This window comes from Numenius arquata, chromosome 10 (genome assembly GCF_964106895.1).
Source record: "Numenius arquata chromosome 10, bNumArq3.hap1.1, whole genome shotgun sequence".
Lineage (NCBI taxonomy): Eukaryota > Metazoa > Chordata > Aves > Charadriiformes > Scolopacidae > Numenius > Numenius arquata.
Window position 1 is genome coordinate 48746300 of NC_133585.1, and position 72089 is coordinate 48818388.

Consider the following 72089-nt stretch of genomic DNA (forward strand, 5'->3'; position numbering starts at 1 on the left):
GGTAGAACCGAATTAAAGAAAGTTTAAGTTAGTTAACACGGTTAGTTAGGCAGCACGGTGAAGTCAGTTACCACAGCCTTATTGTGTACGCTGTTCTGAGCAGTAAATACTGTACTGTGTTAAACTTCCACAAGTTAAGGCTTTGGGATTTTTAATAAATCTTGTAATTGTCTAACTTAAGGGTAGAGTTGGGCGTTGCGGGACTTCTTGGGTGGATAGAGTTGTGTTGGAAAGGGATGCAGGAAGCTACTTGAGGACAAAACTTGATCTTTGCCATTTGATTTGAGCTTTTCCCATTTAACCCTTTCAAAAGCAGTAATTCTTGGAGCCACCTTCACTAAAACAGGCTTTGAAAACCCATATTGAATCTCTGCTTTTGTAAATGCCTTGTTTTGGTCAGACACTTGTAGAGATCAAATTTATATGTAGTAATGAGCTACAAAGAAGGCTTGTATATCAACGGTAAGGGAATACCTTAACATAAATGTATGTTGTATATATTTATGTTAAGGTGTATATATAATTATATAATAATTATATGTATTTTTTTATAATAATATATATATATTTCTATATAACATATAAATACCTTAACTGTGTTCTTTAGTCTTTGGAAACAGAATAAATTAATCTGAATAACCTTGGCAACCAGCAGACTTAAAAACGAGTCCTTGCCTGAATTCACTCACAGTGACTCTGGTGGACCTGCAAGGTTTCATTAGCTTCTTTCCAGCATGTTTTATATTAAAAGACCACTAAATTTTATTTTAAGACTTAACGTGATTTGGTTTGCTGGCTCCAGGTGCTTTACTGGCAAGTTAATAAATATAAAGAAAGTTGAATGCTTATTTTACCTTTTCTTCTCCTCGCCCCACTCTCTGGCAGCGTTTCTGGCCTCTGATTTTGGGGTTTGCGGCATCGAGTGAGCTGGTCAGCAGTGACAAAATGCTTATCTTTGTGGCAAAGGCTGCCTCCTTGTCGTTGCTGGGTTTTAATTGTTACTAGTTTGTGTCATCAGACATCTCTCGTGCTGTGTAAACTGGTGCCCTGGCTTGCCCGTCTCCAAAGAATGTGGTTCCCCACCTTCCTGCTGATTTTACAAAGAGCTTTCTTCCCCTTTTTTATTCCCCCTTTTTTTTTTTGTCTTTTTCTTTCCTTTTAATTACATCCTTCCATCCGAGTTGTGCCCTCCAACTTCTTATTTCTCAGCTTTTCAGAGCCCGTTACCAGTTTTACCACCTTTGTCTCTGTCTTGCACAGAGCTACCAATAAAAGCAGTGAGTGAATACCTTTTCCTTTCTGGACTTTAGATGGTGATCTTCTGTAGAGAAAACCAGCTGTCCTTTAGGTGCACGTTTGCATCCTAAAGAACAGCCTGAACCCAGGGATGCTGAAATTACACCACAAAAATCTATAATGCTCTTATAATCCTTTTTTTCCAGCAGTTCAGTTCCGTTCCTGTGTGTCCTATTTCAAATTATGGTGGGCTCGTGCCAAATTTGCAAGGATTTGCAGCAGAGGGGAGAGATCCCCATAATGGTATGAGAAATTAATGTAGTTCATAGTGTGGTTTTCTCAGTCTTTTTGCTTCTCATTCCCTAAAAAAAATAATACAGGGGTGTAACGCGCTCCCATATAATTAACTCAACTGACAGGAGCTTGAGTTTTCCTGGTTGTCAGTTGTAGATTCCTCCAGAGCTTAAACTACTGGATCCGAGTAGGGAAGATAAAATCCCTTGATCTCAGTGACAAAGTGACTCTTGAGTTAACGAAGAATTGTATTACAAAAATGGGGAAAGCAAAGCCGTGTTTCATTCACGGGGGTGAAATAACGTGACGCTCAATGTCTGCAGCGTTTATTTGAGGGTGTTTCCCGGGGGGCTGGTCGCGCCACACGTACATCCATTACAATGAAAACAGAAGTAGCGAACGCAGAATTCCAAGGACTGAGAGACACATCGCAGCGGGCGGCTAAGTAAAGGCTTACTATAAAAGGTTAATATGTTAATGTTTTCATTGTAAAGCTAATTACAAAGAGTTGCACAAGCGATGTGAAGACGGCGCTTTGAATTTTGCATACATTGCGGTGCCGCGTTTGTTTCTAGACACGTCTAATAGGACACGAGCCCGTCGTACGCAATTCTACACTTTAAAGCTGTGCGATAGTATTGCCCATTTTCAAACTCATTTTTAAGCAGAATACTTGTGTGTGGTTTGTTTTCGTTGCTGACTTCGCAGCCTGTTTCTTTAGTTCGAGAAAACCCATTCAAAATGTCCTTTAACACCATAAATTTCACCGGCTGTGTTCAAAATATGAAACATTTTTAAAAGTGCAATTAAAATCAGGGCTTTCATTTATTAAAAATTCATAAAGATTAAAAAGCAGAAGGCTAGATTCTCAACAGAGTATAAATTATAGCTGTATTTATTTCAATTAAGCTGCAGTGATTTATCAAATTGAGGATCTGGCCTTTCCACTATAGCATCGAGATAAACCTTGCTGTTAGGAATTGAATTATTTGTTCAAAGACAGCGGCTCCTTTAAGAGGATATTAATAACACTGAAGTTTACCCGCTCATTTTTGATACCGTAAGTTCGTAGGACAGAATGAAAAGCCATTCCATAAAAGCAGACTGAACAATAAAATCTAAAGCTTCTAAATTGAGGTATATTATTTCTATAATTTGATTCTGCCTGTAAGTCTGTATTTGAAGGAGCGGTATGAAACGCAACCAAAGGAAACTTAACGTTGCTGCCCCTTTGCTTTCCTGGAGCTCGGGACCACCTCCTCTCCAAACAGGTAAGAGCAGCCCTATCAATCATATATTTAACTGCCTGCTCTTAATTAAAAACAAACAAACAAAAAAAAAACAAGAAACAAACAAACAAAAAAACCTTGGAAGAATTACACCCTGATACGGAAGCCTTTTTAGCGAGTTTCAAAACATCCCAATTTTTAAATATTTTTCAGTGGTTTCCTTCCATGCCTGGGATTATGAAAGGTATTGCTCCTACTCTTAAATATTGCTCCTACTCTTAAAAACTATCAAAATTCTTAAACTCAACAAGATTAAACTTTCTCTAGAGGTGAATCAGTCTTTTTCTTAAATGAGCGTTGCCGTGCTCTCTTCAAGTTGGCAAATGCTAAAAAGGAAATTTTGTGTGAGGATAAAAAAAAACCAGCCCTTGGTTGTGGTTGGTTTATTTTCAACAATAAAATTTGGAAGAAATGTGCTTTATAACAGCTCATTTATGGGCATAACCTTTCTTTAATTCTGAATTTTGGAGCAACGCTTTCATAAGGGATTTGTTACAAGTGATTTTGGATTCCTGATTCTCCCTACTCCCGATGTGCCTCACTCCCAGGCAGATAAAACATCTTCAAATAGGAATCAAAATCGGCTGGGGAATTTGGGGCTTAATTACCTTTAAAATTGTATGTTTATCTCTTACGTGGGTGGTTTGGGACAAGGGTAAGATATAAACAAACTTGAGAACGAAACGTAAAGAGGGCAGAGGATAGGGCCTGGTGTGCGTTTCAGGGTAAGGGGCTGCCGCCCCACGCGGGCCGTGGCAGGGCGGTTGCGTTCCTGGAAGGTTTGCCCACAGAAACGGCCGCACTCCCGGCGCTGGGTGGGAGTCGGACACAGAGGGGCTGCCCTCGCCTGCAGCGGGTGTCCCTTAGCCCTCACTAAAGGGTATTTTTTGCAGGATCAAAGCTTCCTTCGTCCCCCCCAAGCAAGCGTGTCCCGTTGTTAGTTTTAATTTGCCCTAAAGGATTCTAGTAGGAGAAGACGCCAGATATTGGCATTCAAAATTTAACATCTCCCGTGGAGAAAAAAAATATAACAAAAAAAAAGAAAAAATGAAGAATACACACAATCTGTCTGAAGGCAAAAGAGCTCTACAAAAATAAGCTTTGCCTGCTTCACCGGTAAGGCCAACGCCAATGAATCTTCACCCTCGTCCCGTGGTGTAAGAGAGTACTTTGGAATTTCACGTCTTTGGAGAAAAACTATTACATTGTACAATAAATAATTATGGAAATGTACAAAGTAAGGAATAATTATGTACAGCATCGATAAAGTCAAAACAAATACCACGTTGGCTTAACTAAATAGAACAGCAGATAATTACCTTTCGTTAGCATTATGCCTTAAAACTACTAATGGCTTGTTCTGCTTCCATCCCTACTGACACAATTGCACAGTTCCCTTTCTTTGGATTATTTCTCTAGGCCACAGACCACTCCCATTCTCCATCCCATGGAAGGATGTCATTCCAGACCATGAGAGACTCAACTTCGTCCAGATCCTTGCTGTCGGGGAGGTGTTTCAGACGGCTAGAAATACGGCCTCGTCGGAATCCTTGCCGCTGTCCTCACTGGGCAAGCAGCCGCCTCCGCTTGGGGACCTGCAGCTCAAGTCCTCCACCCCAGACTCCTGGTCGCTGGTAGCCGAGAGGTCAGGATCGGAGCTTTTCAGGTTGTCCTGCGTCAAAATGAGGGCTGAGTCTTCTTCGTCCCCTTGCGAAGGGCTCCGGGATGGGAATGATTTCAGGTCGTTGCTGTACTCCTGGGGAGTGTTAGCTAAGATGTTGTCGGAAGTAGAAAGCCCAAACTGTTTGCTTTGGTCTTGTTGCTTACTCTTGACTTCATAATCATTTAGCTGTGATTTCTGAAGATTTGCCAGTCTCTGAAATAAAGGAAACGGTATATATTACACGCACACATTTAGGGTCCAGTAATTCTCTTATGTGTCTTTGCCTTCAAAAAAAAAATCGTAGAATGATAGAATGGTTTGGGTTGGGAGGGACCTTACAGATCATCCAGTTCCAACCCCCCTGCCATGGGCAGGGACACCTCCCACCAGACCAGGTTGCTCAAAGCCCCGTCCAGCCTGGCCTTGAACACCTCCAGGGATGGGGCAGCCACAGCTTCTCTGGGCAACCTGGGCCAGTGTCTCACCACCCTCACAGTCAAGAATTTCTTCCTAATACCTAATTTAGATTTCTCTTCTTTCAGTTTGAAGCCGTTACCCCTTGTCCTATCACTACATTCCCTTGTAAAAAGTCCCCCTCCAGCTTTCCCCTAGGCCCCCTTCAGTAATAAATAATAAAGAAAGGAATTTAAGTTCAGAGCCCAACCCAACTACCTAAACCCTTCTTCTAAACCCACCTTCTAAAACTGCCGATTTGCATTGATGGAGCATGAGACGTGCGCAAATTTATCACAAACCAGTGCTGAATTACAGTGTCCCTCTGAGTTACAGTTCCTTCAGAGGTACAGGAAGATAGGAAATTTCTTTCAGGAGTAGTACTTGTGCACCAGCACAGGTGGAATTTTATCCCTAAAGAAAAAAAGTCCACTGTTGTGTCTTAAATGCACAACATTCGTTGTAATTTACATGAGAAGATGATGGTTGAACATCCTTATGCTGGAGAAGGATGTAGCCCGTGGGGGACTGGGCAGCGTATGGAGCTGGGTTTCATTTACCATCGGTTAAGTCTGGGGCATCAAGATCAAGTGCTTATTACCTCTCTTAAGACCTCCAGCTCCTCTTCCAGCTGCTGAGTTTCTTCCTTCACTGCCATCAGATAATCAGTAACCGACTGTCGAGGGTGCAGCCCCTTTTCAAAGCGGTTGTACATTCCACTCCAGAACCTGGAATTGACAGGATGGTCAGCAATTTTCCCTTTTGGCAAGGTGGCCTCAGAAGACTTAAATACACACTTTTTTAAAATATTTTTTTTCAGACACATGTTGTCCTAAGTGATCCATCCATGGATTATTCATCTTTAGAGTGCATACACGTAAGTTCATTGAATAGTTGGTAAAATTTATGGTTCATTTGCAGTGGCTCTGTCCTGAAGATGCAACTCTGTGGCCATGGACAGCTTGGACCAATTCTGATACACAATAGAGAGGAAGGTGAAGGCACCTTTGCTTTGGCTCATGTGGCTGAGGGTGGGTCACTGACCACAAACTTCTGCTGTATTATTTTCTTGTTCTACATTATGGGCTTTAGAGCAATGGTACGTATAAAAGAGCCGCGGTTAAAGACAGTTTTTTCATAATCCTAGTTCTCAACCATTGTTTACCTTCCCATGAAGTCAACTCTGACATTCCATGGGCTTGGTTTTGGCTGGGGCTAGGGTGGGGGTGAGGTGCAGCGAGTTAACAGCATTTTTTTTCCCTTGTAAAGGAGAGTTAAAAATCAGGAGTAAAACAGTATGGCATCCTGTTCTCTTAAAATCTCAACCGGCATTTTAAACTGGTCTATGGAAATTGCATGAAGCGTATATGTTGGCAAGTTCTCTTCCCGTTCTATGGAACGGGTGGTGAGACACTGGCCCAGGTTGCCCAGAGAAGTTGTGGCTGCCCCATCCCTGGAGGTGTTCAAGGCCAGGCTGGATGGGGCTTTGAGCAACCTGCTCTAGTGGGAGGTGTCTCTGCCCATGGCAGGGGGGTTGGAACTGGATGATCTTTTAAGTTCCCTTCCAACTCTAACCTTTCTATGAGTTATTTGACAAACCTTTAGTTAAACAGCTGAGTTGATTGTTCATTTTCAGGAGGAAAGAACTCAAACTCTATATCCATAGCTTACTCTGTCACTCCTCCTGTCTTCTGCCGTCCTGGCCACAGGTGGCCGCAGCCAGACTCTTGAGTCTGGAACCAGTTAACTACTTCACCAGACAGGTTAATTAACTGGGAGACCTGCCCTCAGCTGGCAGGTATTTCTGGAGCCTGTGCGTGCTCCATGGTGGTTTATTATTCCTGCCCCAGCAGGGTACTATTTAAGTCACATTCCCCCTTAAGTTTATCATCTGATAGCTCATGCTTGGAAATCTTTACACATCCAAGTAATTCCATTAAAATCGACAGGATTACTCATTCCGTGGAGGATCCACAGTATCAGTACTTCTTTTATAAATCCCATTATCCGAAAAAATAAAATTAACAACTATTTTTAAATTGTTTTAAAGTGGATGTGACCTGGAATAGTAGACGTGAAAGAATTCAATTTCTGTCATTTAGGATATTTATTGACTTTTTAACAGGTTTTTTTTCCTTGCAACTGGAAAAAAAAGTGATCAGTTTTACTTAAATCACAGTTTTCATTAATTTCTATTCAAGTTCTCCTTAAGCTTCTTCTTAAGCTATTCTTCTCCTTAAGCTATTAATGGCACAATTAATTGCTGAAGTCAGAGTGTCGATAGTGATATTTTTTAAATTATGAGGTTTTGTTACGTTTTGAAAAAAACTTAAATATCAAGTAAAACTTACAGTGTCTACTTCGAGGTATAACAAGAACATGGGGAAAGTCTGCTTTTATGTTTTACTAAACACTTGCTTTAGCAATGAAACCATAGGATTTCTTGAAATGTCCCTTTTTATTTTTGACACCAGTTGATCCAAGTAAATATCACAAAATCTTGGAGTGGAAGAAGTTGAAGCAACTTTAGATTTAGAAACCATGGATGAGAACAGAACTGAAGGAGACTTTTCCCAGTGGAAGAAGCGAGTAACCATGAAATTAGGACACCCGACTATCAATATAGCTTTAATCTTAAGCTCCTTTTCAGACTAATACTCCGTTGTGGAATGGTGCAGAGGTGTTGGCTGACTGTGAGCACGCAGGGAATGAACACGTGGCCTCTGAGACTGAATTTTCTCTCTATAAGAGAGTACTCATATACTTGAACACAAGGGCACACTCTTCTCCACTCACACACCCTACAGTTCTCAGGGGCAAGTGATACTACCTACTTGTACAAGAAGTTGCATGGAGCCATCTGTGGGCGCAGGGTCCCCTGGGTCTGGCCGTGGCCTGGTCTGTACAAAGGATTCAGGTAATCGGCACGATTCTTCCACAAGTGAGCCCACAATGAATATGTTCGTTCTTTGATTCTGAAAAAAAAATACAAAATAAAAACCATATTAAAGTCTCTACTACAATTCAGCTATAGCTGAAGCTTAGGTGTGACATTCTAGTGCTCTGTACTACTCATTTACAATCAGCTTTATATTTCCTTGGCAGAATTAGACGTAAGTTATAAATACAGAAAAACAGAAACCCATAGTCCTTCGGTCACTAAAGGCAAAATCCAATCCATTTCCCATAAAGGCAGAGCAGCTGGAGAGAGAAGGCGCAGAGGCAGGTTCCTTTGCGACATGGAGAGGATCGCTCCCATACAAGCAGCTCTCAGATCGATCTCTGCACATCTAAGGGCTCCCCACGTTTAAAAGCACTCCTGCACCACTGAGCCGCAGTTTCTCATGCAGTTAGGTCTCGGGATATGATAACCTGTGAAGATTTTGGTTTTAAACAGTCTGTGGCGCTGAGGCTGCTCCACATTTGAGCGGTGAAAGGGACCAAAAGGCAGGAGGAGGCAGTAACTCCCACCTTCCTCTCACTGCTGCATGAGAAAGGCAATCGGTGTCATGACGATCATGATGATGCCAGGGCCCCAGAAAGCAGACACCAACACCAGCGCTGCCAGGAACGATGATTTTGTCTCTGGTGGATTAATTCCTGATTGCTCTGGGGCCGGGCAGCAGAAGGATAGTTTGCTGACTCAGGCCCAGGGAGGGCTACCAGACGAAAAAGCTGTTCATGAGAAAGTAGCCAAGAAAATGGGAGCAAACTCTGCTGACATGAGATCCAAAGACAGGCTGAAACACAGAAGAGCGGTGACTCTTCAGTGGAGAATTTAACTAAAGTCAATATCATCTTGTATTAGAGCCTTGCACGTTGTTGCTGCTGCGGCAGAGGAAAGGCCGTGTGGCTGAAGGGCTAATGCTCGTCTGCTTCCCCTAATCCCTGTCACACCCGGGATTACCCTCCTGGCAGAGCCACAGCGCAGAGGATCAACTTTTTTTTTTGGTATTAATCTGTGCTGCCAGACGAGGAGAGCCAAGAAGTCTGCGCTGCAGCCCGCGCCTTAGGAAAGCACACACGCATAGACAGGCAAACGTCTGACTCCCCAATCCACCATCCACAGCCCCGCCCCCCATCCCGACACTGGGGTGTGGTTCCCTGTTACATATAGAAATACCCTCCTGAAGAAACGCCTTCCGTACTTCAGCTCTCGTCTCTCCTTCTGGCTGTTACACAGGAAATTCCCAAACTGGCAGGAGTAGATGTGATGCTGTATGTGGATGAGGAACCGCTCATTGAATTCGAAGGCACAAGGAAACTGCTCCATCAATTGCCAAACACACTCGATGAACTGGTCAATAACAGGGGATATCTCCTTTGGGTCTCCATCTAAATTGCCGTACCTGAAACAAGACAAGATACATTCAATTATATCCTCAAATCCTCTCGGAAAACTTAATTAACACTAATGAAAACAAACGCCTCACTTTATGCATGCAAGTTACATCATAGGCATTCATTTCTAAAATCTCAACTACTAGTTTATTTTTTTACTTACAAAAATGAGGCAAGATTCACGGAGCAGAATGAAGGCAGGATTTATCAAATACAAATGAAAAAAACCAGCTTTTATGGGTGTCTCGTTGCCTTACAGCTACCAACAGCTGGCTGCTGCAGAGCCACGTTTTAACACTATTATTATAAAGTTATATCCCAATAACACAAGTCGTCATAAGAATGACCGCAATGACCTGACGACAGGAACTTATCTTAGACAGTCGCTTAATGGCAGACCATTCCCAAAACCAGACAACTGAGCAGGAGAGGAAAAAAATAACCTTGGCAGAAAACAATTTAAAGCGGCCCTCTCTTGGTGAAATTTTTTAGAAAGTGGGAAATGTAACTGTCAAGTGAACGTCAAATTTTCTGTCTATAAAAGCATCTCTTGGAACCACTTGCAATGAAGAAAAGGAGCCTGAAAATCTAAACCACATAGAAGTAAAAAAATATAAGTCTACATAATAGGAAGAAACATTTTCAATTAGTTATTCTGCGTGTCTATATATGTGCATATATATACAGAATGGAATTCCATAAACATCTAAAATTGAAACTTCTAATTCTACTATTATTATGCATCAAAGAAAATATAGCAGCATTGTAGTGCAGAACAAAGCTACCAGTGGCGATTACATTTCGTAATATCTTTCACCACTGATGATAACAAACATCTGAGAGTATCCCGTTAAATGTAGTAGTTCCTACTGGAATTTCACAGGTGGTGTGGAGCTGCACAGATTCCGTGAAAGTTTTGTTGTATTTTTTGAAATTAGGACACATTTATATTCAAATCAAGCGCTATAATGTAATTAAACCCCGATATAAAAATTGCATTTGTTATTTTTGCAGAAACTAAAGGGAAATACTAGAAAGAAAGAAAATGCAGGTATTTATCCATGCTTAAATATATAAAGTATTCAAGTATTTTTGTTACATAATGGATGTACAAAATAACTTGCCCCGATATAGGACACTCCACTTCACTTTACCTGACGTTTCTGAACAAATCCTACTGTTTTCATTAGAACAGAGTGTAAAAGGAAGAGCGTATTTTACATAATATACTCTTAACTCGCAGACATGCCTAAGATTAAGCACTGCCCTGGAAGACGCAGAATTTGCTGACCAGGGACTTAGGCGGGAGCCTGGACCCTACTGAAAGATCTGCTGGAGCCCAAAGGGATTTTCCAAGCCACCTACATCCTGCTTCTCTCCCACGTGGATCTCGCAGTGCCGGTAGCAACTGCAGGGCCAGCCCTCGGGATTCCCAATAGCGGTCTTGGAGTGCATAGATAAGAAAAGACTGATAGGAAAATGTTTCGCTTTGATTTTTCCAGGCAGCTAAATTATGTAGTAGGAGAAAAGTGTATGGTAGTTTCCTGAGGGCATCCTGTTGTGCTTTGTAAGGCAACAAGGAAATAAAATTGAAATGGCAGCGGATACCGACTACATAAAAATGTATATAGGAAAACCTTGGCACAGCCTTACCTGTGGTTAAATTTGTGCCCAAAGGAAACCCAGTCTTTTTCAATTAACACCTAAAATGAGAATATTGCGTTCAGTGCTTGGAGCAGAGCTGACACACGTTGAAGCAGGCAGAAGAGTGGTGTAAACAAGCAGTAGTGGAATCCCAGTTAATTCTTAGAATAAGCAGAAAAGTGATAAGCAAGAGTGGTGTAAGCGAGAAGTATTAGAATCCCAGATAATTTTTAGAATAAGCAGAAAATAATGAATGGTCAGTGCTGCCAACTCAGGAGAAAGCAGCACTCTTCATGGATGCAGATGGGATGCCGGTATTTCAGCGCAGCTTCAATTAGCTTGATTCATCATTTTCTAAAATACAACCTAAAAAGGTCTCAAACGTCTTTTTCACATGCAACCAGTAACTTGATAAGCATTCCTAGATGCTCTACCAGTGCTGATTTGCTCGGGAAAGGGACAGATTTTCCAACATAGCAGCTCATTGCAATCTAATGCCGAGGGAGCACACGCTGCTGACACCCAAAACTCCACTGCCCCCTGCAAATGAATACAAACTCTCGCTTGTAGGGAAGCTCCTTGGGCTGTGAGAAAGTTTCTCGGTCAAAGTTAGGAAATAAATGGGTGCCCAGCTGATCCCACCTTGGATTATGTTGCATATAGGAACTGGGAGGCTGTAACTTGGACAGATAAAAACTTCCCTTTGGAAAGAAAAGGGGAGGGGAAGGGAGGGGAGAGGAGAGAGGAGAGGAGAGAGGAGAGGGTATATATAAGGAAAGCTTTTTTTCCATTGAGACCAAAGACATTCATACTAAATGATGCCCATAATACTTAAGCTGTGAAAGATAACCTGCTTACCATGAATCCCTTCATAGTTCTGTAATGTGGATCCAACAGAAGGCTCGCTACAGAGCAAACCTGGGCTGTCCTATCCCAGCCATCAGAGCAGTGAACAAGCACACTCACACCTTCCTCAGCCACAGCCTACGGACACAGAAAAAGTCAGAAATTTCACAAGCAGGGAGAAAGGCAAGGGTAAGAGAGGAAGAGCGAGACAGCACAATATAGAGAGTATCAACGAGGGAACTGGGAAACCTTGCTCTTTTTTTTTAATTTTGAGTTCTTGAATGATGTTGAGTGTTAACCTTCTCATTTGAAAAGTCTAAATCTCATCCCATCCCCTGCACTATGGTGGTTGCAGCATCACCTGTTTACGCTCCACTGCAGGAGGATGTGGGATGTGTTTCAATTAAAGACATCAACCTGCCAGAGCAGGACAACACCTAAAGCAGATTCAGATGCAGTTAATGCTCTAACTCCCGTATCAGCAGCCCAACAGCCATACTCGCAACATGGCGCTTAATTTCTCATCTTGATGGCAGGTTCAGTGACAGCAACACCTGCTCCCGGTGCCAGTGCTGGCATTATCAGGTGTTATTACAGCAAACTGCATCGCACGCTGATGGCACGCTTCTAAAGGCTTGTGGGGAAACCTGTGGCAGTGCTAAACCTCCATATAGAATCACAGAATCCTAGAATGGTTAGAGTTGGAAGGGAACTTAAAGATCATCGAGTTCCAACCCCCCTGCCATGGGCTGGGACACCTCCCACTAGGGCAGGCTGCTCAAAGCCCCATCCAGCCTGGCCTTAAACACTTCCAGGGATGAGGCATCCACAACTTCCCTGGGCAACCTGTTCCAGTGCTTCACTACCCTCACAGTAAAGAATTTCCTCCTAATATCTAGTCTAAATCTCCCCTCTTCCAATTTAAAACCATTATCCCTTGTCCTGTCACTACATTTCCTGACAAAGAGCCCCTCTCTGGCTCTTCTGTAGGCTCCCTTCAGATATTGGAAGGCTGCTGTGAGGTCTCCCCAGAGCCTTCTCTTCTCCAGGCTGAACAACCCCAGCTGTCTCAGCCTGTCTTCATAGAGGAGATGCTCCAGCCCTCTGATCATCTTCGTGGCCCTCCGCTGGACCCGTTGGACGCCGTGGCCCTCCGCTGGACCCCATATCTAATAAGCAAGATTGTATCAGGGTCTTTAATGTAAATAACTGGGGAGAGAAGATCCCATTTTATACATAAAGACATGTAGAAGAGATTGTACTAAGTTCTCCAAAGTCCGGTGTTGCATTATTTTGGGAACTTGAGGGTTGGTTTTTTTTTTAAATTCTAAGGGTTTTGGCCTTTGTCATTTCTAAAAAGAACTAAACTTAGAAAGTAGAGAAATAAAATAGGTTAGGAAAGATACTGCTTAGAAAAACAAACACTTAAGTTAAGTTTGGGCTTAATAGGGAACAAAGAATAAAAATAAATTATCTATGTTTATCTCAAGAGACGAGTAAATTCTACCAAAATAGAACCCCTGCGGGCAGGAGACCAACAGCTGAACTGGGAACCGCACAAATAAGAACGGGTCAAAATGCCTGTGTGAGGAGGCAGGAGGGTAGCAAGCACATGGACAAAGGATAAAATTTTTTTGGGACAGTATTTTAAGACTGGTCACTGGGAAGAAGTTGGCAAGAGGTAATGTAAAATAACCTGATATCTAGAAGGGCTGGGAGAAATAATACCGTGTGTACTTATCCCGCAGCTATAAGAAACTACAGCTGCCCGCTGAGCAGGAAGAAGCAAAGCAAGAGAAACGAGCAGTTACCGAGGAGGGAAACCCATGAAGTTTTATCCAGACAGTCGTATGTAGGAGTTCATGTGACTAAAATGGCCTATAAGAAATTGTAATAGTGATCTCGAAAATAAGAATTGAAATATTAAAAGGCAAAGCTTAAGGAAGGGGGTAATAAAAAAATCAAAACTCCTGTTGGTAGATGACAAATATCTGCACTGCTTTGGGTGGGATTAGGAGAAATAATTTCCTACCAAAGCCAACAACTGTTTCCTGAATCAGTTCTCAAGTAAGAGCAGAAGCTGCTGGAGAGTTTGGCCAGGGTAATACCCAGGAGTTCGTTTAGGAGGTGCATTTAGTTGGTTGCTCAGTAAACCAGGGGGGATAACACAGTAGCTAATGTTCCCGTATTACAACTACCGTGTGAAGAAGTAGTCCTCAAACGGAAACCTTCACCAAAGAACATGTCCAGAAACCAGTGGAGGAGAAAAAAAGGAAACAGGGAAAGACACAGAGACAATCAGCGCTGAGGAGTAAAGGACAGACCTTCACAAACCTGGCATAACAAGATACAGGGTAGTAGAGGTTTTAGTACATTTGAATTCTTCCATGAAAAGAACACAAACTTTTTTTGTTTACCATATTAGCAAAATGTCCACATGACAGCACCTGAGAATCGTCTCTCCTCAGATATGAAGCATTGCAAGAGGGTTTTTTTCCAGATACATCATCACTGAAGGTAACAGAAGTTCCCCAAAAAGCAGAGAATTTGGTCCTCACTGTCTGTATCTGGTTAGTCCAAGGTTTGTTCTCATTTTGCACACTTTACCTTTGCAATAAAAATGCCAGCATCCATAATGGCTTTGATATGCTTCAGCCAGCCCGAATTTTCTAGGCCCCACAGAAAGTCACTCATTGAAGGCGATTTCAGCTCACAAACTGCAAAATAAGCTACATCTTAAATTTACAGTAATTAGAGTGCCTTAAGCTTTCACTGACTGTTCAACCTGAGAGGTATCTCTTCAGATCTCCCTCCTGTAAAACATTCATCTCTTGGCTACTTCAGAACGGCTACTTCACAGTCAAACTTTACCATTGAAAAAAACCCCATATATTTAAGAAACGGAGTTGGGTCAAATTTCACCCAATAGGTTCATTTAAGTTAAAAAGGGCGGCTGTCACAAAGCCTGTTACAAGCAGTTTACCAAATACATCCTTCTGGGCAGCACAGATTTTCCAAAATTGTGTTGGGAGCAAAGTTTTCAAACCCTGAGAGCAGATCATGTATATAAAAATACAGGTATATTATAAATAAGTATAATATGTATATATACATGTATATATGTACAATAACGAGGGCTTGGAAACAGAAAACATATGATTTCTGCTGTCAAACAGGCAGAGAGCCACCTCAGTGGGGTCACAGCCTCCTACTCTCAGCCGCGCTTGCTGGGCTCCCCCCAGACCCATCCCTCAGCATCGCCACAGATGATGGGGGTTTGAGTCAAAGCGATTCACTCCACGGTTCTCCATCCCTGAAGGAAACCTTAGCAAAACTCCACTTGTGGTCAGAAAGTGTTCCGATGGTGAGGTAAAAGCCACAATTCATCAAGGAAAATATTTCCCTGTAAACTTTCCAAGCTCTGTGCCACATTTGAAGAAAAAAAAAATAATAATCTCTCAGTTTTTACAACATTAAGTTTCTATCCTGCTGTAGCCAAGTGTCTGGTTTTTAATATTACAGAGTTTGTGACATGAAAAGAAAAAAAGAGGGCAATCAGAATCCAATTCAGATACCTCAATGCAGCAGCAAACAAGTACTCAACAACATTTGGTGCAACCTGTTTTCAACAGTGAGATATTAAATTCACCCCATAAATAGCCTACGTGTTTATTTTGATCCGTGTAGAACTATACTGTCTTTTAAGGAAAAAGATATTAACCAGTGAAACTCATGTAAGGAATACAGTGAAAAATGTCATCATTTTTACTGAGTTAGAGTCACACAGAATCACAGAACGATATGGGGTTGGAAGGGACCTCTGGAGATCATCTAGTCCAACCCCACTGCCAAAGCAGGTCCACCCAGAGCAGGTTGCACAGGAACGTGTCCAGGTGGGTTTTGAATGTCTCCAGAGATGGAGACTCCACCACCTCTCTGGGCAGCCTGTTCCAGGGCTCTGCCACCCTCAAAGTAAAGAAGTTCCTCCTCATGTTTAGATGGAACTTCCTGTGTTCAAGCTTGTGCCCATTTCCTCTTGTCCTGTCACTGGGCACCACTGAAAAAAGACTGGCCCCATCCTCTTGACACCCACCCTTTAAGTATTATGTATTATTTATTATTATAGTAGCTTTAGTATTATTTAAGTTAATACATGATCTGTGAATTAATAATGTCTTAGTAGGTCTCTTGTCCTCTGGAAATCTTCTAAAAGACTCAGTTAATTAAGGCCAGTGGCCGAATGTTAGTTTCCTTCAATGTAATTGGAATTTAATTTTACAAGCCAAAGTCAGAGTTTATGCCACTTCTGAACGTATCTGGCTGTCTTAACTCCATTTAATTCAGAGGCAAAATAGCCTAATGCATCCATACAAAGTCGTGCAGTCTTTGTACGCAGGGCCTCTTCCAGATGGTTATTTTAAAAGTCATTTTTGAAGGATATTTATAAAAATGCATAGATAGCAGCAGGGAAAGCAAACAGCGTTTCCCATGATTAATGCTCCTGCGCAGATGGAAGCATGACCAATTAGTAGCTGAATTCTGGCTGAAGCTGCTGTCTCTGTTTACAAAAGCCCAAGGTAAGGCTGAAATAGTGCTTTGCTCATTCCCACTACCAAATTTGAGTCAATATTTACTGACCACTTCACTAAGCAAAGTTCAGACTGTCCTACAGGCATACACCGCATATTTCACATGATTTTTGGCTACTGATCTGGACCTTAATACTGAGTTCAATTATGAATTTAATTAAGAAGCTTATCCTAAGGGGAAAAGGCATCTCAGCAGAAAAAGTACCAAAATCTTGGAGAAATAAGACCTGCTGTGTAGGCACAGGAAAATCAAGACCCCCCTGGAGAGGGCTCATAGCAATCCAGGGTGCTCCTGTCCCCCAGAGGGGTGGAAGAACCAGGACACATGGTGGAACCTCCCTCTTCCACCAGTAAAAGTACCAGAGGGGGATACCGGACCAGTTCCCTCATTTCTGGTAGGACGGCCGTAGGTAGAGGAAGGAATAAATGCCATGGGCCAAACCCTCACCGAAGTCCAAGGATCAGAGAGCTGCTCTTACATCAGCAACTAATGCTCCTGGTATGAGGGGAGGAGAAGCTCATATTTGCTGTTTAAATACAAAGAGGGAGTATGTGGGGTCATCACCTCAACGCACAACAGCTGGGGGTCAAGTCTTGGTTGGTCCCCGGATGTACGGCAAAGCTCGCCCCGTCACACGTGCCAAACACAAGCCCTGGGCAGCCCTTGCATCTTTACCGAGAAAAATCCTTGTGCAACATTTCCTTTTAATACTAAAAATTATTTCAAGGATGTTGGACCGCAGGATCAAAAATACCACAAGGATCTTCACAAACACCTTTGTTTAAATGAAAAAAAAAAAAATTAAAAATCAATACTATACTAAAGCAATATGAGGCTGCAGAGACAAAAGTAAAACTTTCTTTTTTTTCTTCTGGAAGGAAATCCCAGCATGTTGAAATGCATTTTACTTCCAGAGTACAGTCAAATCTCAACATTTTTTGCATATTCTGAAAAAATTCTCCTTATCCTACAAATTTAATCATTTTATAACGCTGATATATTTTGCCGAAATAACACTATACAACAGTAAATACATGATGAAGTTAAGATAAATAAAATTGCTAGAATTAGTCAGTAAAATCACAAAGGCGAAACCAAATTTTTGTTACCTACACATAAATTATTGACATTATTATAAGTATCAATTGATTTCTTCAGCTTTTTCTGAAAGAAACATCATTGAAATGAACATGTTCCCCATAAAAGTGCCTTTTGTGATGGAAAACAGAATAATCAATTTTTGTTCAAAGTTCCTCAGCACTGGAAGTTATTTAAAAATGTATATTGAAAATAATCTGCAGTCTCTCATGTGGAAAAGATCCTCCAACCTTTATTTCTGCTTAATACCAGTAAATTGGCTAAAATTGGCCTTGCACCCCTGCAACACATCAGACCTGTTATGTTTTGATGTCCTCTTTTGATGTCCTGTGCTGTACACTTCCAAGCAACAAGACAGCACACATTAAACTAAAATCAGTTTTCATCAGCCCATTCATCTTTTCAAAGGTTTTTATGTACCTTATACCATCTTACAACAGATCACGAGCAGCAGATATATTTTGATCTCGTAATGTGATGCTTTACCTTAGAGATTCCCCCAGGTGTGTTTAGGTACTCCCTCATCAAAATTTAAAGCCATATTAAATTTATATTATCGTAGTTTGTGGCGGCCCTTTTGGTCCTGGTTCCTCTCGTATGTGCAAGTCAGGTAATAAATACCCTTTTAAAGGCCACAAGGGAAGCAGATGAAGGGACGCTATTACAAACGGAAAAAGATGAAAACTCTGCAGCCCCTTCCATGAGAAAAGCCCTGCTTGTACACTGAAAGTCATAAGATTTTAAAAAACAAAACAAAACAAAAACAACTTGAAAGGCTCAAGTGCTTGAAACTACAGATTTAACTTCTCTAATTTCTAATCTTATCAGCCAGGTCAATAAATATGAGATTTCAACATAGCGAAGATAAAACCAATGAAAAAAAGCAGATGTTTTGAGCACATAGCTCATTTAAAAATAGATGTTAAGAAGTTATTCCCCCCCCCACAAGCAGCCTGAAACGTTCAATGCATTAGAAAGTACCTTGTTACATGTCAGTTTGGGCTCAAACTTTTGGCTCAAAAATAACATGCAGCACTGTCCCATGCAGCCAGGCTGGTTGTTTACTATTTTGACTTTGATGGTCTTAAGCTGAATAAATAGTGACAGTTTTATTCACCTGACCTCTCTCCTAGCCAAACAAGGCTCTGCAGTGAACTAAAAATCCTTCTATTTTTCTTCCTGAGACCCTTAGACCAAGGAATAAGTCAAAATTAAGTCATGAAGAAAGTGACTGTTCTACCTGCATCACACTTTACTGCTGGTTTGCATAAACTGCTCTCATTTGAAAACAGAGCACAGCTCTGTCATGGAAAAAAGTAAGCCCTTCTCCGATCTAAAATTCACATTTGCATACAGACGATGGGAGAGAGATGAAGAGCATGGGCAGAGCCTCAAGTCAAGAACAGCTAAATCAAGCTGATCCAGGAGGTGAGAGAAGGTGTTGATGGTACACATGAAGTAAATACTGAGACTCTGTGGAGTGAGCACTGTTCACTGGTTGCTTGTTAGAAGTCAACAAGCTGTTGAGGGTCAAGGGTGGCTTAATTTATTCTTACCCTTTTCCCAGAAGGCCTCTAAACAGTAATGTACTCAAAATATTAAATGGAAATGCAGATGTGCTCGTTTATACACTGATAAGTATTTATAAAGCAATTATTAATTTTTATGGGATTATGAAGGTGCTGAATGGTTACACCCATTGATTGTGAGTTTCGTAAATAAACCTGATGTGACATGCTCTATACAGGGCATGACTAAGTTTCTGTTAAAAGTCACAGTCTAAAATGCATGACTACCTTATTGACCACATACAGAAATCAAACCATAGGTTCTCTGAGCTTAAATAAAATTCCTATGTTTTCCACTAGCATCAAAATCAGCATAAGTGACTTTTTTTCGTTATACCGTCAAACTGTAAACCACAAAAGCCAACATGGCAGAAGTAAGGTGGATTGAAGTCAAATGAATTTCGCCACCAAAGTAAACAATACCTGGATTTCACCCATGGAACAAGGTGTTTGCACAATTAGGAAATCCCCACTGGTTGCGACGATGCTCCATCGCACGGGTCCCACTAGTCAGCAGGCAGCTGCATTCAGCACACTAGGGAAAGTTCTCTTCTCATACCCATTTTCACTGCTGCTGGTTTCAGAGCAGTTACCCTGGTTTATATGACAGAAGGATCAAATCTTTCCTCCAGTTTTCAATAAAAAAGAGAGTTACCTTCAAGCATTTTCTGCAGACTGTTTCTCATGACATGGATGTTCTCGATGCCTATGAATTGAAACTTGATGTTGGAGTAGTTGTCTTCGTTTTCATACCCCTTCCCTGCTGCTCTGTTTGCCATTGCGTTGAGCTGAAAAAATTTAGGGAAAATTGGATGAAAAACGGTAGCAAACAGATTCTTTTCAAAACAAAGCTCGTGGTCTACTGCAATAAATCTGAGTGATTTAAGCCAGGCACAAATAGGAAGCATTTATCAGCGTGTCAACACAACGGGTTAGGAATCGGGGATCTGTTTACAGCCCATTGCAGGGCGCTGGGCTGCTGAGGCTCTGACCTCCATTTCACACACTTTCAGTGTTAACTTCATTGGTGAGGTTAGAGACAAAAAACACAGCGTATTTAGGGCTTCTCTGCAAGAGCATAAAGGTTTTAATTTGTTTTCAAAAGGCTATTCTAATTTCATTTTTGACCAGCATTATGTTTACTAGCAGAATATACCCAGGAGGTGGCAGTGTCTTATCTGCCATGCCACGGTTTCATTACACATGCACACTGTAATGTTGCCCAAATTACTGTGTTTTACCGCTCAAATCATCCAAAAGTTGATATAGCTTCCTTCTTCAAAGCTTGGAATATCGAAGAGAGGGTTGGAGTAGTTTTCCCTATGTTTATAGTATCTTGGCTCTAGCTGTGTAAGACCACAAAAGATTTAAATTGACAAAATTACCACAAATATTTTCATCTGCAGTGCAGCGCTACCAAATATTTTGCTGTGCTTCAGCAAAAAATACATTCAACTGGAAGCTGGAGTTGTGCCTTTGAATCTGTTACTTGCTTCCTGGCATGGGAAAGTCACGAAAGGCTTTTTTAGTTCAGTTTTCCCAATCATAAAATTAAGGGTGTTTTTAATGCTTATTTTGCCCCCTTTTGAAATTCTTGGGGGGAAAGAAAACTATCTGCCAAGCCCCTTATGCCAAATTTTGATCTCTGGGCTGAAAACTAGAGCTGATAGAAATTAAGTAAGTACTTTTTCTTTAATACCCTATCTATTTTATTATATTTTTTATTATTATTTTTTATTTCCAATAGCAAAATCTCACTGTCCAATAGAAAGAAACTGTCCCTTTGCATGAAGTCCCTGTTCTCCTACGAGGCAGGCTGTAAGGCTGGGGAGCCTTTGAACTTCCCAAGAAATACAAAGGCTCCAAGAGGAACAAAACATCCCACATGGCAGAACCCCCGCTCCTCCCGGCACAACTAACAGCTTCTGCTCAGGAAAGATTTAAGAATTAAATAATGATGGATAGTGCACATTCAGACTGGAGGGCACTAACGAAGCTTTTGGAGAGACCTTATGAGGCATCAGTTGGACAAAAGTGACTCATCTTCATTGCAGTGAGAGCCAATGCTCATGAAATATCAAAACAAAGTGTGTCTTAGGCATTGCCTGGGGGACAAGAGGCTCTGCAATAATTCCGGTTCCAGTTCATTTCCCAATATTGCAGGCAGAGCTATGGATTTGCTGCTTCTGTGGTCACTCCTGAAACTCACAATAATATACTTCGCTGCTTGACTGATGGTATCATGGGATAGACAAGAATGAGTCTCTTCCTGATCTCTTCCACCCCAAACACTCATACTGCCGATATTAAATTTTGAATCGGAGCCTAACGCATGCAATTGAGTAGGATTGACTGTCTGCTGCCAACCTATCTCCAACTAAGATGAACAAGTCTAGCTTTTTTATATCATGGGTCAAAACAGGTTTCTATGGACCAAATTTGACCTCTTAACTTTCACAGCAAACAGCTAAAGACTGAAAGCTTTTTATGCCATTATAATTTCATTTTAGATGCTAAGAAAGCAGGTAGGTGAGACCACTTTTCAGTTCTTTTATTCTGTCCAATTTAATATGTGAAGATAGAGAACTTTTTCCCATCTTCACACTTTCTAGTGCATCCATTTCCCTGAGCAGGGCTTGGCAATAGGAATACATAGTTATGTTTGTGGACCACCATTAGGAATTGAAACATGGTATGAATTTCATGATACAACAGAAGGAACCATATTCTAAGATAGGAGCCTAGGCAAATAAACCAGCATTTTTCATTTACTCAAATCTTGTGTAAAACTTATTTTAACTTGCAGTATGCAATTCAGGCAAAAGTGCAGGAAAAAAACCCAAAAATCTTGTCTATTAACCAGCAGTCTGCTGATGTTTTGACTATCAATGAACAATAAAAAAAAAAGATACAGCCTGTGAACAGCATGTCCTTTAAGGACAGAGTCCTCAGTGTGACTTGCTAGAAAGATAAAAATTATCTGCTGAATCCTAATCTTTATCTTTTGAAGTAGACATCAGTGTTCTAATATAAACAACATGGAGCAGCCTCTCTCTGCAACAGCATAGAGCTTCAGGAAGAAAGATCTGTGCACGAGTCTAAACCCCTGAAACCCTAAATGAAAAATATTTAGCCCCCAACCGACCCAATCCTTGGTAAAATAAATGCTATTAACTGTCTCCGCCACAGAGCAATTTTATCACAGAAATCCTTTATTAAGACAGTCTGAAATAGCCCTCTTTAAAAGCAAATAAATAGAAGGTTAAATTTGCAAGGCTTTCTGACACTCATTTATTTTAAATACTGTCAGTTGCCAAACTTTGCAGCTGCCACAATATTTACTAACAAGTTTTCCACATCACCTACCAAAATTCCATCTGTTGCTCTTAAAGCAGTTGTTGCAAAGCTCTCCAAATTATGCCTGTCCTCACTTAATCTCAGTGAATATAAGGAGACAACCTCTAAAGGGAACAGACCTCACTTGCCAGATTTCCTGGCATCTTCTTTAATGTGGAGGATAACCGAGTCCTGTCTTGTTAAAAAGAGTTATAGAATTAATTTGTTTCACTCATAAGCAGTAATTTTATACTAACTTCTTCTGTAAACACATGGAGGAAGGAGAAAATGAAGACAGACAGTACCCTAAGTAAAGCTCTGCATATGGCCATCCTGGTGTATTTAAATGAAGTGGAAACAAAGCTTTCCTCTGCAACCAAAGCTTTTGTTTTGAAGAGTATCAAGCACAATGAGGGACAGCATATGAATAGCTCTGGGGAATGCTGAGTTCCCTGCACCATCAATATTCATCACCTTTGCAAGGAAGCAGTTCTGATGATGGCAGGTAGTTTTTTAGCTTCCTAGAGCACTTGCACCAGACTCAATAACTTACCTTTACATCTGTTAAAGGTTCCCTGAGGAATGCCAGGAACAGCTTGTGCTGATATCTATCACTTCCTACGTGTTCTAGATTTATACATGCATCGAGAGCTGCAAAATTAACTGTCACAGGCTGTATTTGGCACCTGGGATCACAGGAGCTTTAGAAAATCAGTCCATTCTTGGAGCACAGAGAGAGAGAAGTAGGAATCTGTCCATACAAATGTCTTCACATCGAAACTTTTTTTTTTTCCCCAGAGAAATTAAATGAAAACAAACAGTTTTCATCTGCTGAGTGGCTCCTGAAGAAGGAGTATTGCTGGAACTAATGCTGTCGTTCATGAATAAATGAGCCAATTTCACCCTCTCCCCTTAAAGTACAGGCTTCTTTCACTGTGTCTCACCAAAGTCATTTACCAGAAAAGTTTACAGGATGGGTCCTTCCTGTTACTACCTTGCAAACATCATTAATAGCCAAGTCAGTAAGTCATTAGTAATAAATCCCATCAACGAGCAAGCCTCAATTAGGGAAGAGTACCAATATCATCAGCCAGGAAATACTAAGCTATAAATATTATCACATACAGAAAACTGTTAAAGAAGCATTATTTAGGCAGCCAGGTCTGTGCTTCCTATCCAAAGCCTGCCCTGAACAGTTGTAACAATCCTTTCCTAGTGCTCATCATGATTCACTGTAAGGTGACCATGAGGGTCACAAATAAGGCAGTACCATCCTTGTCTTCCCAGTAAAGAAGAGGGAACTGGAGGTCACAGTATTCACCAAATGACAAAGTGCAACAAGACATGCCAAGGCCCCATTTATCTGGCTACTGCCTCCCATTACAGCTGCCAGCGCTCAGCACTTCCCCACCAGCCTCCAGAGCTTCAGTCAGTCACCAACAGACAGGTCCCTCATTTCTGTTCCATCCCTGCCAGGTTTGTCCTTCCTCCCTCTATTCCTCATGTTTCTCAGCTTTAGCCACCCTGCCCTTTCAGGCTCTGTCTCCTCATCTCAGGCTGCTGAAACCGCTTCCTTGTTTTTTCCTTTTCCTCAAGCCTTTGGTCTTGTTTTTCCTCTTCCTCCGCTATAGCACATCCTAGATCTACTAGGGATTTTGTGGAGATTGGCCCCTTTGGTATCTTTTCTTCAGGTGCTTTGGTAGCTTCAGCAGAGAAGCTACTGATAGTGTAAAAAAGAATATATCCCTGCTCCCACCTCCAGACACTGAAGCCTATCTAGCTCTCATCACCTGTTTGCTAGCATGCCAAATTTGGACACACAGTTTTTTTAGCTTCCAGCCTCTTCTAGATCGTTACTGAGTTTCAGTGTTTCTGCATAGCATAATTTTTTTCTAAAGCTTTTATCTTGGCCAAAGATTTTAGTCAATGAAAGAGATTTGGCATCTGAGATCACCATTTACCATATTTCAGATTCTCTCTCAAAACCACAAAAGTGCTGGAGATATTCAAAGAAGGTTTCCTTCTTGTCACCTCAGTAAATGGTCTTTCCTTAGCCTTAGGCAGAGGTCGTTGAAATTTTCCCACTTGCAGGCGAAATTTTGCATGGAAGATTTTAGTATAAGCAGGCAGAGGTTTGCAACATTACAAACAACTGTAAATACAGTTTTATAATGGGAATTATTTTTCGCTAACCCCATCAGTAACATAGCTACTGATAGCTCCTCTGTGTGCAGAAAAAGTTCTATTCTGAGTTACTTACTTTTCTGTATCTCGACATTCTGTTGAGAACAAAAAAAAAGAGAAAAGCTCAGTGTAAAGAAAAAAATCCTCTAAGAGATAAAAGCGTGGGCAAGGTTCCAAGTTAAGATTCCCCCTGATAGATCTTGATTTACCTGTGGAGTTACACAGGTGCAACTAAGGTCAGAACTATGGTCAGTCATTTGGGCTGTGCGTCTTTCCTAATGCACTCAGTCCAGGTTCAGTCTTGCTACGTGTGAGAAATTGAATGTACTTACTTTGGGCCGAGTGTCAACAACGTATAGGAAATCACTTCCTGGGTTTGCTTTTCTAATGGCCTGGAGCATCTGCTCATCCTCAAGGCATCGAGCACTAAAGCCAGATAAAGGCTGGCTGCTTCTACAGATGGACGCCTGCAGAAAAACAATCAAAAAAGCAAAAATCACCATCGTTATTAAGCAGAAATTATTTAGCATCCAGAAGCATATACAAAACAGCTCATTATATGTACAGTTATGTGGGAAGGGCAGAATGGTAAAATGAATTACATGTTAATAAACGAATTCTTCCTTAAAAGGCAAGGAAATATTAAAACAATACAATCCCATTGGCCCAGGTATAGTCTTGAATCCAAGTTTTAGAGCTATTTTAACTATAGTATTTCCCTAATGTAGAATAACTCCTGAAAGGTGGTCTCTAGAGGTTGTGACGAGTACAACATTGCAATCACAAGAACAGTGGTATAGCATGAATCATCACAGAATGATATGGGGTTGGAAGGGACCTCTGGAGATCATCTAGTCCAACCCCCCTGCCAGAGCAGGTCCTCCTAGAGCAGGTTGCACAGGAACGTGTCCACATGGGTTTTGAATGTCTCCAGAGATTAAGACTCCACCACCTCTCTGGGCAGCCTGTTCCAACTGCTACCCTCAAAGTAAAGAAGTTCCTCCTCATGTTTAGATGGAACTTCCTATGTTCAAGTTTGTACCCATTACCTCTTGTCCTGTCACTGGGCACCACTGAAAAAAGACTGGCCCCATCCTCTTGACACCCACCCTTTAAGTATTTATAGGCATTGATCAGATCCCCTCTCAGTCTTCTCCAGACTAAAAAGACCCAAGTCCCTCAGCCTTTCCTCATAAGAGAGATGTTCTAGATCCCTAATCATCTTTGTAGCCCTTTGCTGTACCCTCTCCAGCAGTTCCCTGTCCTTCTTGAACTGGGGAGCCCAGAACTGGACACAGGACTCCAGATGGGGCCTCACCAGAGCAGAGCAAAGGGGGAGGATAAGCTCCCTCAACCTGCTGGTCACACTCTTCCTGATGAAGAATGGGTCCCTTTGCACTGTCACTCACACTTACCAGTGGGGATACTGATTATACCCAATTTAGACCAACACATGCTTTACTAAACAGCCTGAGACATCATGAGTCCAGGAAACAAAAATGCCTAACATCCAGCTGGAGAGATCAGTGACGGTGGTGTATTTTTAGCACTGCCTCTGGAGAAAGACCTCGTTGCATGGGAAGTGGGTCAGGCAGCCTGACTCCTGGAGCACAGTTATTAATCAATCAAGACTCATCAGGATCAGACCTCCAGATGAAACTGGGAAAGAAGGAACAGAATGTGAAATGGGTGAGCGGGGAGGGTTTAATTTCTGCTAGGCAGCTAGATTTGTAGAGGGCAAGGGAGCTAATACATGCACTTTCTAAGCACTGACCATAAGCATGAGGAGAATCTGCCTGCTGAAGGTCGTGACCCATGTGGAGTGCCCTACAGATTATTTATTACTGTGAGAAGGGACGTGCTCATTTTCAGCCAAGTCTTTGAAGTATCAGTAGTTAATCAGTAAAACGTGAATCTTTGATACAGAAACCCTGAATTGTGCCTGCTCACACTTTACTAACAGTTTTTGCAAACAGATTATTAGTTATCAGGAGTCTCGCCTGCTGATTAGCACACATTCCAGTGATTTAATATATGCTTATACCTTCTTTGCATGAAGCAAAAGGTACAAGTGAATATCTCTGCAACATGTCATTTTAATAGAAGAAAGGCATTTCTCTCTCATCCCTTGTGTACCGTACACAAGGCAGATATGGCCCTCAAGGTTAAGGTTGAAGTTAGGGTTGTGGATGAAGGTTAGGATTCAGGAAAGTATGGGCTGGAGCCCACTGCATTATATCATCCTGGGACCCCAAAAGGCTAAGGTGTGTGCTGGCACCAGTATGAGAGAACGGCTTGTCTGTCAAGTCAGGCTTGGGGTTAAGACCATGTTTAGCCCCAGCTTAAGAAATAGCTACACTGCCAGCACGGCAAAACTAGAGGAAGATAAGCTGACCTAGTGACCACTAAATATCATAACTAGGAATCATTGCACACGATATCCATGAAGAGATCTCCTCCTGCTCACCCAGGCCAATTGCTTAGGATGAGCAAGTAAGTCTATAAAATTTCTTGCACTACACTTAAGAGTAGGGCAAGAGAGGGTCATGTTTTGCTATTGCACAGACTCAACAGATAGTTCCAGAATTTGATCTTATCATATTCACACAGAGCAAGGTGTCACATCATCAATGAATTTGTCAGTACCAAAGAGCTAAGGGAAAGTTCTGGGTATGAAAGACTGGATGAGTGGCACCCACCTCGCCTGCATGCAGCAGACCTCTTGCCAACCTGCTGTCACCATAGCTGTTCCATGTCTACCATCAGGAATCTTACCCCACTCCCTTAGCTGGCAACTCATGGCAACCTTCAAACTCATGAAGCGATATTTCCCCCAACATTCCCAACCATTTTCCCAGCCCTTTGAACTGTGAAGGATCCGGGATTAAACACAGTACTTCAGATCCTGGTGATCTGAACCTTCACTTGAACTCCAACCACAACAGAGAAAATATTTAGACTGAAACCACAGAACTCATCCAAACTGGATCACTATACATTGGAATCGAGCTGATCCCTGAGGCCTTTTCTTTCACTGAGATTTGGAAATGTCCAGGTGTTTTGAATCCTAGATATCTATATTTGGACTTACTTGATTATCTAAAGTGATTAACTTTGAAAAATTTGGCCCTAATGAAATATTAAAGATAATATAGAATTTATGCAGAGGCTGTATTTACTATTTAAACCTTCCTATCCTCCTGTTTTGTTGTCAAATTCACAGATCTTTATGGAAGCAGAATTCTGATGAAATAAGGGGTAAAGAAGGAGTCAAAATAATGTCTCATTCCTTCCTTCTGAAGCTTAAACCTACGATAGTGGCCACTGTAAAGATAAGATTTCCATGGAGACTATAGTTTATGATTCCTGCTTGTGACATCCTATGGAAATATCTCCCATCCTGCGTGGCAGACTCTACAGACGCCCTGTAATCCCACACTAGCTCTGTCTCTTGGGAAGTCCTGGCCATCTCCCAGCCCTAGGGAAGACCTCTTGATGTAATTGCCAGTCTGGGACTGAAACAGGAGATATTAGACACACAGATCCTTTGCGAGTACAGAGGGGACACCGTCCTCCTAACCGGTAATGACAGCTGAGCTAAGCCAGTCCCTAGGGGGCTGGGATGAAAATGGAAAAACATCCAGTCCATGGGATCCTTCAGTCCAAGGGTCTCCTTTACCTCAGCTGCCAGAAATAGAAATGCAAATAGTCTAGGTACAAGTTTTTTTCCAAATGGTTACAGACAATTGAGGCAGTTCATCACTCAGCCCTGAGAATATCTGTCACGGAGAGGAGAAGGTGTCACCCCTCGCTCTTACAGGCAAGGAGAGTCTCTTCAACAAAGCCATGACACGCTGCTCAGCCAAAATTTGGTAGCTTTTTCATCCACCCTTTTTGGGTCTATTCACACATCTTTTCTGAAGACACTACTCCTTATTCTGTAACTGTTGCAAGTATGGCTTTTCCTCCTCTTTGACTTGCTCTCGGGCTGTGGCTACCACATCCTAAATTGCTCTGTTTTCCTTCCAATCACCTGCTAAGCTCTCTGCTACTGGCCTTCACTCTTCTGCCACCCATGTTTCAGGACCCCTTGTACTATTCCACTTCCTTGTGATACAGGGATCACATCTTTTTGTGCTACGTGGATGATGAAGCTGGGTTTAAATGACTGCATTAAATGCCTATTAATGAACTAACCATAATTCCAGTGGGTGTCCATATGTACAAACCACACTAAACAGACTACACTAACCATCTTTTAATATTTTTTTTTAAATAAACACTGATTTCTTCCTGTGAAAGCTTAACAGAAGAATTATGAAAGCAAGGCCAAAATAAGCAAACACTTCATGGCTACAAATTCACTTACATTGTTATCCTTGCAGTAGTAGGAAAGAGCTGGGAAACGCCTTCGGCTCCGAAATTTAGAGCTCCCCACTATGATGTGTGCAGTCGCAGACTTTGGTACATACACTTCCGTAGGGTAAGAGTCACAGACCTATGAAAGGAAACTCTGATTATTTGGTCTACAAAACACAACTAACATTAACTATCTCCACAGCAAAACCAAAATACCAAGGAACTCTAATCTCAGGGAATATTCTATAATTATTGTATACACATTACCTACATTTTTCAAAACAGTATTTTGAAGCTGGAAAGCATTAATTCTAACTTACAGATGGCAAAACTGAAGCAGAAGGGTTGAAGAGCTGTATTTCCAAACTTTAATTCATGCCTCATTGTGAATAAACAGGTAGACCATACATTCAAACCAGGAAAGATTGACTGTTATATAGAGCAAGGTTGTTATTTACAACTGAGGTTTCCTCTGTAGCTGAATTGGGAAGTAAGGACGGGAGGGGGTGAAGCTGTCAAACACCTCTCTCTTATACAGGGATGAGACTACAGAGCCAAATTTTCCAGCAAATCTGATAATTAAAAAATAAAAATTAAAAAAAAAAAGACAAAAATAGGGACTCAGACAAAAGAAATCATTCCGAATGAAATGAGGATACCAAAAGGCAAGCAGCCCTGACATGCCTTCTACTTCTGAAAGGAACCCAACAAGCCTGCAAAAAAGCCCAGAAGTTCCTCTGGAGAGAAGTGGGACCACAAATGGGTCCTGGTCTAACTTCCTTTTCCTGATCCTGCCTATGGCATTCTGGCTGGGATCAAAAGGGTATCCGGTATCTCCCTGGGACTTTCTAAGATGACTAAAGGAATTAGGATACCCAGGAAAAAATTAGGTTCTGACAGAGCCAAAGATAAGTAATGAAGGAGAAAAAAGAAAAGGAAGGGCTTGTGGTTACAGATGCCGCTGTGGTCAACTGGGCTTTATTCATGATGCCATTTTTCCTACACTTTATCTCAAAAGAGGTCAAAACATTTTTTCCGCTTGTTTTAACAAAAAGAAAACAAACCCTGACAGCACATTCAGTCTTCTCTGAGAACTTCACAAGCCTTCCTTAACATGGATATGCTCCCGCAGCAGAGCCAATGGAGTGCATGGACAAACTTCCTTCAAAAATATTTGTATTATTATTTCTCACAATTAATTAACATTCTAGGGACTTCAATTGTACAGGACTGAACTGGGCAGGATAGCAGGCAGCTAGGAAGAGATATGACCTGTCATGACTGTGAAAAACACTAACAGTCAATCACAGGGGTTTCAAAAGGATTGTGAGGATGGCCAGTGAGGAAAAAATATTGCCAAATTCACTATTTCAAGTAAATTTTTGCCTTAAAATGACTGTGTAGTGATTTTATATAACCCTTTATGTCAGGAAAACAGTAACATTGAAGTATGATTTAAACTTCTCCCCAGGCAGCCAAGCATCAGTGTTTAAAACTTACTGCATACAAGCTTTCTGTGCTTAATTTCCACATGTATTAAATAAAGACACGTCCTTTCTATGTGCCTGTTTATGTTAAAGCGTGGAAGAACCACACCTTACTACATGTACGTAGAGCGCTGAGCACAAAGGGATCCTGCATCTAAGCACTTCACTAGTCCACAGTGAGACTGCTGATTCACTTCACAGCCTGTGCAACAGAAAAATCACAACAACTCACTCCATAGTCTCTGTTTACATCGCTAATCTGCCAATAGCCGTTTGGAATACCCATCCGATTATATTCTTCAGTGAGGTCCACCAGCTTCCAGCCTTGCTCTCGTTCCTCTTTATCTAATTTTGGATTGAAGGAGAAACAGTACAGCTCTTCGTATTTCACTGAAAAACACCAAGCAAACAAACAAACAAACAAAACCAGTAAACCACATCAGATTTCTCATCCTGAAGTCATACTTCAGACCCAAAATGTAGTATTGTCCTATATGTAATTTCTCTTTTAAAATAGTATGCTCTGCTATACAAAAATACCCTGGCTTATAACTATTTTCAAATATACTTTGAAAGTACTGTGCTGTTTTTTCAGTTGTATGTGTTGCAATATATTTGCCTTATTAGTAACGCTACTTAAAATACACTGTCCTGCTCTTCTCTACTGAATTGTAAAATCCTTCCCCAGCACGAAGACAAAATGTCAGTGACAATATGATTTCATCCAAAGAAAACTGAAGTCAGTGCCAGAATAAGCACTTGTTCTGCAAAAGTATTTACTGGCCAGAGGTAGCTGAGAAAACCCTTTATGAACGGAACATCTGTCCTGTGGCAAAGACTAAAGATCTGAAGAACGGACTATGCAGCACAATCTTCCAAAAATGAACTAACTCAGAAGTCTTTGTCCCTAAATAAGGAAGTTTTCAATAGGTTCAATGAAATTTTAGCTTTGTGGACTGCAAAATTCTGTCCTTGAATTATTAGCAAAGGCATTCATGATACAGATGTTGTAATAGCATAAAAATAGCGTATGCTACATCAATCATTTCATCATGACCATGAACTCGTTAAAGTAGCTGTGCCACCTGTCACCCTCGGTCAAGGACCATATAAAAAAACATGCTGGGGCTGGAGTTTTTAACTTTTTTTAGGAGCATACCCCTATTCATGCTAATGAGAGTCTTAACCCTGGTGACCAATCAGCCGGACACCATTGCCATTAGTTGCCAACTGTCACTGATATGAATAACTATTCAACATATAGCTTGAAATTCACATTCTCGTGACATATTGTTATGTCGCAAGGTTTCATTCTATTGCTCTAAAACTTTCTGACCAGTGGATTTTTAACTTTAGAACTGAGTCCTCTCTGATTTCAGTTTCCCACTGATACACTTGCTTCACAATATAATTTTAACAAGATCAGTAAATTTAAACACTACACTTTTTCTAATAATATATACCTAATAAGCACTGTCTTAGAATATTTCAATAAGGAACTTACAGATACAAAAATAATAAGGTTAACCACAATATTAATAATAATAAAGCTCCTATTTTTTTCTATAGAAAGTCTTTTATTTTGATTATGTCTTTAAAAGGTGTAATTTAAGTTATATTTTGCTTTTTTAAATTTCAATTAAAGTGGTCGTATATACACACACAAAAAAGTATGAACATAAGGAAAGACAACTGTGTTAACTCTGCCAGGAAAGTACTGAAAGTCAACGAATTCATGAGTAAGGAGAAATAAATGTTTTGCTCATCATATGAAAGTTCAAACTCTTTCTGTAGTCTCTGACTTCAAAGTTCTGTCATGGCACAGATTAGGAAGACAGTCTGGTTTATTTCTCATCTGCTAACATGAAATGTTAGCATAACCCATAAATCCAATCTGAGCTAATTTTAATAAAGAGCTTTTGGTAGCAATCTGAGGGCTCGTTTTTACTGCTTGGTTGTCAGAAGCGCCTGGATCTTCTTTACAACCAGACCTGCTGTTCAGAGGCACGTGGGAAGCCTTTAAAAATCCACCTGTTAAAATATATCCAGGTTATTTATGACAGAAGTCTGACTCAACGTTACAAGTATTATTACATGATGATATCTAGAGGAGGCAATAAAACAGTACCTTCAATCTCAGTTATCAGCTCTTCTCCAGGACCTTCCATAATCTTTCCCAGTTATTTTGCCACAAGCATCTGCAGTCCTGCCATTACAGCTTGCATTGGGTTTGCGTGGCAACGTTTTGGTAGCCAGGGGGCTACGGGGTGACTTCTGTGAGAAGCTGCTAGAAGCTTCTCCTATGTCCGAGGGAGCAAATGCCAGATGGCTCCAAGACAGGCCCACCACTGGCCAAAGCTGAGCCCATCAGCCTCCAGGATAACATAGTTAAGAAGAGGAAAAAAAACTGCACAACAGCAATTGCAGCTGGAGAGATGAGTGAGAATAAGTGAGAGCAACAACCCTGCAGACACCCAGGTCAGTGAAGAAGGAAGGGGAGGAGGTGCGCCAGATACCAGAGCAGAGATTCACATGAAGACCATGGTGAGGCAGGCTGTCCCCATGCAGCCTGTGTAGGTTCATGGTGGAGCAGATATCCACCTGCAGCTCGTGGAGGTTAGCGGTGGAGCAGATATCCACCTGCAGCCCATGAAGGATCCCACACTAGAGCAGGTGGCTGTGACCCCATGGAGAGACGGCACTTGGAGCAGGCTCCTGGGAGGACCTGTGGCCCCATGGAGAGGAGCCCACGCTGAAGAAGGTTTGATGGCAGGACTTGTGGCTCCTGCGGGGACCCACACTGGAGCAGTCTGTTCATGAAGGACTGCACCCCATGGAAGTGACCCATGCTGGAGCAGTTAATGAAGAACTGCAGCCTCTGGGAAGGACTCACGTAGGAGAAGTTCATGGAGCACTGTCTCCTGTGGGAGGGACCCCACACTGGAGCAGGGGAAGAGCATAAGGAGTCCTCCCCCTGAGGAGGAAGGAGCAGCAGAGACAACATGTGATGAACTGACCACAACCCCCATTCCCCAGTGCTGCTCGGGGGGAAGAGGTAGAGAAATCTGGGGTGAAGTTGAGCCCAGAAAGAAGGGAGGGGTGGGGGGAAGGTGTTTTAAGATTTAGTTTTCATTTTCTCATTATCCTATTCTGATTTGATTGGAAATAAATTAAGCTCATTTCCCCAAGTGGAGTCTGTTTTGCCTATGGCAGTAACTGGTGAGTGATCTCCCTGTCCTTATCTTGGTCCACGAGTCTTTCATTTTATCTTTTCTCCCTGGTCCAGCTGAGAAGAGGAGTGATAGAGCAGCTTTGGTGGGCACCTGGTGTCCAGCCAGGCTCAACCCACCACACACCTGTAAAAACTGTTATAGTCAGCTTGTTCCACAAAATGGCTTAATTAAGAAAAAAAGCGAAATTCAGCTGACAGGCTGACCTTATTAAAGTGCTATTAACAGCTGGCAAGAATAAAATCAAACACAAATTTGCTCCTTTACTGTAACTAGGACATCAGATAACATAGAATATATTAATCCAGTATTCAAGATAGGCTTCATTCGGGTTCAGTCCATGGTGGAATTAAATGAACAGGCAGAGAATGAGAACTAGAGCCTGAATGAGTCAAATTTTCTCCTCATGGAGTAAAGAGTACCTTATAACGCTGAATAACTGTATTACCTTAGGGAAGTACAGCTTTGCGCCCAGAGAAAAAGACACAGCAGAGCACTGTCAGGGTGCGTATGGCTCAGCTTGCAATTGGGGCCTTCTAATTTTAAGTAAGCAAGACTTCATCCTGCCTCACATGAAGATCAGATATTTTGCTAGAGAAGGATAACTACTGTGCAGCTGAATTATGCAAAGAGCTAATTGTATGTTGCTTTTATTGCACCTTCTTCATTTGAACCTTCTGATCCATTGCAGCCTGCTGCTGAACTTGTATTCGGTGTCCATAGCTTTTCTTCTCTTCGTTGTTAAGGTACGACCATATTGAAGTGTCCTGTTCTGGTGAGTAGCAGTACGCACACATCCTCCTGGCTCCAGGGAAAGAGTGTTACGGAATCACGTTCCTTCCAGCGTAAATGAGAACATACTTGCTACTGAGGCCCGTGGAATTAATCCAGATTTACATCAGCAGAACCACTGACTGAATTCGTCTCAGTGTTTTTAAATTTCTCCAATTACTTCCATCTTGCATCACCTGGCCTATCGAGTTACGTCTGCTGCAGCTGCGTATTACTACTACTACTATCCTAATTATAGAAGGTACTTTATAAAGTTCAGTGGTTGTGCTGGCTGACTGTGCAATTTTTTCCCCCTCCGCACAGTTGACAAAATTGGTGTTCTCCTAGCAAGATACAAATTAAGGCCAATGTTGTCAGTTTTGTGAACATTTTCTTTGCATTCTATTAAAATAATAGTAAAGGATGGAGGCTGGTGATGTATCTCTACAGTTATCACTTAAAACAAACAATCCAGAAGCCTTGTCAGCTGGTTCTTAGGAGAGCAGCTGTAACGCAGAGGATCAGATGTTGGATTTTGCTGCAACATACAGATTTTAATTGAAAAGAGAAAAAGTTTCAAAAGGAACTTGATCCGAATTCAGAAATTCAAAAAGGGCACATTCAAAACCTAGGTAATAATAGGCACAGGCAGTCCAGTGGAACAAATCAACTACTTGCTGCAACAGCTTCCATTGATTTTAAGAAATTTATGCAAAGCACAGTAAGGGAAAATCCAGACCTTGACATAGTCACTAAATAAATCGTAAGTTTTTTGTCACAGCAGGAATGCGAAAATTCCCTGGATTTAGAGACTTGACGGTATTTTCCTAAATTCACACTTACACAAGGCGTCCAGTAAACAACAGTCACAGGTGAAATAGCATTAGAACGTATTTTATGGCCAGCGCTAGCCTAGAGTATCATTTTCAACAAAAGTTCTTGACATACTTTATGGAACGAACTACTTGTTACGATGTGCTTTCTTCATTGCTCCGTAAGTGATTATGTTAATATGCTTGTCTACTCAGAGACCTTTTCTCGCATAACCATCTCTAATTAAGCATTTTTTTCTTAACCTGCAAACTGCAAAGGTGCCCAGCTACACTCCTTCCATTATATTCTCCCTCTTCAGCATGAGGATGGACTTCTGTGCCAGTTTCCTTCTCATACCTGGTCGTGCTAGACGTATCAGAGATATGTAAATGTCATGGCAGTCTCGTTCCTGGGGGATGACCAGCTGGATGACCTGGAAGTTCTTGCAGCGGATCAGCAATGGGCATCCAGTGGCAGTGGTGGCCTGCTTCTCAATGGAAGAAATTTGGCTGTGAAGAACCTGTGTGGGAATTGAAAACAGTTATGCCAAGTGATTCAAATGTTTAGGGAGAAAAATAATTATTCATAATGATGTGCCAGGTATCAGAAAATACCCACGATCCTCTTGTAGTTTTGTTCCTATCTCCAACCTCAGGCTCAAGCAGCACTTCATACATCACCTACAGAGAAAGTAGCTCTTGGAGTGTTTCAGCTGCTCAAACATTAGCCCGGTCATGCTCTCTAAAGTTTCGTGTTTGTTTCCTTTAGTGTAAGCTGACAGTTACCAGAAAAAGAGCTCTTTTCATCTCTCTGTACAGTTAAAAGATGTACGAGCATCAGTTAGATAAGGCTAAAATGTTGGGGCTCCTCATTGGCAGAATGGTAGTCCTGATACTGCATCAGATGGGATGAAACATTACAGTAACAATCAGGAGGGGAATGGTGGGACCAGAAGAGGATAGAATTAATAACTAGTACAAAAATGAGCAAAGGGTTCATAATTAAGCTACATAAAAGACTCCCACATCGTATGAAACCAGAGCTATATCTGTACCTATGTACACACAGAGGCAACAGACCCATCAAAATAGATAACTCAAAATACTACATCAGGAAAAAACCAACCAAACAAAAAAACCCACAACCAACAAAAAAAAAAAAAAAAACCCAACAAAACCCCAAACCAAAACTAACTAAAAAACCAAAATCACTAATCCAGCACAAGCAGTCAGAGAGAGAGGCAAGAGCTGGCTGAGTCAAGGTAATAATTCACATTTGAAGCATTTCTCCTCAATTTGTCCTACACGATAGGAACAACACTGTAGTTTACAGAGGCAGTTCCTCAGTGAATCACATCTGGTATTCGTATGGTGAAGGTCCTTCTGCTCCCCTTATTGTGTTGCAATATCCAGAATCCATGGACAATTTTCAAAAATTACCAGGCTGGAATTTCACACACTCTGAAGTTATAAAAGCATCCATATGCACTAATTTACTATGTTTAAACTGTTTTGCAAGCTATTTTCAAGTTGCCATCAATAAAGTGCCACACACTTACAGCTAACTGAAAAAAAAACCAACAAAAATTCATACCCAGGTTTCTTTACGAGCTTCAGAACCATTCTCCACAAATATGACGTGGGTAGCTGTTAAATACAAAGTTCCCAGTGCCGCTTTTCTTGAAGATAAACGATCAAGTAACCGAACGTTTTCCACCTACACAAAGAAATGACAGAGGAAAAAAAAAAGAAATAATTAGGCTATGACATAACCTGCCATAGTGAGATCTCAACATCCACATTTAGTCCACTGCAAACAAATTGCACTAGCCTTGTGTTTGAAGTCCAGAAGCTGACCTGAATGTTGCTCTGAGAAAATGGAAGAGGGAAAACAAAAAAAGAGCAAAGTTAAAGAAGACCCTATCGCTTTTACACTGCAATAAATAAAATCTTGTACCAGTTTCCCGAAAATCAGAATTGGGTACAATAAACACAAAGAAAAGAAAAAAAATAAATAAAAGAATGAGCAAAATCAATGTGATTTTCAATAATACAGCGATTCCAGGTTAGATTGACAGAAACTTCCAAAAATGCTCTCAGAGATGGGATGTAGCCATGTATTCTCAAAACTATGCAGAAATAATTCCACTGAAATCACACCAGAAACAGAATGATGCCAGCACCTAAGAATTACATGTTTACAATGTGTATTCCAAACACATTTTAAAAATAGGAATAAAGAAATCCTTGAAACCAAAATAAGCCAGTTTTGGTAGTAAAATGCTTAAAATCAAACAATTAGAAAAACCAAGTCTTGTCCCTCAAGGCCAGTTATAATCTGCTTTAAACAAAAATAAAGCAGCTAGAAAGCATGGATAAAGTCTTTTCCCAGGGCCATCTACTTCAGAGGTCACATATTGGGGCGAGAAGGAATGGAAGAAGCACAGCACTAACCCAGCAAGCATTCAGTAGTAAGCAAAAGAGGAGATATAAAAGAGGCAGGGAAGATACAAAAGAAAGATGTAGGCAGTGCCCTTCTAAAAGGAACCCACAAATAACAACAATAAAAATAAGGTTTGTCTGGACAAACATGAGGACTTTACTCTGAGGGTGGTGACAAGGGAACAGGTTGCCCAGAGAAGCTGTGGGTGCTCCATCCCAGGAGGTGTTCAAGGCCAGGTTCGATGAGGCTTTGAGCAACCTGGTCTAGTGGGAGGTGTTCCTGCCCATGGCAGGGGGCTGGAACTAGATGGTCTTTAGGGTCCCTTCCAATTCTAACCATTCCATGATTCTGTGACTCTGCTGGACAGGCTCCGATGGTGCATAAGGCAGTCGTCACCGCCACCCGACAAACTGAGGTGCCTTGGGCCAGGACACACAAGCAAAGTAGACAGCCACACAGCAAAGCAGGGACTGAGGGATGAATTTCCAGGCTTCCTGCTCACATCCTCTCCCCACTCATCAATCAGAGCCCTATGACTGAACAATGTTGACAAACAAAGCTCTTGTTAGTTGTTTTTGTGTTTTGTTTTTGGTTTTGTTTTGGTTTTGTTTTGTTTTTTTTTTAAATACAGAACTACAAATAAAATAAAGGTTGGATCTGAATAAACAGGAACAGTTGCAATAAGAACTATGCACTAAGTCGTATTTCATTAAAGCAATCACAACAGCTGCACTGGGGAGATGGGAGATTCACCCAGCCCTGCTGTTTATCTCTCAGAGCAGACACGTGCAACTGCTGAGGGAAGAGTATGAGAGGCAAGTGTGTAACGATGCTCCCTCAGGGTGTTATCCCAGCTTCTAAAAAACAGCAGTTCCAGGGGCTTTCTAAGCTGAGGTGATAGTTTTCACTGTCACCTAACTGCATTTTAATTCCACAAATTCTGTGAAATAACATTTTGAATCTCTGTAACCCATTGGCACCCTCAACACCCTGTGAGAGGGAACTTCACATTTCAGCTACACATCATAGAAAAAAATCCCTTCCTCTTGCTGGTTTTGAACCTGCCACCAACAGCAGGAGCACCATCCACTTGGGAAATGATTTGGTAAGCAGGGAGTGTCGTTCCTCGTTTATTTTCTCTGTGCCACACAGGCTGTTACAAATCCTTCCCTCCATCCTCTCGTTCCCAGACCAAACTTTATGTAGTTGTGATCTTTATGGAAGCTATTCCAGACAAGCCCTTCCACACTTCTGATTATCCTACAAGAGGTCTGGTTCTTGAAAAGAGGCCAAAAGTGCAAACAGAAGTCAAGATTTGGGTGTACGATAGATTTGGTGGTGGAATGGTGATGTTTGCTGTTTTGTTCTCTATTCAATTTTGAAAAGTTTTCAAATATTGCTTGCTTTTTTGTCCGCTGCTGAACACAGTGGGGTTGGGCGGGTTTTTTTTGAGCTAGCAATTGTAACTCCAAGTCATGTCTGCATACATCATTTAAGACCTAACCCCCATGTGTATTATATTATATTTATGGATTAATTTTGTCCATCAGTATCATGAGACATTACTGCAAGCCCCCACAGCAATCTTGCATTTGTCCTACCCTGAAGAATGTCAGTACTATCAGTGAATTTTGCCACCTCTGGCATCTCCTCCCCTCCCTGTACCTTTCAAAACATTTATAAGTTGAACAACACAGGCTCTTACAGCTTCATTGGATCTCTAGTGACGAGCTCCCTCCACGGCAAAAAAGGGCAATATACTCTTACTATCTGTTTCTTATTTTTTAATTAGTTATTACTGGGAGGCCTGTATGTCTTATCCTATGATATTTAAGTTTCTTCAAGAGCCTCTGATGAAGGATATGCTCAAACAAATTTTGGAAGACCAACTATCTATCAAATGGATATTTTGGAGGAAGACCAACTATCTATCTAAGCTTCTATCAAATGGATCACCCTTGTCCATATGTTCAGTTACTTTAAAAAAAAAAAATTAGAGATTCTGGGTTCCTTGATGAAGGCTATGCTGATTCTTCCCCTTTTTATCATACTTATCCATAAATGTAATGATTTAAAAGGGGGCCTAGGGATCAGGTGTCATATTTATCACCTCTGTATTTTTCAGACCGGGAAACTTTTAAGCATTACACCATCATTACTGGCTTGGCAGTTGTGTACTTTAGTTCTTTTAATTTGCGTGGATACCATCTGGTCCTGCTAATTTTTTACTTTTTATTGCTGCCATTTTTTTCTAAAATCTCTTATAATGTGGTTTTTTTTTTTTTGTAACAAATCTTCTGATATGTTCTTGACAGAGAAATATTCCAGAATGGGCATGTCCCTAAATACCTTCCCCACTTTGATCATTGACTAGTCCTGTAGATTTTCTCTCAGGATTTTACCTACTTAAAGACAGCTTGAAAATGGCTTTACTAGTAGTTTTTGCCAAGCTGTTCTTCAAAATCTCTTTTGGCCTGCCTTATTTTGTTTATATATTTAACTTGTTTATGCTTTGTTTTCCTCATTTAGGCACAACTTCAACTTGAAGAAAGCCCTTTTACTTCTAACAAAAGAAATCCTTTTAATAAGAGACATCCTCTTACTCCTTCACCCCGCTGTTTAGCTATGCAAACCTTTTTTTGGTCTTTTAAAGCCTTTTTCTGGAAGTCAGCTTGCAATGAGCTCCCATATTTAAACAATCTTTGTGACTCCTATAAACATTTTAAATTTTGGCTCTCTTTCTTTTTAAACAGTTTTCACATTTTTATGTAGTTTCCTCTTAGCAGTTAAACATTGCCATGGGAGATTTTTTTCCCCTTTTTTGCTGTTTCAAGAATACCGCATCTCAGCACATTAGTTGCTATCACACAGAGGTTCTAGCTCTATTTTGAATGAGGTCTTTCTCTCGCTGTCTGAGACCAGGTCCTAGAATTATTCAGAATTACCTAGAATTACTTCCTTTTTCTTTCAGATAAACAAATGGCCTCCATATAAGCAATCATTTTAAAAAGCTAAAATTTTACTCAGAATCACACACACCCCCAGGCCATTTACTCAATCTCAAATTGGTAAATGATGTCTCCCACTGTTATTGCATTTCCCATCTTCACACCCCATTTGTTCTTGTTTAGGTTGTCACAGGCAATGTCACTATTTAGATGACTACTATTTAGTACTACAGTCCCAATACTGTACTGCAGTGCTCTGGTGCTACAGTTCCACTTTCCCTGTTTAATCTCATAATTTCAATCTGTAGGGACTCTCTGCTTTTGTGACATAGTTAATCTATGAGATCTGACTGTTTACTTCAAGACAGAAAAATCTGCTCTTTGACAGGCATGACTTTACCTGTATTTCCCACAAAATTTGTCACCAATATTAGCCTGTCACATTGATTATTTTTCTTCCACTATGTTTCTAACATGCCTATTGCATCAATATTCTCATTCATAACCAGTCATTTTAATTTCAACACTTTTTTCCCTGACTTTTAATATTTGTACTGAAACACGCACATATTTGGTACAATTGTCTACGTTTCTTTACTCTGGTTAAGTGGAACGCTAGGCAATTTCTATTGAGAATATAGAATTTTTTATACTGACAACTTTTTGTGACACAGCACAGCATCCAAAATAACATAATTTTTCTGCATTCTAACAAGAGCTTCTCAGTTTTTATGTACTTCAGTGTGGATAAGTACAACTCAGAATGAGCTCTCCTACCAGGGTCAACAAGGAAAAAATACTGTTTGTGAGACAATGCAGTGGACTGAATTTTTAGCTAGCCCTTATTTCTTCTGACCTCAAAGAGTACAGTGAGAGTTAGTTAAAATTAGTGAGAACCTCAAAATTTGGCTAAATAAAAATTAGCGTGATTTGTTGATTAACGTTGCTTAGCTCTCACATGATATATGTCTATCTGTGATTGTAGTGTGAGAAAAAAAAAGCAGTTTACTCATAACTTCCCTTATGAACCACCTTATCATATCTAACATAATTTCCAAAGGGAAACTAGAGTCTAAACTCTACCTGGATTCAAATCCACAGTTCTGATTTACAGCAAGTGGCATGAAGTGCCTTCAGGAGCAGTAAGGGTCTCCGAGCTCTCAGGAGCTTGATCTAGAAACTCTCTTCGTAAACCCCTGCGTGGGTTTTCATCTGAGCCCCTTCTGTATTTCTTCTGCCTAGTTTCCAGTTACTCAAATTTTCTGAAAAATTTTCACCCATGGACAAGGGGAAAAAAAAAAAGAAAAAGTAAAAGAGAGCTAGCCTCGATCTTAGATTTCATTCTGCAGGAGCCTTCTTTCTTCTTCTCTATCCTTCCAATCAGGAAAAGAAAGCCAAGTCAAGCAGTGTCTCTAAATGGTCTAGAGGGAATGGGAATATGTTCATTTCCACAAGAGAGGAAAAAACTTTGCAATAGTGCTTTGGAAGAAGCTGAGTTTTTCTATCTAAAAAGTAGCAGCATGCTGAGAAATCAGCATTAATAAAAAAAAAAAAAAATTTAATTTCAGAAATGGACACTGCAGTAATTCGTCTCCTAGTTTTTCTCAATGAGGTGCTCCATTTTTTCACCAAAACTAGTGTAGACTTTACTGGAGAACCTAAGAAATCATGTATGTACTGACACACATCAGGATAAAGCATACACACCACACACATGTGCTTTGCCTAAAATGGACAGCTGGTGGGAGAGACCAGATCAGAAAATATCAGGTAAAGAATTAAAAAAAAAAAGGCAAAACCAGCCTGTAAAGCTGAAAGCTGGAAGAGCTCAAGGAGCAAAAAAGAAAGCGTTAGCCAAGCCAGTCTGGAGAGGGGCATCTAAGTAAAAACTTCAATAATTTATTTGAAGCTGTTGCCCCCGTCATTTATTTCTGCCTGATGACTGTGGTTGTCTAGGCTTAAAGAAAAGTCTGCCAGGAGATTTATTTCAATGATTACAACCCCTTACATGGGGATAAATAAAGTTGGCCAGAAACTCTATTTTCAATGCAACACAGATGACAGAAAAAAGGAGGCAAAAATAGAAGTTAAAGGGAAGGCAGATTAAGAACAGATGGAAGGCACTTTTTACTCAGAGAATAAACATGACAAATGATTTATGAACAAGGTTGCCAGAAGGTCATTCAATAAAAAAAATGTCATATTAGGCATGGGTCAAAGCTTTATTCAGGCAGAACTCCCACCAGTATCAATGGGACTCCCACCTAAAGAAGAATGGCAGACACGACCCTGAAAGTGTTCAGAAAAATTGGCGTGCCAAAATATTATTCCTAAAAATATTCATGTACCCTAATTTGTTTTCATTTTTAGTACAGATTACTTCTTTAATAAGCTCTGACTGCATGGCCTACTTTTAAATGCTTCTTGAATAGGATACCTTCGTTCTCACTTCTTTAAGATGTATCGGTATCTCCAAACACATGGAAGCGTCGTAAAAAAATGCCAAAGTTACTGCTACTTTTTCATGCTGTTTATAACTGCACATGGGAAAGCTCCTTCAGATGCAGGATCAGTTTTGACTGTGAACTCAAGACTCGAGTAGGGAAAGGAGAGAGAAGCAAAGCTGTGGAGCAAATTGGTCAGATTGGGAAAAATTATGCCTCAGAGCAAAACCTCGGTCCCACACCTCTCCACATCACTTTTCTTCCTGACCCAACACCCCGTCCTGTCCAGCAGGGAGATGCTATCTGATACAAAGCAGTCTCTGCTGTAGGACTTTCAAATAAAATCAAGTCCTGAATCAAGAAAAAACATCTGAAAGGGTTTTATTCTCACTACACAGGTTTTCAGTCCATGTGTTTTCTTCCCGTGTATTAGCTAAACCTGAAGTAGAAGACACTTGAACTGACAGTTCTGCCACAGTAATCACCGAGCTGCCCATTGCAATTATCACTGTGCATCTGAAAGGAGAACACAAGAGGAAAAACCTATCTGGCAGCCAAAAAAAAATAGGTCTGCTCCCATGTATTCCCAAGTGCTCCTCGCTCCTTGAGGAGGAACCTTTACCAATTCCTCGAATTTCTTATCACAAAACAAGGAAGAAAGGCCAGAAAACCCTCCCAGCCAGGAGAAAGCTGCTAATTAAAAGTGAGCAGGGAATGTCCTAGCTCAGGCTACATCCTCAGGAGCTTCTCAGTTTGGGAGCCATTTAGAATTCATTGCTCTACAACAAAAGCTTGTCAAAGCAAGTTCCAGGTAAAAGATGAACAAGTACCTTGACATTTGACTGGTCTAGAGGGAGGTGTCCCCGTCCATGTCAGGGGGATTGGAACTAGAAGATCCTTAAGGTGCCTTCCAACCTAAACCTTTCTATGATTCCATGATTCTGGGACTGTACAAAGGAGTTTCATTGATTCTTCAAGGGTAAAGAGAGACTGCTTTCACAGCTGTGCTGTTGAAAAGATTGACCCAAAGCCAAGGAATGGGGCCAGTTAGGTTAGCGGCACGCACCTAGCCCTAGAAAGGCTTCTCCTTGCTTGGCCAGGACTTCGCTTTCCCTTGGGCTCCTAGACTGCCCAGGGTTCTGCCACCTTCCCTACTCACCTTGTGATGTTACACATGCGAGTATAAGCAAGAAGAAACTGAATCCTGGGAATTAGTGACAAGACTCTGAGTGAGTTCAGCCCTGCAGGCACGCAAAAGGGAAGGGAAGAGCTTGTGCAAGCCAAAAGCCTGAGCCTAATGAGAAAAAAGGAGCACAGCTGGTATGGTTTGAGGCCAAATGGAATATTTGAGCTTTCCTCACCCTGGTTGACCCCAGCTATCCATGTGTTTAGCATAATTCCTGAGGGTGAAAAAATACAGCATGCCAAAGACCAAATGCTCTTACAATTTTTTTCACACAAGGATAGTATAGTGTTGTACTCATTAAACAAAATATACAATAAGTGATCTTTTTGCATAATCTTGGAACAAGAATAAAGGAAAACTGAATTGCCAATTGATGCTGCCATTTAATGTGGTTTCTATTCTATTTCATAAGAATCACGAAAACTGTAGCTGATCCATGTAACTTTTTTGTATTCCCATCTCTGAAAAGATTTCCCAAGTGCAGTAAAATAATGCACAACCAATCTGTAACACAGAGTCAGACAGTTGCATATGTCAAAAGAATCAACCAAAGCCAAAAAACATCACAGTCATTAAATTTAAGTTAAGACACCTTAAGCTCTGCATTGTAAAAAGTTTCCTCAGGGCAAACCTGACAGGGTGGGGGAAAATATTCAAGAAAAATCTGAGCCAGTCTAATTTACTAAAGGACTAAAGTGAAACAGGAATACTGGAAAAGAGCTGAAAAAAATTACGAGGAATGACTCGTAATGTTAGCAAGACAGTGAACAAATTACCTAACAATTTGGCTCAACAACCCGCTATTGTCTGCTAAGATCTATAAAAAGTGGGAGGTCAGTACCATATTACCAGATATAGCGGAGTAGCAGTTGTTTAATGGATGCAGTGAACAGTAACTTACTACAAGTGCATATAACATTGGAATGCGGTGTCACCATTGCAACACAAGGCTCTTCCATAATGCGTTTCCTCTCTCAGTCCATACTAGATCCCAATTATCTAGAAAAGGAGAAGAGAGCAACTGAGGAATTTCCTCAGTTTTTTGTGTGTTCTATTTTAAAGCATATTGAACAGAGCTTTAATTTAGAGAAAAAAAGTGCTTCCTCAAATCAGTACATCTTAGTACATTTCCCAAAATTATTTAGATTTAGTTCTGAAAAAAAATACACAGAAAATTATCATATTGCTCACAGGAGTAGACTGGAGTCACCTGAAAGTATTCCACATATTTCTACGTCCCTATTCAAGGGACATTGAAAAGAAATGTACATTTCAATTTCTCCATTTGGTACAGGCTGCTCCACTGCCAGGGCAAAAGGATGCCCTGTTGAGCAGTCTATTTTGGAGCAGCAGCACCAGGCGGTTTCAGGCCACAAAAGATTTGCATTCAAGATGGATTTGTAGGACTCCCTTTTCTCGTGGTAGGGATCTGGCTTTCTCCGCAGAGTACACCTGCACACCAGGAAGTGTCAGGGTGTATCTTCTGTTACAAACAGACCATTCCTTTAGCCTACAGACACCGATAGATCAAATACCACCCACTCGAGTCTATTAACAGCAGGCTTAGCGATTCCAGCCCTGACCACTCCAAAGCCAAACTTCCCAGATCCGCTGCTCCAACCTCAGTCTCCTACTATGCATAAACAGAAATCAAAGAGTGCCCTGCAGGCATGCTGTCTTAATGATTTTCAGCACCATTTTTAAAGTGCAAAAAGTTTGAGAGTTACTGGTTTATACACGGATACCAAGACAGCAAATTAAAGTATGTGGCTATCCATGTTTTTTAGAGCTCGTTTTATGACTTTATCCAGCTCCTTCTTTATTGAGGGTCACATTATTGAAAATATGAAAATCTGGCATAGAAAATCTAAAGGAGGTCTGCCAATTCCAGAATTAGGAAAATATTTATATTACTATGGACTTAACAGAGCAATCTAAATCTATAAAGAATAGTACAAAACTAGAAATCTAAAGACAAATTACCTTTCCAATTAATACAATGAGTCAGTATACTGATCTCAAAAAGGAGAAAGTGCCTTTGCACTGACACAATGTGGGAAAAACAAGGTATTTAGGGAAAGGCTTAATTAAAAAAAAAAACACAAAATACACCACTAAAACCCAACATTACAACCAAAACAGAAATAAAGTGCATATTGGAAACAGGCATCTGTATGAAAATCAAGTTTCAAAAGTGAAAAAGCATTCAGAATAGAAGGGCTCTAATGCTAAGGGTAACGTAAAATAATGAAAACCAAGTGAAAATAGAACGAAAAACATAGAAGCCAAAATTCTAGATCCTGAGTCTTTTCAAGCCAGAGGAATTCTTTCATTGCCTTAAATGACCTTTGGATTAGGACCACTGGCTCCAACAGTGTTCATGCTTCAGGACATAGATTTGGAAGCGTCCTCCCAGATGGATCATGCTTTCCCTCACTTCCTTTTACATCTGCTGTGAGTTAGTATTCTGAATTGGATGTTTTGGTTGCAAAATCAAAAGCACCACTAGTCTGATCGAGTAAAACAGCTCCTGCGCTCACTTGGTAAGTCATTCACCTCACAAAGGTCAGTATGCTCCTGGGCTCACTGAAGATTAGATATAACCAGTAAACATTGAATTTTAGGTCTAGCTCTAGGTGGGCCCGCTATGGCAGGGGGTTGGACTAGATGATCTCCAGAGGTGCCTTCCAACCCCATATCATTCTGTGATTCTGTGATTAGCTGTTATTTAAATGGGCAGCTATCCTACAGACTCTTACTACTACACAGGCACAGAGTTTTGAGATGATGAATACGTGACGTGTTTTAACCTGTTTCACTTGACACTTCCAATGGGGTGACTGAAGACTAAGAACAGAGAGAGGGATGAAGAGGATCAAAAGCAATTTTCTGTTTCTTCACTATACGTTCAAGAGAATGTATATTAATAAATCAGTATGAGAAATATGACTCACATTACACAAGTGAGAAAATAGATCTAAGAATAGTGAACAGATGAAGCTGATTATTATAACAGAAAATGAAAAAAGGTATTAATGCCATCTAAGTTTCAGTACCTTATTTAGGTATCTAAGTTAGAAGCTTATGCACATAAAGAATAAACAGTCCATGGAGACTGTGAATCTCATCTAATGGGATTCTGGAAATTCCTTTGATTGTGTCCATGGAGCCTCTGTTCTTACATTATGCACCTAATGCTAAATAGTAAAGATCTTGTTCTGTAAGTAGTGATGCCCAAAAGGAAAAAACAAACAGAAGAAAAAAACAGATCAAACTTCAGCTAAATAAGCAGGAAAAGCATAAATTTTGCTGAAATGGCACTCCAAAGTTTTAGTTTTAATCTTCTGTAGCAAACAAGTTACTTGAAAAACCACAGCGGCATACCATCATTTAGATAATATTTTACTATGTTGCCAATAGAAAAATTGTAACCTACTTCAACAAAATAGGATTTTTATGGATCATGTGGCAGTTTTACCTGTACCATCTACTTCAAACTCAAAGAAAAGGGAGAAAAGTGTGATAATTTTGTGATATTTTGAAATTCCAGCAACAGCATGTATGGTTTTTTCTACTGCCTCATCAGAATAACACTGTTGGGCCAAAAATGTCTGCAGTACAAATAAATTTTGCATAGATAACAAAATCAGGGAAAGAGAATGGCACAGGAAACTTCATGACTGTGGTGTGCTCCTGTGCTGAATCTGCCAGTGTTGGTGGTTTGGCTCCTTGCCCTAAGCAATATACATCCAGTGCTTGTGTGGCAAACAGAAATAGCCAGTGCCTTGGATCGCCCTAACTTAGTTTTTTCTTACATCTCCAGAATGTCCCTTTTGGTGGAAGATCATCAATCTGATACAGTGAATCGAAAATCTATCTAAGTTGGAGGCATTTCCAGGGCAATTGCAATGAATGTAATATTTTATTTATTCACATTAAAATCCCAGCAAAGTAACAGATGGGTGCAACTAATGGAAAATGAAGTAACTATTGATGAAAACGTCTTCTGTTTCAGCATGAAAAATCATGACTTCCAAAGTTTTTCACTTTGGATGAACATTTTTTGCCTATTTAAAAACAGCAACACTTCATTTTGAAAACTTCAGTGCAACATTTCACAACTTGATATTTCATCTGCTCACCCCTGCTTTGGTAGACTCCCATCCCTTTGACAGCCTTCCCAGAGGGCTGGCACCCTGAAGATCCTAAGCACTAACCCCAACATCTAGAAAGGGGAACTGTTTTTGGGGGGGAGGAAGGCTTCAGCTCTACCACATGGAGACCGAATTAGTGTCCTAAGAGTGAACAAGCCTGAATTACCTGAGTTTCCAGGTTCCTGGTTTCACAGGGTGAACTGAAGTTCTCAAGTCCACAGCCAAATGCAAGTCTCACAGAACGTTGAGACGTGCTGGCTGGTGTGGACTGTGGGAGCAGCAGGACATTGACTAGGGACCCAGGAACCAAGAGCTAGCCATGGTTAAGTCTCCAGAAGAAGAACTGACCTAGGCCTGTAGAGCTCAGAAATCCCGAAGTCTCCAATTTCACTGCTGACTTGAAGGAAGGACAATTCTCAGATCCCCAGTAATCTCCTGGGTAGACAGCCAGGAAAACAGGCACATTTTCATCAGAACCCTGCTGATGCTTTCACAGAACTTCAGCAACAACAATAGCCTTCTGTGACTCATTTTGGTCTGGTAAATAGGAACATGTCCATTTAAAATTATTTAATTGAAAAGTTCCTGGTAATGAAAATTAAAATTATAAGAGCTGAAGAATAGAAAGAGGGTGGAGTCCAACACAAACACTCCAAAAGAAGGAAAATAGCAACACTACAACCTGACAAGCCTGGAAGAAAGAAATAAAACATCCAAATCAGTGAACAAAAAAAGGGAAATACTGCTCAGGGAATTAAAAAGCAGCCAAAATCTTCCAATACAACAAGACAAAGTCTGGTATTCACATATATACAGTGGGAATGAGCCAAGCTAAACCCATGATGTGGGGGAGAAGGAAATCCAAGACCAGAAGAGCAATTCTGGCTCTGTGATTCACTGAAATTACACTGCAATAAGTCCTTTTAGCAGGAGTTAGTTTAATTTCACTAATAATGAAATTATCTTGAAATCCACCCAAATCAAAGACAGCTCTGGATCTTCTCCAATCCCAAAAAGACATATTAAGTGACTTAAATGATAAAGATGATGAAAAAACTGAGACTGAGATGAGCAATCCCTAGCTGGATGGTAGGGCAGTCAGGTTAGCTATGAAAATATGATCCATGAGTGAGGTAAACTGTAAATATCATTTGTATCAACCTTGTGGTCCATACTGTAATCAGGCTGTGGTTCTGACATCCAGTCAAATACAGCTGAAGTTTAAAAGTCCACAATTCTCTAAGGTGGGTTAGAAAAAAAACATCCTTGAGTTGGAATTTAGTTAAATGGGTATCATGAATGCACAATAACCATGATTTGCATGACCTTTTGACCATTTTCTGACTAAATCTTTTGAGAATAATGGCTGTTACAAGATTTTGTTTAAATCTAAACTGACACTAATAAGCAGGTCCCTTGATGACTCTAATTCAAAACAACTATTTTAGGAGCAAATTCCAAACTGAGATTTTAAATCCAGTCCCACATCACCTAGTTATCCTCTGCAGTTCCTATTTTAATTTTATCTACCTCCAGTCTTGAATACCAAACCACAGAATGCTTTTTAGCATTGCATATTACAAAGCTCATTTGCATTAAATTTATCACTTGTGCTCAAAGTTCCACAAGCACAAAAATGGAATAAATGGAACCCAAAGAAAACTAAATTGCTTTCTAAATAGGGAAGATTTATTAACAAGAAAAAAAACCTATAATGCACAAAATCAGAGTCAAAACTGTCCAGAATTAGCGTAGATGTTTTAATGCATCACTTTGAGTACAAGCAGTCAAGTAGAATGACATGTTTGAAGTCATTCAACGTCACCGGCCCCAGAATAGATTAAACATTTCCTAACCATGATGTAAAGTGAGAAAACAGTTATGGAATCAGAAAGCACCAGCTGAGCTGTAAGGTGCACTGTGACAGGCTGTGTACTTAAGGAAAGAACAGAAACCACCTTTGCACAACACCCGAAAAGCAGAAAATCAGCTTGACACTTAGAAGAGGCACTTAGAAGAGGTTGCAGTAACGTTTCTACTGTAAGCTGATGACTCAAAACATCAATAAAGGGCAAGGGCCCTGCCAGCCTCACCTCCTCTACCCTTCCGAAGTAGGAAACTAAATAAAAGTTTAGCTGGGAAACAGCCAGCCCCCATCCCCAGGTGGCTCCTGCTGCCACCTTCCTACATCACTGAAGTAAAATCAAACTTTTCCAAAAGGAGTTGTAGCCTGAAAATGGAGAACTTAACTATAATAGCACCCTTTATTCCAACAGAAGGCACAGAGAGAGCAATGGTTGAAATGCCAGCTTAGCTTAAAAAAAGGTGGAGATCCAGCAATCCAGAACATGTAGCTGGAGAGTAAATATTAGGTGTGCTGGGCTCAATTTTGCCATTGGCCTAGATGAGTACGGGGACAAATATTTTGCTATTTACATGTGTCATATATAAAGTGGATGTAAATGATACAGGTTTTCTGATGGGAGACTTTGGGAAAACTGACGTGTTATAAAACTTTTTGAATGAAGAACAAGAACTAGGGAAAGGAAAATAGATTGAAAAGAAAAGGAAAGACAACTCATTTATACATGCTGGAAATTTGTTTTGGAAAGTAATACATCTGGTAGAAAGATTTGTCATTATCATGAGAAATGGCAGCGTATCTTACATTCTGCCTGAGAAAGGGATCATTGAAAGGAAATACCTTGCCATAACATCACAAAAATGAAAGCACTCAAGCAACTCAAGCTATCCCAAGTATTGTGTTAACAAGAGATACTGAGCCAAATGAATTTCTGGGCTAACTCCACTGAGGACAGCTGTTACACCAGGGATAAATCTGATGTGTTCTTTATGATAAGAAGGGCATTCAGGAAGACTGCTGCCAGTATGCAAAGACAAATCATAGGGAACAGTGGTAAATAAAATCAAGTAACTGATTAGCAACAGTGCACAAATCATAGAATCGTAGAATCATAGAATGGTTTGAGTTGGAAAGGACCTTAAAGAACATTTAGTTCCAACCCCCCTGCCATGGGCAGGGACACCTCCACTAGAGCAGGTCCCCCTACAAAGTAAACATATTTTCAGAGGTCTTTTTCTGTCAACCTGTCCATGGCCACACATATCTCTACACGTTAGCACTGTCTATTCATTTTCTATGACTGTTATGAGCAGTTTGTCACATTTTGGGTTTTGACAGTTGTCCTAAACTATCTTGTTGCACTCGTGGCAAAGAGTGGTTTTACAAATTTTTAATTTTTAAAAGATTACTGGAGTTATATATAATTCTATTTAGCAACGAGTGACTCTGAGCAATTCTTTAGATGTGCAAAAATTACAGCCTTCATATGTAGGATAACATTTACTTTGTGAAAACGTCATCACTGCATATGTATAAGCACACACCAATCATGCACTGTGTATTCTACCAATAGTATAATGATAGAACAAAAGCACTCAGTACATAAAATAGCGTGTTACGGACTTGGCTGTCCAGAAGGTCTGGGGAAGGTCCAGAAGGTTTAGGGAACACCATTTCAGAAATATTCAGAAAAATTTTCTAAGGATAAAATTTATCTTGATTTTCCATTTGGCTGGGTTTGCAAATCAAGGAAAGTGTCATTATTCTGAGATTAATACCTTTAAAGAGTAGGGCAGTTGCTTGTCAAATTTCTCTCAGGGCATAACTGGATGGAGTGAGGAAATGTGATACCAGAGATTACCACACAATACAGTGAGAATATCCCTATATTCACATAGCTTTCCCTTACTTATTTTTACATTGCTGGCATTGGAAATCACTTAATATTAAATTCAAATTTATCAGACAAATTCAGTAAAAACCAAATTCAGTAAAAACAAGAACCCCCAACACTGTTCTAGTGGTTGATTTTAAGCTGAGATCTTTTGAGCAAACAATCAAAGCTATCAGTTCTGCTGGGTAACTGTAGGTACACTGACTTGTCAGTGTATTTAGGAGCAACTGGAGATGGAGTATTTCAATACCTACTCATGTTGAATGTTCTAGATTTTCTACATTTATGTAAGGAATTATAAAGGAATTTTGTCCCTTTAAATCATGCCTTCAAAACTGCTGTATTATATTAGAGATATCCCTTCTCGCATAGCTATAGTGTAAGGGAATGCCAGGAACCGAGACTGCAGAATCACCTTGCACTGAGTAAGATTTTCAGTGTCTTGAGTCATCAGTGCAGCGCCTTCTCACAGCTCTCGGATACAGAAATGGGATTTACGTATGCATAGTAACATTTTAATGACTTGCTTGTAGAAAAGCTAACAGATCAGCTGCCATTGCTGGCAACGGGGATTTGCCTGGGCCTTCCATTCACAGCAAATATAACCATTTATTTTTAAGATTTTTTTCTACCCTTATTAATTTGTTTTCACTATTTTCCTCATTCATGCTTTCAGCATTCTTCAGCAGAAAGGTCAGAAACGTCTGTCCAGGCAACTTTCATTGATCGTTTCCTACCTGTGGTAGGATACGTTCTTACTATTTTGATATTCTTCCTTTACACAAGGGCAGATAATAGATCATGAAACGAGATGAGAGAAAAGGCAGTTGTTATAAATGCCTATCTTCTTAATATATCAGCAGCTTAGCACATAAAGGCTCAAAAATCTACATTAAGTGTTAAGAGGCCCTAGTCTAAAATTCATGCCATCATACTAGATAATGATAATAAACAAGTAGGCACAAATCAAAAACAAATAACTTCTTAATTGCAAGGGTTTAGGTACATAAATAAATAAATAATGTGAAAACATATCCCACCCCAACTTCAAATTAACATATTGCTTAGGTTCATGGTTTATGGTTATTTTTAATATAAACTTTCTGCGTATCAAAACCATGTCCTCTTTTTCAGAGCAAGATTGCAATTTTGTTAACAAATACAGGCCTCATGCTTAGAAAGATGTATAAAAAGAATGATTACACTGTCGGTATACAAACATAAACAAATTCAGCACCAGGTCTGAAATACTGGGGTAAACTAAAGGCATCTGAAAAGCCAATAGCACACCTCTCATTTTGGATACCTACAACTCATGGTGAGCATCTCCATTAATAGGAGGGACTGAATAAAAGGCAATTAAAATGCCCCGTAAATCCTCAGCCGCCATCGCAAAACAACACGTCCATCTCTAGGTGTATTTGAGCAGATTTCATAGCAAACTGGCTAAAAGAAGAAACCCAAAACCCTCACAGCAGCTCCAAAGCAGGCAGAGGATTGATGAGCACAGCTCAGGCCCTGGGAGGTGGGCAGGGAAGGCGGCGGAGATGGATGGGTGCTGGGGGGATGGATGGATGCTGCGGGGACGGATGGGTGCTGGGGGGATGGATGGGTGCTGCGGGGAGGGATGGGTGCTGCGGGCATGGATGCTGTGGAGGACCGGGGCCCCGGGCCACCTCTCCCCGTCGCCCGTCGGGACCCACCTTGGGCATCCGGATGTGCTCCATGGCGGCAGCTCCTCATCCACCTCCCGCAGCCGGCAAAGGCAGCCCTACGCACCTGGCCTCTCTCCTATTTTCTCCTGCCAGCCCTGCTTTAAAAAACAATTATTTTTTTTTTTATTTTTTTCCTCGTGTTTTTCCGGCGCAGGTAGGAAGGAAAAAGGAGGATTTATTCAAAGCGGATAAGGTGCCGGTGTTTCGCTGCTGACTGGCTCCACCTCCCCGGCCGCTGCCATGCTGCCCGCCGGCGGGGATGCTCCGCGACCGCCCCGCCGGGACCACGCTCCCCGCCGGTGGCTCGTCCCCCTCTCCCCCGGGCGACCAAAGGCACAGGCCGTGGGCGGCTCTGCGGCCGTTTGCTGTCTTATCTACACTTACATCGCTCTGTCCTTTCTTCCAGGAAAGATAAGATCAGAAAGATAAAGGGAGCTCTGTCTGAGATGGCCTCCCCCTATTTTCTCTTGTTCCCTGGCCCAGTGGGTGCTGCATCTCAAAGACAAAAGCTGCACTTACTGAAACTGAAGCACTGAATTCTGTTTATCTCAAGCTCTGAGAGTCTCTCTTTCTGTAACTCATGGTTTTGCTTCATCCTCGGAGTTGCACGAGGGGAGATGTTTTGTGACACACGGTTTTCAGACTTATGTCTGAAATTGTCCCATCTTTTGCCTTGCCTGGTCCATGAGATTTGGTACCTCTTGGAGCAAAAAGAAATTGCTACAGAACTGGTTTCCCCAGCTTGTGCAGCTTACCTTCTACGATGAAGAACAGGTATTTCTAACCATCCTTGAATCACCATCATATTCTGAGCAAAAAGAGAAACTTCCCAGTGTTTATGCCAATGTGCAAATGACCAGAGATGCTAATATATTATTTCTGATAAACCACAGCCTTTGAGGCTTCTAAAATGCCCAGCTGTTCTGCATTAATCAATGTATTCCAGTGACTCTTTAGAAATAGGGACTAGCCTTGTCAAGGGATAGAAACAAATGTGGAGATCTGTCAAACCGCACAAAGGCCATGGCAAGAGCAGCAGAAGCTCTCTTGCCTGCAGAGAACAGAGCATTCTTGATCTATTTGGTGAAAGCCAAAAAATGGGCTGAAATAAGATGGGGCCACCAAAAAATGTGAATGCATTTTACCCCAAGGGAAAAGGAAGAACAGGTATAGCTGTACCGGCTCCAGTCCTGCCATTTTCTTGCTAAGGCATGGCCAGATTGTTCAGCATCATGAGGTTTCTCATGCCAACTCTTTGGTTAGAGGAGACAGAAGCTGTACCATCATTAGTGGAATATGTGTGATCCCTGGATTTGACCATTCTGCTTCCTTCCTCCCCTTTTTAGGCCATTTCTGCCCTCCTTTCTCTCACAACCCAACTGCTGTCATCAGGCAGGAGTGGTCGGTATGACCATAATCACAATGACATCATCAACTGGATGAAAACTCTTCTCTTCTGGGAGTTTTTCATCTTTCCATTTCCCTCTGTTCACTTCAATCTGAAACGAGGGTTGGAGATACCATCTTCTGCTTGAAAATTCACTGGCTGGTGTCCATAAAAGTGCATGAATTGCGTAAACTGTGGACTTCACAAGACTCTTGATCGGTGGCATATTTTGCTCTCTGTTTTAGGCCAGAGCTATCAGAATCAATTAAGAATTAACCAACCATGAAATATGTTTCCTTTGTAGTTATGGCTGATGTGATTCACTGCATACATTATCATCTTTTGGCATTTGCTACTGCCAGTGAGTAAGTAAAGTTGGAAGAAAGCACGGTTATCCTTTCAGTCCTCAGAGATATTTACTTTTTCTCTGGTACATCTTGTGATTCATTACAGCCAAGTTCAAATCCTACTCTTGGTGGCAAGAAGATGCTCAGACTTCAGTGAGAATGTGCTTTATCTCTGCTTCATGTTCATCAAGAGCTGCAAAGCTAAGCCACGGCTCAGAGGAGACTGTTTATGAAGCAATCCGTTTCTCAGCATCCTGCCAGAGTTTTTGCCCTGTCTTGGGCTGGTAAAATAATTAATGGGCGAGAGCAGCTACAAACAGAGCATGGGTTTAGATAAAAGTTATGCCTACCATAATTGTCACGGAAAGCTGCAGTAAGCACAAACTTCTACAAATTTTTCATTTGCATTTCATGCTCGTGGAAACTGCTGTCTCAACAACCCTGGAAATGAAATCCTCTGTCCGCAGTAGAGGGTAACAGCAAAAAAATAACTCTCTTCAGTCCACTGCTCTAATTCAACTAAGATGTAAGGGCAGGAAAGTTAACTTGCCGTGCCTACAGAGGTTCTGACCTATCTGCTGCAACTGCCAACAAAGCTCTTGGTTAATGTCACATGAAGGCGGCCAGTCACTGAGGCCTAGAAGGATTCTATATCCATAAGCAGTAGAGGCAGCTTTCAGCCTTGTCCAGTAAAACCTAAAGCACAAGTTTCTCTTCCAATATGTAAAAATTTCTGTTATATTCAAAGAAGTCGCCTGAACACTCAGACATTTTGCATCTGTTACTACCTACCCAGGCAGGCCTGGATTTGAATCATCATGTTGGATCTGGAAGGCTTTATAGACACATCTTTGTTTTACAATTATATTTTACTAGTTTAAAAGTGGTTTCCCGTAGGCTGCATTTTAATATAATACAAACTCAAAGAATAAAAGTATGTACTTGCATTAATACTTATTTTCAACTGTAGCCTACAGGTGGTCATTCGTATTTATAGACATACATTAACTACTACTACATAGGGAAGAAATCAACTTGGAATTGGTGGTATAACAGCTTTGTTGCTGGGACATCTATATCCAGCATGATGGAATCCTCCACCTAAAGAGTCTTGAACGTGGGATGAAGACATGGTGGTTGGGGCAGCCCATGTTACTCTGGGCTAAAGGCAGACAGTTCCGGTTTGAGTGCAGATCTGGGTTTGCAGATAAGGGATGGAGAAAAAGAACTGCTCAGAGGTTCCAGTGGCATCTCACCAAGGAAACGCTTCTGGACTCAGTGCTGGCAAGAAGTGGTTTACGGGCAACACTTTCTCCTGCCATGCAGCATACAGGTCTTTGTACATTATTTGTTGAAAACAACAAACCAACCAAACAGGATTACCTGAAAGTCACTTGACGTTTTTATCAGTCTTCTCCTAATGGAAATATCCAGTAAGATCCACAACAAAGTAGACTTTTTACACTAGAAAAAAAGGGAAACAATACTGGTTTTTACCATAAAGTACAATATATTAATAAATTCTTGAAAACTATGTATCTACACCTGTAATGCACTAAAGAATCATGTAAGTTGTAAATTGGTAATTATGGCTTAACAATACCTGCACACCATAATAGTATACATTTTAGGCACATCTACTTTGTAGTTTGAAAATTCTTTTCTTCCACCTTTTTTACAGTGATGCTCTACTGTTTAAACCCCTTCATAAGGTAACAAAATTATAATTTCTTGTTTCCTTTTTTTCAGGTATTTTTATGCCACTTTTCAAATTATAAAGATTAACGCTTTGGGAACGTGCTAGTGGAGATACTATCACGGCCTTTTGAAATACAAATGCCAAACCCCTATAAATTCATGGGTTTTTATTTAAGGACGACTTTGGACGCTAATATCAGTGGGAATGGCAGAACTTCCTTGCAAAGTCTGTTAGAGGAGCTGCATGACCTAATCCAGAGCAGCTTCTCACCTTTTTTAATATCGCAATGCGCGAGAACCCTGGGAAGACCCACAGTACAAGGATGTTGCTGAAGAAACAAGAAGCCTTTTGAAGAAGGTTTTCAGCAAGCCTCTTTCCAACACAAAAGTGCATTAAGAGCACGTGTCCTTAGCAGGCATGATAGCTTTGCAGTGTTTCAGCTTCTTTCCAGCTGAGCTTTCATTGGTGCCAAGATCTCGGAGAAGAGACGTTCCAGCCCTGCACTACTAGACGTACCTGTATCAGGCTCACAGTGTGGCTGAGCTGCACTAACTGTTGCCAGTGCAGCAAGGCAGAGCACTGGCTTCTTTTTTCTTCTTCTTGCTTTGGCTTCCAGCCCTGCAGCTAGCTGCCTTTGCCTATGCTCTGTCTCTGTGTTTATCCAGACTTGGTGTTTGTAAGCCAAGTGAGCCTGCTGCACCCTTTGCTTCATTTTGACTGTCTAGTTTTCAGTTATTGGACCTGTTGGAGCAGGTCCAGAGGAAGCCACGAAGATGCTCAGAGGGCTGGAGCACCTCTGCTATGAAGACAGGCTGAGAGAGTTGAGGTTGTTCAGCCTGGAGAAGAGAAAGGCTCCAGGGAGACCTTAGAGCCCCTTCCAGTACCTAAAGGAGCTACAGGAAAGATGGGGAGGGACTCTTTATCAGCAAGTGGAGTGATAGGATGAGGGGAAATGGTTTAAACTGACAGAGGGTAGATTTAGATTAGATATAAGGAAGAAATTCTTTACTGTGAGGGTGCTGAGGTACTGGAACAGGTTGCCCAGAGAAGTTGTGGATGCCCCATCCCTGGAGGTGTTCAAGGCCAGGCTGGATGGGGCTTTGAGCAACCTGCTCTAGTGGGAGATGTCCCCACCTGTGGCAAGGGAGGGTGGAACTCGATGACCTTTAAGGTCCCTTCCAACTCCAGCCATTCTATGATTCTATTTTTGTGTCACACAGAGGAGGCAAGGGGGCCAGCTGAAAGTGAGCGGTGACAGTGAACCAGGTGAGTTAAAGGGTGAAAGGTGGAAGTGAAAATTTTGAGAAAACAAACTGAAAGGAGATGGGCTAGGGGACGCTGAGGTGGGGTAATTTCCCTCCCTGGGGAGATGTGGCAGGCACTCATACACTGCAGCATTGAAAATCCTGTTTGCCTGTTACCTAATGCCTGTTACCTAAAGCCAAACAGCTGAGGGTGCAAATGCACACGTGCAGTCTGTAGGTGTCTTGACAGTGTTTACACCCAGAACAATTAGTACCATGGATTCAGACACAGTGTGTCTGTTTATATTTGTTTCATAACTTTTGAACTTTCTCAAGGAACAGGCAAGTTTCTCGTGGCAAGTGCACTCAGACACACAAACTTCTCCCCCAGTTAATCTCCCAGAAGCTGCATGTGACAAGGTAACAGATACAGGGAGCAGCTTTCACTTTATTGTTTAACTCGGCTAACCGTTACTAGGTTTGACCTTTTAACACTTCCTTCAAGAATTCCTCAAAGCAATCCTTGATTTTGCCTTGTTATAAAACATCATCGCATTGTTATATAAGCAGATTTATGCAGGAAAGGAAAAAAACAGCAGATCTCTGGAAATTGGAATGATTTTCATCCTATTCTGCAGAGAGATGAACTGATATGATTGATGTATGATATATGATACATCATACATGATATCTGGCCAGACACATGATAACTGCCCTGAAACGTGTAGTAGAGAAATAAACCAGATAAAATTCTAGAATGACTCAGGGTATATGTCCAGTTAGTCACATGAGGATTCCCCCAGTTGAGGAAACTGGTTATATTTTGGCAAAGTGATAACTGCCTGTTAAATGACAGCATTTCAACATGATTAGAGTAGTTCGTTCACCTGTTCTGAAAATGCTGCAATTTTCATAACAACACGTTAGGACAACCAGCTGGAGAGTACAGCGTTGGGAGGTCAGCTGTGATATACATGAGCTGGTACGTGTCATACCACATAGAGCAGTCAAAGGGAAGTTTAGCAGTTAAAGGGAGGGGTCTGTTATTACAACAGGGATCATAGGGGGAAAATGTGTTTCTCAATATAGCCAGTAGAGAAATAGACTCTTCCACAAGATGATTAAAAGCTCCTAAAGTCTTGAAGTAGTGTAAATACTGCTTAAAGATTTACCTCATACTGCAAACCTATATATACAGATATTTCTACCTACGCACTTTTGCCAATTAGATAGATAGCTCAGTGCAAAGCAATTGCTTCATCTTGCCCTCTCAGCAGGACACTGCTGTAATGGATGACCACACTGGGAACTGGGAACCTGTAAGAGAGGCCCCCACCTCCCCACTACATTAGCTGTGCTTGAATATATTTGAGCAGATCTGCTCTTAAGTTAAATCTCCAGCTATGCACAGAAACTCAGAAGAAAAACTGATTTACTAATTTTTAAAGAACTTATTTTTCATTAAAATCTAGCAGAAAAATATGTTTCTTCTGCTAAAAATGGGAATTGGATATTTTGCAAGTGGCTTTAATACAGAGTCAGGTATCAGCCATGAGTGACAGTGAGTAATTGAATTCTCTTCAAGAAGAGGTGTTAAGAAGCCGTCCCAGCTCCTAGAGAGTCATGTAAAGATTCTCCAAATTGTATCATGTGTGATACTCTGTCATCCAGAATCTTAGGCAGGAAATATTCCCTTAACTGATATTAAAAAATGTTAAAAAAAAAAATAAAATGCAGTTTTATCTTTTCAGACCCTTTCCATTGAAATGTTTAGTCACGGGCTCAGCAGCAAGTTAGGAGAGGAAAATAAGACTACTGAGTTCAAAGCAGACCACAGCTGTGTGTAGTCTGAAGCAGTATTGTTCAATGAAAAATAAAATCATGATAGCAAGGCAGCTTCCAACATTTTCACAAAGAAAATTTTCATAACTTATGGGACTGTATTAATGGTCTGCCTAGAGCATTTTTCCCAACATGAAGAAAAAGAAATGGACACGGTATATTTGGGTTTAGGGAAAAAAGAACAGAGAAGAAATAAAAAGTGGATGACAGGGGACATGTATCCCATGGTCTTTGTATAAGAATTAGCTAAAGCTATGTTTAAAATACTGAAGAGTTAGTTTATCTTGAAACTTCCCATTGACCTATGATGATTATAATTCAGTCAAGCGAATGTGGCCTTTCAGTGATGAGATTTATGCACGAGTTTGTGATGGCAGAAAATTATTTTCCATTACTTTCAAATTTTACAGAAGCTCCAATGCTGTATGTAGGGAAATGAAAAAATGGCACTTGTTTCCCAAAAATACATAATAAAAACTTCACTGAAATGCTGCTTCATATCCCAAATCCACATATGAAAGCATATTTCTTAGATAAATAATTTGTTTCTCTCTGCACTTTAAACAGAAATCTTAAGATTAGGGTTTGGGTTTTTAATAAATAAATAAATAAAGTGCTAAAGCAAAACACAAATCTTTGAATGTCTATGCAGAACAGCTGAAGCTGATGTGATTCCTACCATCTCACTGACAAGCAGCCATCACATTAAGTGGCCAGAATCAGTTTTGGCTGACTTGTGCCTCTTGAAATCCTTCTGAATTTCAAGGATCACCTTGGCCCCTTATCTACCATAGCATTAAGGAGATAAGCTGACACTGTGAAAGTTGTCAGTGAAACCTCGCTTACTAACCTGCTGTGAAAAGGAGGCTCAGATTACGTGATAATCTTTCAGCTACTGACAAGCAATTTAGTTTTTGAGAAACAGCTGATTAAGCAAGGATCATAGAAACCTCGGTGTTCAGACTGAAAGGGTGCTGTGATTGAATTCACATATGCTTTTCCAGAATTTGTCCAGTTTTATACTTGGATTCACTTTGTTTCACTTCCATCTGGTCGGTATTTTTCAGGTTCCATTACGGCTTCTTGGGCTTGGGGGAAAAAATTAAATTTTGGGGTGGGTTCTGAAGAAAGTTTGAACTGTTTCTCACATTCCTAGGCTGAAAGCTCTGAGGCTTCGGAAATGTCTTTAACTCCTGAAAGTTTCTCACCCTGTGTAGTATTAGATTTATGTTCTTGATGTCTCTGACAATTATTTTCATGGACTACGCACAAGAAGACAGTGTTTGACGTAATCAGTTCCCAGAGTGGAATGTCCAGAGTATTGTTCCAACATACTTTTGCTCACTGGTCACAGTCAGGGTGCGTGAATTATCATAGCTGAGAGGTCCTCATCTGAGTGGAAAGGATGCAATCTCTAGAAAAACATGTGTGTGAGATGAGATGTATCATTAACCATGGATAGCTACAGATATGGTTGTACATAACTGTCCACTCTGAGGTTAACGGTTAACTAACTTAAGTCAACACATAAAGCATATGTCTACACTGTATTTTTGCTGCATGCCACAACATAAACCACCGAACTGAGCTAGTTGTCACTCGCCAGTTTACATCTCTAATGTTTATCTATGTCTGTACAAGTCTCAGGAGAACCACTTACATCCTGCTGGCTCAATAGCTATTCCATGGTCTTGGTGCCCACACAGGGCAGGCCCTTCTGTGGCTATGCTTGCCAGCGATCTGCCTCATGCACATTATACATATATTATACATAAGAGCAATATGCCAGGGTCTGGTCCTTCCTGGTCCTTCCCTCTGCCTCAAAGACACTCCTGCTCATTGGGGCTGTTTTGCAAGCCCGTTCGACCATGCCACCAACACATATCCAGATCGGGTCATCATACAGAAACTGCTGCTAGTGCAGCTGGAAGAATCCACTGAGGAAATACTCCTTAAAGAGCAGAATGTTGGGTCCCAGTCTGGGCTTTGGTTGGAGTCCACTGTGGTCTCCTCAGAGTCAGAAAAGATTTTGCCTCTATAAATCTAGGAATGGGACACTATTGTTGTAGCCCAAGTTGACTACTGGGAGGGGCAGAACTTGCAGATATGAAGGTTAACATCTGAAAGCCTCTATTTCTAGTTATTGCCTTCCCTTCAGCACCAATATACTCCCTTCTCATAATTTATCTCCATGGAAGAGGGTGAACATCAGTTTGTAGACCTTCACAACTTGTGACTGCAACTACTACAGTCATGCTTGTTGCTGGCCAGCCAGTTTCCACCATAGTGTGGTCATTGTCAGTGGGATCATCATGGGCAGCTCCTACTACCATTTGGTCAGCACTGGCAGCATCCCTAAGAACACAGCACCTTTCAGTCACTGTCAAAAATCACATTGGGAAAATCACCAGTATTTACATTCTCACCCATGTTGTCCCCACCTGACTGATGCATTTATAGGCTTGTGATGGTAAGTCTTCTGGAATTTTTAATTTTTCAGAGACAAAGAAGCTGGCGTCCTCTTCCCTCTGGGTACATCAGCATCCAATGAGCCAGCTGCTAGATGCTGCATAGGTCTCCCTGCTACAGCTGGGGTCTCCAGACAGCCTGCAAGCTCATGGCCAACTGCCTCTACAGCCAAAAGGGAGCATTTATTCCAGCACTTTATGCTGGAGGACTCTGAAGAATAAAATAGGTGCTGACACTCCAAAGTTATACCTGTCTGCTGCACTTTATCTGCTGCTGCTTATTGGTTTCAGACATCCCTTCCCAAGGGGCTGCCCACAGCTGAATCTCAGGGAAGAAGCAGCCTAAGCAGAGTAAATGTCCTTACACCCTCCATAGTATAAGATGGTACTGCAGAACTTAGTCACAAAATAAAACTTTACGATGTTCGGTGCTTGCAACTGCAATACCTTGGCCAACGTGGCCAGCAAGCAGTGTCAGGAATGTAATACCATATTAAATACTAGTGTAGTCAGCAGAGTTAAAGAAAAATGGAACCGAACCAGCCAAGTAAAATAAACAAAGGCCTATGTGTCCAATGAAGAGAAAAAGGAAAACAGAAACTTTCTTCTCGAAAGGATTTAACTAAGTGTTACGTCCTAAGTGGCTTCCAAACAGCTGTTCTTCACTCAGTTTGGGCTGCGGAGTGTGTGCTCTGGCATTGCCTCCTCCCCAGCTGGTGTGGGGTTAGAAGCTTGTAGCAAAGCTGTCTCTAGACTCTTGAGGGCCTGAAGAATCTGGTGGTTGTCCCAAGAAGAAGGCCAACATGAGACAGATTAGGAAACTGAACCTGATGTGCCTTCACCTGCAGGGTCAGCAAACTCATGTGTCTCCTCCACAATGGCCTCGATCTCTTGCCTTGTCTCCTTCTCTTTGGCTTCTTTGTGAATCTTTGCCATGAGTTACCACACTTAAATTTTCATCCCATCGGTGTACACACTGTCAGAGATGGACCATTTCCCTAAGGAAGATGGTTGCTTCCCTAGGGCCTGCTCCTTTCATTGGAGGTCCTTCCTTCTGTAAATCTATACACAGTGTTGTCTGGATGATTCCATCCCTGCCATGCCAACCAGCAACTGAACAGCAGTCATGAAGCTGCTAGAAGCTTTTTTTTTTCTGCTGGATTGTCAATAATAGAAGGACACCAACAACCTTTGAGTGACCCAGTTTTGGACTCAGGATCTTGCCAGTGTGACTGAACTGCAGGCAAAAGCAAGGTCGAGACAAGATGGCCCAGCACCCTGTCCAGCTGGATCTTAAAACTATCCAATGTTGGGGAATCCACCACTTCCCTGAGGAGATTATTCCAATGGCTGGTTGTTCTCATTGTGAAAAATTTTCCTCCTGTGTCCAATCAGAATCTCTCCAGGAGTAACTTGTACTTATCACCCCTCGTCTTTTCCACGTGACTCCTTGTAGAAAGGGAGTCTACATCTTCTTTGTAGCCACCCTTGAAATGCTGGAACATGGCGATAAGGTCTCCCCTAAGTGATTCTGTGAGGTGGATCTAGCTCCACTGTCTCTGACCACACCTGATGGGTGGGGAGAGAGGGAGGAAGAAGAGCAAAAGAAATTGCCAAATTGACAAGGTAGAAGTAATTTCGTGGACTGGTGTTCAGGAACATATTCCCTGCCTTGTTTCACATATGTTGAACTTCAAAAAATGTCTGTCTGCAGTGTTCTTTACATATTGTCACATGGAAAATAAATTTCAGAGAACATTTTCTCTAAATCTCCAAGTGTACAAGCAGAGCTTCCATATTGCAATCTCTATGGTCTTAGAAAATATTTATATTTAATTGAATTATTTGAAGTCTTAATCTTACTGTGTATTTTGCAAGAGAGAAAGTTCAGCAAGTGTTTGGAGAATCATGAAAGAAAATACTGGAATTCAAGATAACTTTGTCTCTCAGATGTTTTGGCTTTTGGTGTTCTCTTTTCTTGGCAAGGTATCTACTTTTTGTTGGACAAGCCCTTTACTGGTGTATTTCCCAAAGCAAAGGAGCTAATTAATTTCTTTCATATTCCAGTGACTTCTTAAATTTTCATCCTTAATTCTGTATTTGTGGAAAAGTAGTTATTTTGTTTGTTTGGCTTTTGTTTCTCTTCTCAGTGTAATTCAGAAATGGACAAAAGAAAGCTGAATTACACAAGAGAAACATAGAGACAATAAGATATAATCCTGGTATGTGGAATTTATAAGAGCCACAAACCTCAGAAAATACACTTTTAGAAAAAAAGCTCCAGATATCCTATGGTCAAACATTTATTTGAAGTGAAACTTGAAAGATCCCAAAGGTCTCTCTTCAGAAGTGAACTTTTTTAGCATGACAGTAAAAAAATTGTTAAATTTAGAAAGATAAGGGAGTCCTCCATTGATTTGCCTGAGACTTAACTGAGTTGATTGAACAGAACAGAAATGCACTTTCTGGAAGACATCATGTTTTTGTCAGGTTGTCACTTATTAACACCCAACTATATTTTTACTGTGAAGGATAATACGTCATTGTGACTGTTTTGTGACCATTTTAATGTGACCATCAAAACATAAGTTTTGGTAACTGATAAGAAAAAGTAAGCGGAAGATACTACAGCAGGTGCCTAAATAAAACTACACAGTCTTCATTTCTATTGTCTGAATCTGTTTCCATAACTGATATTGGCAAACATATTACAATAGCGTTTCCCAGTTAAAAAACAATGTCAAACAAAGCCCTTGAGGGTTTATTTAAATAGAAATATGTGATGTGGATTTAGTAGAGTAGAAATCCAAGGTCTGTGTAATTTAGAACCTTGTGTAATTTTCCAGTTGTTAAATCACGTGTGGTTCTCCCTTGCAATAGTGACCTTGGTTAGATTTTGATATGGCAATAACTAGTAATAAAACATAACAAACTCTATGCCCCATCATTTCTATAAAATAAAATATTCTCAATCTACACTGACTTCTATCATAAACTAATTATTCCAGCATTCATTACATTCATAATTCATCAATCAATTATATTTGCCATATGACCCAACACATCACTATTACCATGAGAAAGTAAATTACAAAGTAAATTACCAAGTAGAAGGTTGCATTTTTTCAGACCTTTGAGAAGTCCACTTGTGGGTGCCAAATTCTTCTCTGTTTTATGCTCTTTGTTGATATATATTGAAGGGATTAGGAATCCTGTCTGTCATCTGGACAGCTTAACGGGTACTCAGAAGTTGCGCGGTCAGATTCTTCTTTTCCTAAACGGCTTTTGTATTATTAACTAGGAACAAATTACAAGATTAAGTGATTTCTGAGCCAGTAACCCTCTGCACTGGAAAAGTGTGATAGCTCCCTCTTCACCAAATGAACAGAGGAATCAAGTTGCAAAAACTAATAAGACTCACTGCTATCATGGCAGCTAAGCCAAAAGCACTAGAGTCTTCAGAAAAAAGCACGCTAAAGAAGCATTGTCCGGCAATAAAATGTCCACATAGATATATGTAAATCATGCTGCCCGAGACCAAGTCCTGCTCCAAAAATTACTGTGGAAAACCAACCTACCAAACCTTCTTGATCAACAGGTTTGAGCAAAAGTGAGCAAGGAGACATACAGATTTTCTGCTCCAGGGTGTAACAAGGCTGTATCAGAGAGTGTTTCTCATAATTTCATCCATAGCTCTCTTCTCACAAGCATACTAAGGCTTTACATCACCTTGGCAACTGTACATCTTGGCACAGGTGATTTAAATACTATAAAGACAATGGAACTATGCCCTGCCCCTACAAAACTGAGTTGAACAGGTCCAGGATTCCACCCAAGGAGCTGATTTTACAACACTGAATTAAACCCAAATTTCTACTTCCAGTTTTTTTGACAGATTTCCATGCTGGATTGTTGGAGCCTGGTATGCATTACGATTTCTTTCCCTGGGAATTTACAGCTGTCATTTCACTGAAAGGATGGAGAATGCAGTAGTTGGAGATAACCAGTTAGTGTATCAAAAGAATAACAAAGCTATATTTTGTTTTGCCATTCTGTAAAATGCATTAGCTAGTACTCTGAATGCTATGAGGAGTTTGTTGGTTTTTTTTTTTTTTTTTAAATTTGCATTTAACTAGGCAGTTTAAGGCACAGGGGTTTTCTCATGCTTGTTCTTACTGGCAATGGTGTGTGAAGTAGCTGCGCGGCTTTTCTGATCTGTCCAACTTGAGACATTCCCAGTTTTTAAGTAGATAAAGCTGGTAAAAAATAGCTATTTTTCAGGTGTTTTCTGCCAGCCGTTCCTCTCTTGAATACAACCTCTGACATAGAACTAAGTAGCAGCTAGTCTCAAACCTCTTTAAAAAAAAAGTCTTGCTAAGATTAGCCTTATTTCGAGGGTGCGAATGAGAACAGGATGAAGGCTCCTATTCAGCACAAAGAGTCATAACAAATGCATCAGCGTGTTGTTGGGAGGGCATACACCAAAGTCTCTTCCAAGCTGGATTTTTTTTTTTTTTAAAAAGACATATGTTAAGTAGTGCTAAGAATAGAAAACATGTTTCTGTAACTGTTGCTGGATGATACATTGTATAAGGCAGCTGCAAGTCTTCACTTCTTCGAACAATCCCACACCCTCATTCACCCTAAACTACTCTTTCCCCATTAATGGAAGATACTGTTTCTTGATTAAGAATCTAATTCTGCAATACTTAGGCAGACTCAAGGGGCTTTAAATGGGAGGTTTAAAGTGGGTTAGCACTTTCCAGGGGCTGTGCAGCACCTTACAAGACTGAATCCTGAATAAGAGGTACTTTTTCTTTCTTGAATAAGTTTGTGATTAGTACATCTATTCCCTAAATCAAAATTTCTGAGTTGGTAGCTTCAGTATTAACACATACAATATTTGCCAACTGTACCTTTTTACTAGTAGGTTTTACCTAATACCTCTTGCAGCTCAGTGATGCAGAGTGCTCAGTGATGGAACCTCATTCTTCAGTCTTTGCAGAACAACAATGAACTCCTCTTTGTATCCTTACAACATGGGAGATGGAGGGGCGTGGGCAGCAGTCATAACTCTTTTGCTTCCATTGCCACTCCAACACTCTTTCCTTTCAAAAAAAAAAAAAAAAAAAAAAAAAAAAAGAAAGAAGAAAACAAAGGAGAAATGGAATTTATTTTCATTAATTCTTAACTTGCAGTGAGTCATTCCATGCCACACTCCACAGCACCCCACTTTAGGCCCAGGACTTAAGGGGGCAAGTTGCTAAGTGCAGGCTGGAGGATCCATTCAGTGCATCTAAATTACAGTGATGCTCCGACTGATGCTCTGGAGGAGCCAAGAAAGGAAGACTAGCTAAGCTAGAAACCTGGAGTTCTGCAGTGTGGATGTCCCACATGCTGTCCCCTGTAGCTTAAAAGAGGAATAACATCCATCCACCACTGGTGACATTGCTAAATTGCACTCCTATGAAAGTACTCCAATAACAAGCTAGGCAAGACTCGGCATCAAATTCAGCGGGAAGCTGCTCTTGCAAGCTGGAGTGACAGTGACAGTCTGAGCCACTTTTGGATGACCTTCACCACTTCCAGATTTCTCTGAGAGGAGCTGGCTCCCACATTGCGCTGCCAGATCCACCCCCACCCCCATATGTGATCACCAGTCCCTGCGGACAAGAAGACTGACACAGCTTGTACAGGCTAACTATTAAAGTGCAGTAACACTTCTGGCTTCTATACCGGGCATGGGAAAGTCCACACTGAATAGACTGATGTGTTGGAAGTGTGCCTAGCAATACAGAAAGTCTTAAATTTTTGTAGGCTTTCTTACTCTATTCTATTTTTTTAGTATTCTTGATTTTTTGGCAAATTTCTACGTACTCTGGTGGTAGATTTTTCCCACAAAACTGGAGAGCTATAAAAAGTGTAATGGGCAGGAACTTTACCTGGTCTGATTTTCAGTTTTCCTCACTAACGTCTCAAGGTAGTGAATGTGGTAATCACAGAATCACAGAATGATATGGGGTTGGAAGGGACCTCTGGAGATCATCTGGTCCAACCCCCCTGCCAAAGCAGGTCCACCTAGAGCAGGTTGCACAGGAACATGTCCAGGCGGGTTTTGAATGTCTCCAGAGACAGAGACTCCACCACCTCTCTGGGCAGCCTGTTCCAGTGCTCTGGCACTCTCAAAGTGAAGAAGATCCTCCTCATGTTTAGATGGAACTTTCTATGTTCAAGTTTGTGCCCATTTCCTCTTGTCCTGTCACTGGGCACCACTGAAAAAAGACCGGCCCCATCCTCTTGACACCCTTTAGGTATTTATGGGTGTTGATCAGATCCCCTCTCAGTCTTCTCTTCTCCAGACTAAAAAGACCCAAGTCCCTCAGCCTTTCCTTATAAGAGAGATGCTCCAGGCCCCTAATCATTTTCGTAGTCCTTGTAATGGGATTTATGGAGGGGGTGTGGTGGTGTGTGTGAGAGAGGAGAAAGGGTAGAGCTCTGAAAGATAATTTGGGCCACTGGGTAGAGGAAGTGAGAGCCTCACCTGAATAACAAGCTGCAACGCAAGCACAACTTCTGCTAGAGACCAGAGAATCTGCACACAAGAGATGTTATAAACGTTTTCGAAGCAGGAAAAGCCACACTACTGTGTGTGGCTGAAGTCACATCTACTGTGAATTTAAAGGCTTACTGCAAATTTACACCCAGAGAGTTGGCTGCTGCCCAGGTGTCACAAGACAAGAAAGCACTGATCTAGTAGGGTGGGCAAACAGCTGGCACTTGGCAAGGAAATTTTGCCAAATTCTTGGACGCAAATATTTTTGGTGCTGACATAATGCCTCCTTTTCACTGACAGTGAATGGTCAAATTCAGATTTATGCATTTCAGTGTTATAAGTTATTGACAGTTTGGTATGGGACAGGTTGTTTACTGTCACTAAGGATAAGTGTTCGGAATTTACCTGTTCGGTACACTCCTGAACCTGAGAGAGTTCAAAATCTAACTTGGTGCCATTGGGCAAGAAGTTACTAGAAGAAACTTAGCCTCAAAAACGTCTCCTCTACCACTGAGCCCCCTGAAATCCTGTCACTCTGGAATGACAGCGGGAATACAGAAGCATCACACTGGATGGCCAAGGTTATAAATGTACAACCTGAACCTGAATTATTCTTTGTGCTCTGAGATGACCATGAAGAAATCCCAGTTTATGGCTTTTTAATACAAGGCTGTCAATGTTACTCTCCTACAAAACAGGCACAGTTATGGCAATTTCCATAAATCTTAATAAAATTTTACAGCATCTTGCACGCTACTGAGTGTTATACAACCCTGAGGGCATTTGCCTGGGTACTCACCGTGTTTCTGCATCTGAGTCCCATTGACATTCGCAGGTTCCAAACTATTCAATACTATTCTTGTAGTTATTCAAACTACAAGATAGCACTGGTACTCAAAAAAAACCAACAAAAAAAAACCCCAACCAAAACTAAAAAATATAAATTGTCTGTGGATTCACCTGACGTTGAAACAGGAATACCTCCAACCATCTGTGATTCTGTGATCAGAGCAGTGAGGTTCTGAAATACTGTTCCAGTGGGATAACTCAGAGCTTTTGTGCTCCAGTGACCAAAAAGCTGCTTATATGAATCTGGTTGCGGTGAGCTGTTGTGTTGTATCATGTACCCTGAAGCATCTATCTTGAATGCAGTTTCTCAGTTTTATGAAAATTGCATAAATTCAGTATTTCCTAGAGAAAGGAGACGTTAGAAGTTATAGGGAGAGTGTTGTACCTTTTCTGACCTGTACATCTGCAGATATTTACTAGTGGTTCTGCAATAGCTGTCTGATTACAAACTACACCTCAGCCGTTGCCATCAGCTTTCACTCTAGAAATCTGCTATTTTTAAGCAAACCGGATACCACAAAGCTTGGGAGGACTGGAAGGCCTTCAACACCAGGATTAACAGGCCATAGAATCACAGAATCAGGTCATACAGGTCATACTCTGTATTAGATCTGACAGCGAGCAGTGACGAATCAAATTACACTGCAAAGAATTGCATTTAGACCAGTACAGCCAGTGTCCAACAGTCACTTGCAAGGGTGATAAGTTCTATGTCTTATATAGCACTTAGAGCCGAGCTGCTAATCCAAATAGGGTTATAGTGTTGTTATAACTAGTTTAGTTCTTCTCTGTGTTGGACGCCTTGCTTCTTCGGGTAGTACTAACACAATCCCTTTTTTTTGCACTATTTCTATTGGGAAATAAATCCAATCCATGTGTGCTCATTCTTATAAAAAGCATACATAAAAAATAAAAATACGAATTGTCTCTAAATCCTTGTGCTCAGGCCTAATGTTTCCCAGGCAATGTTACAAACATAGACATAGTGCTCTCCAAAACTACTTTAGTAAATTTAGTAAAAAAAAATATATCCACCCTTTCAGAAAGACAAAGGACTGAAGGGGACCTTCTGGGTCATCATGTTTAGTCCCCAGCTATTGTGAACTACTCCATTATATGATTTTCTTCATCAATTCAGCTAGCGCCATTTTCCATTTTAAGACCAGTTACTTATTTCCCCCCTCTACACCCTACATATGCACACACAAAGAATTAGATACTGACTCATATGTCCCAGCCAAAATGTATTCATGGGCTTCTTATGCCAACATCTTTTGCCAATCTAAACAGTTCCTCTCTCTTCCTGAAACTTACCCTTTGAAATACATGCTGCAATCATATCTCCTGTCAGCCTTCAATTTGCCAGGATAAAACCCCTCTTTTGGGAGTATTTACACTGCAGATTGCAGTACACTACATATACATCACATGGTGGCATTTGATGAGGGCAATCTTCCTGTGACAGCTGGCAGCTCTCTGCGGTCTCTGCGTAGATTTCTCTTTGCAGTTTCCATATATTTAGGGTGCTTGCTATATGGTGCCTTGTCCATCAGCATTTTAACAAATGTAAAGATCAGCCAAAGAATAAGAAATTATAATGCAAACTTAGATATACACAAATATATAATGCAAATATACATATATTTTTGCATTTCTGTGCAAGTATAGTCCACTAACCAATCAAGGGGGCTAAAACAGTGATTTGATTACTACGTGCAAGAAGATGCATGTAAAATATCACAACTAATTTATGTACTAAACCAAGCAAACTTAATTTGGGAGATTAGAAATCAGTGTTGAGAAAGATAATAATCACAGCTTTTGTGACTGCAATGCTGAGGAGGCTTCTCC

The 72089-nt window shown here is 40.9% G+C and overlaps 1 protein-coding gene across 1 annotated transcript; it reads right to left on the reverse strand.

Moving 5' to 3' along the window:
- Positions 1 to 4335: 4335 nt before the first annotated feature.
- On the reverse strand, positions 4336 to 53431 carry MTMR7 (myotubularin related protein 7). Its single transcript, XM_074155018.1, has 14 exons — positions 53372 to 53431; positions 36796 to 36918; positions 35560 to 35722; positions 30621 to 30778; positions 28912 to 29040; positions 24875 to 25009; positions 19678 to 19810; positions 14374 to 14483; positions 11779 to 11904; positions 10930 to 10979; positions 9084 to 9284; positions 7770 to 7910; positions 5537 to 5663; positions 4336 to 4695 (listed from the first exon to the last, which is right to left on the reverse strand). The coding sequence occupies exons 1-14, from the start codon at positions 53429 to 53431 to the stop codon at positions 4336 to 4338; spliced, it is 2016 nt and encodes a 671-aa protein (XP_074011119.1).
- Positions 53432 to 72089: the final 18658 nt, after the last annotated feature.

Coding starts and splice junctions, on each gene's coding strand:
- MTMR7 (XM_074155018.1), bottom strand. CDS start 53,431: ATGAGAGGTGTGCTATTGGCTTTTCAGATGCCTTTAGTTTACCCCAGT. Junction 36,919..53,371: donor ACCCCAGTATTTCAGACCTG/GTGCTGAATTTG, acceptor TTCTTTGTGTAG/GTGGAAAACGTTCGGTTACT. Junction 14,484..19,677: donor TCTGCAGAAAATGCTTGAAG/GTAACTCTCTTT, acceptor CTTATTTTGCAG/TTTGTGAGCTGAAATCGCCT.